This window comes from Nicotiana tabacum, chromosome 7 (assembly GCF_000715075.1).
Source record: "Nicotiana tabacum cultivar K326 chromosome 7, ASM71507v2, whole genome shotgun sequence".
Classification (NCBI taxonomy): Eukaryota; Viridiplantae; Streptophyta; class Magnoliopsida; order Solanales; family Solanaceae; genus Nicotiana; species Nicotiana tabacum.
This window is the reverse complement of record NC_134086.1, coordinates 173,947,211-174,019,299: the sequence shown is the minus strand read 5'-3', so window position 1 is coordinate 174,019,299 and position 72,089 is coordinate 173,947,211. Positions and strand designations below refer to the sequence as shown.

General features: G+C 37.5%; 2 protein-coding genes across 4 annotated transcripts in view; one reads left to right on the top strand and one right to left on the bottom strand.

The window, feature by feature from the left end:
• LOC107760175 (uncharacterized) overlaps positions 1–2,042 on the top strand; it is a 9,181-nt gene extending 7,139 nt beyond the window's left edge. For both annotated transcript variants that reach the window (XM_016578191.2, XM_075218162.1), the window contains exons 4-5: positions 1,550–1,617; positions 1,717–2,042. In XM_016578191.2, coding sequence (XP_016433677.1) covers positions 1,550–1,617; positions 1,717–1,831 — 183 coding nt within the window. In that variant the 3' untranslated portion in view covers positions 1,832–2,042. The remainder of the gene's footprint in view (positions 1–1,549; positions 1,618–1,716) is intronic.
• Positions 2,043–19,343: 17,301 nt separating this feature from the next.
• Positions 19,344–22,592, bottom strand: LOC107760174 (uncharacterized). Of its 2 annotated transcripts, none has more exons than XM_016578187.2 (7): positions 21,740–22,592; positions 21,142–21,378; positions 20,910–21,044; positions 20,732–20,803; positions 20,434–20,652; positions 20,244–20,346; positions 19,344–19,596 (listed from the first exon to the last, which is right to left on the bottom strand). In XM_016578187.2, the coding sequence occupies exons 1-7, from the start codon at positions 22,265–22,267 to the stop codon at positions 19,556–19,558; spliced, it is 1,335 nt and encodes a 444-aa protein (XP_016433673.1). In that variant the 5' UTR covers positions 22,268–22,592; the 3' UTR covers positions 19,344–19,555. The 2 variants fall into 2 exon arrangements, with proteins under 2 accessions (XP_016433673.1, XP_016433676.1); XM_016578190.2 differs by having other exon boundaries at positions 21,142–21,375.
• Between the last annotated feature and the right edge of the window lie 49,497 nt (positions 22,593–72,089).

The window sequence follows — 72,089 nt, the reverse complement described above, 5'->3', positions numbered from 1 at the left end:
ATGTAACTAGCAAGCTGAAACAACAAGAACTTTAATCAACCTGCTTGAATGCCAAATACAACTAAAGTTCGACAACGAGAATTGAAGCAAAACAACAATCAAATTCAAACAAAACTGGACTGAATTTGCGCGGCAGGAACAGAACCGCAAATGAACCTCGATTTGTAAGCACTGAACAGCTCGAACGACCTCGACTCCACGGCAAACCTCAATCAAACTTCGTATTGAAATCGAAAATCGAAACGGAAAGAAGTAACAAAAATATTATGTATATTTTTTTTTGATTTTTTCTTTTCTGACTTTTGAGAATCAAAGTAAAAGAAGTAGAAGCAAACCAAGAAAAAGGAACAAAAATCCCTGAAAACCCTAATTTCTTCAAGTGCTTTTTCTCTAAGTCTTTGTCTCCTAGTCCGAAATTTTTCCAAATTTTCCTCTAATTTCTCTCTCCCAAAATTCTGTCCAAAAACCTCAAATATATAGCTCTCTCTCTCGAAGCTTCTATCCTTCTTCACCAAGAAATCACGTGGGACCACAAAACAAATCCGAAATATCTTCAACCAAAATCCGAAAAAGAATAAAAACCAAGAAAACTCGAATTTTATCCCTTTTAATGGCAATAAAGGACAGATGGAGGGGGTAGATCGAGTGTAACTCGATCCTACGCCTCCCATTTTTTCGTTCTCACCTAAAACGATAAAATCGAAAATGAGATGAGGAAGAAAACGCGTGATAGAGGTGACGGGGAAGGAGGGGACCAGCGAGGGGAGGGGACCATGTATTGATTGGAGGGATTTTCCGGCGGGTTAGGGTGGTCGCGTGGCGGCAGACGCGTTGAAGGGTTGGGGCGCCGTTTGGGTGGAGTATTAGGTTTAGGGTTAGCGAATATTAGGTTTATATTTGGTTAGGGAAAAAGATGTGAGCCAATGGATCAAATAACATAGATGACTAGGATTTAAAATAGGAATTGGGGCGGGTCGGCAGGTCAGCAGGTTTTGGGTTTGGGGCGTGGGTTAAGGGGTTATGAGATTGGGCTGCCCAAATTTGGGCCTCTTCTTGCCCGAAATTGGGCCAAAAATTTGGGACTATAACCCTTTAAATCCATCAATTCAAATAAACTTAAACCTTTTCTTTATAAAAATGATTTAAAATTAATTCTAACTAATTAAAGTAAACTATATATATATATATATATATATATATATATATATATATATATATATATATATATATTATTTTTATATAAATTATTATATTCAAAATAAAAGTGAGAATCATGGTAAAAACAAAAATATATTGCTATAAAAATATTAATAACCTAAACTAAATAGAATAAGATAGAACATGAAACTATTTTTGTATTTTTTCAATTTTTTGTACCTTAAAAATAGAATTAAAATTAGTAATAAAGTAAAATCCTATAGAAATAAACTCAAATAAATATCCTAAAAATACTAGGACTAGTAGAGGTGATTCTAATGCGTGAGTTAAAAATTACATGTCTACACTTGGATAGTACTTTACTAATATCTTTGTTTAATCTTTCACACAGAGGATTTACCTTTTATGTGGAGACGACGACAAGATTTTTAATGTGGCAGTGTCTGATAACATGAAACAGTAAGTTCCTAGCTGCAGAGCAATTTTGGAATTCAAAATTAATGCTTTTATTGATCAAATCTATCGAATATCTAATTTTGGGTACAATAATGAGTGCAGGAAGTTGGGAGAAAATGCGACAATCGATTACATAAAAAAGGCAGGACATCTTGTTCAGTTGGAGCGGCCCTGCTCTTATAATAATTACCTCAAGAAATTTCTTTCCTACTCATGAAGTGGCTGTGTGAGTTACGATTAACGATTGTCGTCGTTTATATTGGGAATTATTTTTTTCTTACTTGTAAACATAGGCATAATTGGTTAAATCACGTAATTGTTGGTGTCTCGGTTATTCTTTCCAATAGTATTGTTCTATTCAATCAAAATGTAATGGTAAATTTAATTGGTTAATACTAAGCTTCTCAAGTATAAAGATGTTCTTTAGTATCGCGTTCATAAGTTAATTTATTCATATAAAGCATGAGTTGTTTTGTTTAGTCATTGGGTAATATTTTATTTTTTTTTAACTTTCTCAAGTCTGATTTTAATACGTTACTTTTCGTGAATTTGATATTGAGTTTCCTGAAATAACTAGGTCCCGTTCCATAAATCTTTTTTCTTTTTTTTCAAAATTTTCCCTCCAAAATGTGTTAGTCCATGAAATTTTGTAAATTTTTCGAAAATGAGTTTTACAAAAATCTAAAAAGCAGTTTTGACTACTTTTTCAAATTTTTCAGAAAAATAATTTTTCCCACTCACAAAACTGTAATATTTTTTCAAATGAAATGCATGTCCAAACATAATTTCAAATTCTAAATACCATTTTTCAACTTAACTACAAATAATATTTTTTTTCAAAACTTTATGTCCAAACGCCTACTTAGTCTCAAGAGTCTACCTGTTCAGGAAAATGGTTTTCTTTCTTCTTTTTGCACCAAAAATATACTCTACACCAGAAAGATTGCAAAAGATAGCTCTTGCCAATGAATAATCGATAAGAGATCAGAAGAAATTACTTAAAATTTTCTATTTGCTGAGATTTCAAATCATCTTTCCACGTCTTGAGTGTTAATATCGTATTTAATTATCAATTAATGTATGTTTAATTATTATATATATCATCACAATTTTTTATAAAAGAATGGATAATTTTAAAGTATAGTTAGTTTTTTAATTTAAACATCTAAAAACTGAAAGTGAGGAAAAAGTGTCAAAAATAATACTTTATTCCATTTCGATTTATATAGCATCATTTTCTTTTTAGTCCGTTAAAAGAGAATATCTTCAAAATTTGAAAACACTAATTTAAATTTCTTATTTTCCTCGGAATAATAAGTTTTTATGATCACATAAATATTAAACAATAATTAATACCATAAATTTTAAAAGTATTATGAAATATTTATGATTGCAGATTTAGAAAAAATATGTCTTTCTTAAATCCTATTTTGCCACATAATTTGGAACTAACACTCTGTTTGGATCATTGTTATTCATCGTTTCATAATGTATTATATTGTATCGTATGGTATCGTATTGTTTTAATTTATTAAAACAACGTTCGGATAGATTGTATTATTTGATGATGTTAAATAACATTTTGCTTTTAGTTTGACTGTGTCGAACTGTATTGTAACTGATAAGTTTACTAAAATACCCTCAATTATTTTAAATATTAAATTTATTAAGAATTACGGATAAAAATAATTTAAGAAAATCCCTTTCTACTAAAATCAAAGTTTACCTATCATTAGAAAAAAAAGATGATAGAGAAACGAACGAAGACCGTGCAGTTGGCCGAACAAAGGAACGAAGATAAATAAGTAATAATATGTACACTTGAAAACAACTAATATTATATAGCTAATGGGAGATTAAAGCAATTAGAATTGGAGTTAAAATCAAAGTAGGAGAAAAACGAAACAAAAAGAAAGGCAAAACCTATTCGTACTACCTTTGCGTTGGAGTTGGGAATAGTAAGCGGCAAAAGAAAAAAGGGATGAAGACAAAGTAAGTCAAAGGTTGGAGATTTGGAGTTCAAAAAAAAGGTAAAGGGTAAAATATAATTTTAATGTAATAAACTAGGGCATAATTGAAAAGAAAAATAGGAAACGATCCCACCACACCAATTTGATTGTAACGACCCGACCGATCGTTTTGAGTTCTAGCACGTCGTTCAACGGTTTGACGCCATGAACAGCTTCACTTCAGGTATTATGACTTGTACGCAAGGTCGTAATTGAATTCCGGGGAATTCAGAGTTGATTTGGAAAGTGAATTCTCATTTCGGAAGCTTTAAGTTGAAAGAATTGACTAAGATTGAATTTCAGAGTAAATGACATCGGAATCGGGATCTGAAGGTTCCAGTAGGTTTGTATGGTGATTTCAGACTTGGGCGTATGCCCGGATCGAGTTTTGGAGAACCCGGGGGCGTTTTAGCGCCTATTGTGGATGTTAGAATTTTGGAAGAAATTTCATAAGTTTGGGTTGAAGTGCATTTTAGTGTTATCGATGTCCGTTTGGGATTCCGAGTCAGGGAATAGCCCCGTATGGTGATTCTAGTATTGGGAGCGCGATCGAAATTGAATTCGGAGGCCCGTAAGTCATTCTGGAGTAATTTGGCTAAAGATAGAAATTTAAAGGTTTTTGGGAAGTTTGACCGAGATTTGACTTTTTGATATCGGGATCGAATTTCGATTCTGGAAGTTGGAGTAGGTCCGCAATGAAGAATATGACTTCTGTGCAAAATTTAAGGTCAATCCGACGTGATTTGATAGGTTTAAACACCGAAAGTTAAAGTTTGAAGTTCTAAGTTCATTAAACTTGAATCGAGTTGTGATTCGTGATTTTGATGTTATTTGAGGTTATTTCAAGGCTCGACTAAGTTCGAATGAGGTACTAGGACTGGTTGGTAGGTTTGATTGAGGTCCCGAGGGCTTCGGGCGTTTTTTGGATGCTCAACGGGTAGATTCTTGCCTTGTGAGGATTGTTGGTTTTCTGGTACGAGCACAGCAGGTTTTTACTCAATGTGATCGCATGAGAGGGTATGCGATCGCATAGAGCAAGAGTTGGAGGCAGCTGGTATTGGCTTATGCGATCGCAAGGTTGTTTATGCGATCGCGTAAAGGAAGAAATTGGAGGTTGTTGGCTTTGGCTTATGCGATCGCAGGGGTATGTATGTGATCCCATTGTGCAAGAATTTGGAGGCCCTGGGTTTGGCTTATGCGATCGCGGAGCATTGGCCCTAAGAAGGGTCGCCTCGGTAGTGAAGTGTTTTAAAACGGGGTTTGACTCATTTTTATCTCAAATCTTTCATAGGAGCCAATTTTGGAGCAACTTTGGAGTGCCATTTTCATCATCAAGCAAGAGGTAAGTGATTTCTACTAGTTTTAAGTAAATAAAAGGTTTATATATGGATTTAGACAAGGAAATTTGTAGAAATTTTGGGATTTTGAGGAAGACCTAGAAAATTCGTATTCTTGGATTTTGACAACAATTTTTGGTATGAAATTAAGAGAAAATCATATATTTGAGTTCGTGAGTTCATGGGTAAACTTTATCTTCGAAAAATTTTGGAATCCGGGCACGTGGGCCCGAGGGCAATTTTGTCAACTTTTCGCTCGGGGTTAGGAATTGTTATAAATTGGATTGTAATGAGTAATTGAACATATATTAATGGATTTGCATAATTATTGGCTAGTTTTGGAGCATTGTGCATCGATTCGAGTCCTCGGAAGAGCGTGGAATGCCGGTTATGGATCTTCGGAGCGAGGTGAGTCTCCTTTCTAACTTTGTAAGAGGGAATTGTCCCCATAGGTGAATTAATTGGATTTGTGCTCCTATTTGTGGGGGCTACATACGTGCGAGGTGACGAGAGCCCGTGCGTAGCTACTATTATGTTTAAGTCCGGGTAGTCTAGGACCCAAAAGCATGCTATACTTGGAATAATTATAATCTTATTGACAGTTGAATTGTTTAAATCTTATCGAATTGATAAATGAATTTCTAAAAGGATTAAACTTCATTTTATAAAATTGTTAAAAGATAATTGGCTTTTCTTTGGATAATTGTTCCATGTTGACTTCTTGATTGACTGTTTGTATGTGTTTAATTTCGAAACGGGCCGAACGCCGCGGTAGATTAAATAGATGCATCTATGGTTCGGGTCGTTCGACCCTCGGCAATGCACATTTTACATTTATGTGGGATCGGGCCGAACGATCTCGGCATGATATGCGCATGTTTGTATTGTTGCTTGAGATTTATAAATGTTGACATTTGCCTTTCTTGGCCGGAGATAAATTGATATTTGGGAAAGTAAATCTTTGAAAATCCATTAGTATTTGGGAAGTTATTTACCTGCTATCTGGATTTATGAATTATAATTGTTGTTTTAATAAAATTCTCTGATCTTCTCACATTTTACTATATTATCATTGAACCACTAGTAAGTGTCGAAGTCGACCTCTCGTCTCTACTTCTTCGAGATTAGACGGGATACTCATTGGGTACACGTTGTTTTCGTACTCATACTACACTTGTTGTGCATTTTTTTTACACACGTCCATATGTGGCTAGTGGCTTAGTGGCATAGCAGCATGGTTGATATGAAGACTTAGGTGAGCTGCAATTATCAAGACGACCTGCATCCAACAGAGTCCCCTTCAGAGTATGGTAATGTATCTTCATTTCTGTCCACTTGTATTCCGGACAGTTACTGTATTTTATTTTATTCCCTAGTAAATGCTCATGCACTTATGGCACCTGGTTCTCGGATGACCACGGGATTTTTCAGTAGTTAAATTTGTAAAGACATCCTCATTTATCCAGCGAATTTTATTATTTATTATTTATTTGCTTAAGGGAAATGATTTCAAAATAATAAAAAAATGAGAAATTGCTAGTAAATGGTAGTTGTCTTGCCTAACAATGTTGTCCGGCGCCATCACGACCCTTAGTGAATTTTGGGTCGTGATAACATGGTATCAGAGCACTAGGTTCCCTTAGGTCTCATGAGTCATGAGCAAGTCTAGTAGAGTCTCGCGGATTGGTACGGAGACGTCTGTACTTATCTTCGGGAGGCTACAGAGCTGTTAGGAGTACTTCCCTTCTTGATTCCTCATCGTGCGATTTGATTCCTTGAGGCTTATGCCCTTGTTTCATTCCTACTCGATCTTACGCGACACGAACCGCTGGTTATAAATCGAGAATTGAAGGATTGTAATGGCACTACAGATGTGGTGCGAGATATTTCTCCCGGTATTCTTGATTGGGCTATTGTCGTTGCCTTGCAGGAGGATATCTTGTCATTTCAGCTCAGTAACAGTATTTCTAAGAGGTTTGAGACTATGCACAGATCGCTATGATTGTTCATGATTGGTTATCGCATAGTATTGACTTGATGGTAGGATACTTGCCTATGTGTTGGGCGGTGAATAATTTGAAAGGAAGTCTACTCAATGCACGATTCAGAGATCTGATATTTCATTTTCGGTAAAGGAAAAGCAATTGGACTATGAATGTCCAGATTTGGGGTAATGGAGTAACGAGACTTGGTATTTTCGACCGTGGTGAAATTTTCATCTACGATGTAGTGTCGTCGTCCTCAATTGTATGTGTTAAGTTCTCCGGTGTTATGGTCTTCTGCAATTCGCCCCTGGGGTAGGATATTGTGAAATAATATTGGATAAACGATGGTGGGATATCGCGGGGTGCGGTGGTTCAGGATTGAATCAGTGTTTCTAATATCGACGGCTCGAGAAAGGTGATCTCCGGAAAGGTTTAAAGTTAGTAGCGATTTGTGGGTTCAAGTGTTACGAAGATAGATTTTTATTTAAGGCAACAACTTAATGGCAAAGGATGAGGAAGGACATGTGGGGAGTGTCAGGCGGTGGTTAAAATTTTTAGAAGGCCAAGTATAAGAAGCAAAGGTCGAGTAGTTGATTAAAGGGGTGAGTTCTTCCAAAGTGGGAGAGTGGCGAAATTGCATATGGGCTTGGTGGTAGGATGACCATGCACCTTGAGGAGAGTTTGGAATGATTTGGGAATTTTAGAGATTGGTGATTGGAGCCTACAGATTTAATTTGGAGCATGGGCTGTTATGCGATAGGAGATTTGATATAACGGAAATGAGCTACTTGAAATGAAGAAGGATACAACATAACTTTGAATTGGAAGGATGTTGTCGCACATCTAATTGGTGTCCACGAGGGGTGAATGGACTTGTGCAGCTAGAGAGTGAGCTCGGACTCAGGATGGATTATTGATGTCGTAGTAATTGTACCCCGTGCAGCAGCGTTGGAAGATGTCGGAAAGTGATTTCCACATGTGGGTTATTCCTTGTGAGCAGGTTAGCGGTCGTGTGGTTGGCGAAGCTTCTGCGGAGGATTTTACTGGCCATTTCGGTAAGAGATCGAATATGTGAATGTTGATGAAAATTTAGGGTGTTCATGAAGTGCTAATGGAAGGATTTCAAGGAATCTGGCAGTTTAATTGCGTGAGGTCATGTCAATAAGAGATAAAGAATCTTGGTGAATTTCAGAGGTGTGTCATAGTGGCTTCAAGCTAAGTGGGAGAGTCCAACCGCCTATGATTGGGTTGCATGGTTAACTACTTGCGAGGTTTCTGGTTATTAGCATATTGATGGGTTATTCCAGCTATGGAAAAAGGACATAAGTGGTAATTTGAGCAAAGGGATTGTTAAAGGTATTCTATGGTTAGCCTTATTGGCTCATGTTTAGACTTGGGGAAGGATTCATAATTTATGCCTTGTACAGATGCGGGTTTCAAGGCAAGTGATTTTGCCAGGTGCTTCATCGAGAGGGTATTCATGTGCTAGAAGATTCATGGAGTAGATTATATTCGGGGCCAAGTCAGAGCGGGTGGTTCTCAACAACGGTCCTGGTAGATTCAAAGTGATAAAATGTGGTACCTAATGATTTCGAGCTTATAGGTACGGTTAAGGATCAAGCTTTGTAGCAACTTATGAGAAAAGGCCCAGAATGTTCTATGATATTTTGACTTGCAGTGCTGCATTTGGGAGGAAAATGAGAAAGGACTTCGGATTCATAGAGAGATTATCAGAATAGGCGTACCAGTTGAGGATGCGAATGTTTGCACAAGGGAGGTATGAAATAGTTCGTGGAATTGGAGATAGCATGGTCTCGTGATTCAAGGTCACTCGGGATGAGTGCGGATGGGGTGTATTATGTGTTGAATGGAGTTATTATTATTTCTAAGGCAATCAAAGATAAATTGGAAGAAAATAGATTGATTAGCCATAGTTGAATTGGCATATTGGTGGTAGTGACCAGTTCTTGCAACGGGACCAAGTTATGCAAGCAATTTATGACGGTACATGTGAGGTAATTGATGTTATTCAGAAGTATTCTACTGTTATGGCCTATTATGTGTAGGAGGATCCCAGAAGGGCTATGGTGGCTTAGTCCACTACTTAGAGATTTGTATATTCTACGGTGAATTTATCTGTGTGTTTCTATAGTTCTCCTGGAGTGAGTTTAGTGAAAAGTTTTTATATGATGAAGTGTTGATCTATTAGCGATTCCGGAGTGAAGATAAAAAACGTGTTCTATCGTATATTGGCATTTTGAGTGCAGTGAGTAGTATGGAATTTGAAGTGAGGATCAAGGTTGCAGTTCGGTATTGACAAGGATGTCATGAGCTCGGATGAGTAGAAAAAGAGTTTCGATGTTTAAGGTAAGTTGGTATTGTCTTCAGCGTCACCTGAGATCGGTATGTTGTGAAAAAGGCTTTGTATCCTGGTTAAGGATTCTTGATCGCTTTTCAGCGTTAGTACGGCTGGTGGTTTGGATGCACAGACCGGTTATCTGTTACGGAAGGTTATGGGAGCGTGCCCCACGGGAAGATTGTATAAGTGAGGCATGTAGTCACTTGATTTGTTGAAGAGTTGAACCAAGTATGAAGGTTGTGGTGATGTTGTTAAATTGAGAATTGATGCCTGGATGGCACTCGGTTTATTGGGTTGTGGATTGCGGAGGATTACTCCGGTTATGATGGTTGTTCTTGTGTATTATGAGAAAAGCAGAGTTATTATGGACCTCTGAAAGGTTATTAGCTTAGTTCAGTGTGATCAGAATCAGCTTGAGGTCTGTGGATGGATCTAAATATGAATATGGGCTCAATATCAGGCTAGATGTGTTCATTTCAGCAATGCACTCTTTATGGAAGAGTAGTCAGGGTACTATTTCATCGTCAGCTATTTCATTTAATGATATATTGCGCCGTATGAGTTGCGAGACGGCTTGGTGAATTTCTTATGTGTTGAGGTTCCGCGCAGAGATGATGTTATATGAGCAAGATGGCTCTCGAGATTCAGATCGTATATCGCACCTCAGTTGTGCTTGAGTTTTGTAGCCTATGGCGCTATATGTCTCCCTAGGGATGTATTATGCACTTAGCGTGCTTGTGATCGATATTCGGTATTGTGTTGTAATGAGCAATTTAGCTCAGTGTGTATCTCCTTATGTGAGTTTTATGTGTGGATCGGGTGGCACGCCGCCACGGGTATGTTATTTGGATCGAGTTGCGCGTCGCAACAGTGTGATGTTGAGTGCAATTACCTATGTATGTTTTTATGTGTTTTGTTTTTTATTTTTCTGAGGAAAACTCATATTAGCTGTATGAGTGAGTAGTCCCTTCCAGATTTCGTTTTCATTTTGAATCGCGTACGAATTGGTAGCCTATTGGCACATTGTGGCATCATATGAGACTTTTGGTCATGTCTGAGTGGTTTATTTGCTGAGCAGTTCGTTCTAGGTGAGGCGAGATTATTGGATCTAAGATCAGTGCAATCAGATTATATGAAGAATATTAAAGGGCAAATACCATTATTTGGTTCAGAATGAGGTGATGATTCTTGTCAGGGGTATAAACTCAATGAATTATTGACTCGACAGTTGGTTGTGAATTTCTACGTGCATCTTCCGTCATTGTGGTATTGTAAAAGTGAGAGCAAGATGTATATGGGTCGTGAGATGCATTGGGAGCATCAGATTCGTGGAATTTCTGCTAATTATGATCAGAGGATATTATTATAGTTGTGTGAGTTGTGCAGGGCATAGTGTGAATTCAGAAAAGGTATGCAATCTTGTATCGGTGCATCATGGGGTGATTAATGCGGTGTTCATTTGTTGAAAGCAATGGCAGAGAGTTCCGGATGTTGGAACTGGGCTCTAAGCTTATTTGCTTGAATAAAAGAGAACATCTTCAGATTTGCTCGAGCTAATATGCTCAACCGAGTTGTGGTAGCACGGGTAGGTGCACGAGGTGTTAAACAACGATTTTAGACAACTCCAGCGTAGTTCTTAGCATGTTCGAGGACAAAAGTATGTTTAAGTGGGAGAGAATGTAATGACCCAACCGGTCATTTTGAGCTCTAGCACGTTCTTCAGCGGTTTGAGGCCATGAACAGCTTCACTTCAGGTATTATAATTTGTACGCATGGTCGTAATTGAATTTCGGAGTTGATTTGGAAAGTGAATTCTCATTTCGGAAGCTTTAAGTTGAAAGAGTTGACTAATATTGGATTTTAGAGTAAACGGCCTCGAAATCGAGATCTAAAGGTACTAGTAGGTTCGTATGGTGATTTCGGACTTGGGCGTATGCCCGAATAGGGTTTTGGAGGACTCGGGAGCATTTTGGAGCCTATTGTGGAAGTTAGCATTTTGAAAGAAATTTCAAAAGTTTGGGTTGAAGTGCATTTCAGTGTTATCGATTTCCGTTTGGGATTCCGAGTCTGAGAATAGCCCCGTATGGTGATTCTGGTATTGGGAGCGCGATCGGAAGTGAATTCGGAGGTCCATAAGTCATTTTGGAATCATTTGGCTAAAGATAGAAATTTAAAGGTTTTTGGGAAGATTGACCGAGAGTTGACTTTTTGATATCGGGGTCAGATTTCGATTCTGGAAGTTGGAGTAGGTCCGTAATGGCGAATATGACTTGTGTGCAAAATTTGAGGTCAATCGGATGTGATTTGATAGGTTTAAACACTGAAAGTTGAAGTTTGAAGTTCTAAGTTCATTAAACTTGAATCGGGTTGCGATTCGTGATTTCGATGTTGTTTGAGGTGATTTCAAGGCTCGACTAAGTTCGAATGAGGTATTAGGACTGGTTGGTAGGTTTGGTTGAGGTCCCGGGGGCCTCGGGCGTGTTTCGGATGCTCAACGGGTCGATTCTTGCCTTGTGAGGATTGCTGGTTTTCTGGTATGAGTGCAACAGGTTTTTACTATATACGATCGCGTGAGAGGGTCTGCGATCGCATAGAGCAAGAGTTGGAGGCAGCTGGTATTGGCTTATGCGATCGCAGGGGTGTTTGTGCGATCGCATAAAGGAAGAAATTGGAGGATGTTGGCTTTGGCTTATGCGATCACAGGGGTATGTATGCGATCGCATTGTGCAAGAATTTGGAGGCCCTGGGTTTGGCTTATGCGATCGTGGAGCATTGGTTGCGATCGCATAGAAGGATCGCCTGGGTAGTGAAGTGTTTTAAAACGGGTTTTGGCTCATTTTTATCTCAAATCTTTCATGGGAGCCAATTTTGAAGCAACCTTGGAGTGCCATTTTCATCGCCAAGCAGGGGGTAAGTGATTTCTACTAGTTTTAAGTAAATACAAGGTTTATATATGGATTTAGACAAGGAAATTTGTAGAAATTTGGGGATTTTGAGGAAGACCTAGAAAATTCGTATTCTTGGATTTTAACAACGATTTTGGGTATGAAATTAAGAGAAAATCATATATTCGAGTTCGTGAGTTCATGGGTAAATTTTATCTTTGAAAATTTTCGGAATCGGCGCAAGTGGGCCCGAGGGCAATTTTGTCAACTTTTCGCTTGGGGTTAGGAATTGTTATAAATTGGATTGTAATGAGTAATTGAACATATATTAATGGATTTGCATAATTATTGGCTAGTTTTGGAGCATTGTGCATCGATTCGAGTCCTCGGAAGAGCGTGAAATACCGATTATGGATCTTCGGAGCGAGGTGAGTCTCCTTTCTAACCTTGTAAGAGGGAATTGTCCCCATAGGCAAATTAATTGGATTTGTGCTCCTATTTGTGGGGGCTACGTACGCGCGAGGTGATGAGAGCCCGTGCATAGCTACTATTATGTTTAAGTTCGGGTAGTCTAGGACCCAAAAGCATGCTATACTTGGAATAATAGTAATCTTATTGATAGTTGAATTGCTTAACTCTTATCGAATTTATAAATGAATTTCTAAAAGGATTAAACTTGATTTTATAAAATTGTTAAAAGATAATTGGATTTTCTTTGGATAATTGTTCCCTGTTGACTTCTTGATTGACTATCTGTATGTGTTTAATTTCGAAACGAGCCGAACGCCTCGGTAGATTAAATAAATGCATCTATGGTTCGTACCGTTCGACCCTCGGTAGTGCACATTTTACATTTATGTTGGATCGGATCGTACGACCTCGGCATGATATGCACATGTTTGTATTGTTGCTTGAGATTTATAAATATTGACATTTGCCTTTCCTGGCCGGAGATAAATTGATAAAGATAATGAAAAGTAAATCTTTGGAAATCCATTAGTATTTGGGAAGTTATTTACCTGCTATCTGGATTTATGAATTATAATTGTTATTTTAATAAAATTTCCTAATCTCCTCACATTTTTACTATATTATCATTGGACCACTAGTAAGTGTCGAAGTCGACCTCTCATCTCTACTTCTTCGAGATTAGACGAGATACTCATTGGGTACACGTTGTTTTCGTACTCATACTTCACTTGCTGTGCATTTTTGTTGCATAGGTCCATATGTGGCTAGTGGCTTAGCGGTATGGTTGATATGGAGACTTAGGTAAGCTGCAATTATCGAGACGACCCGCAGCCAACAGAGTCCCCTTCAAAGTATGGTACTGTATCTTCATTTCTGTCCACTTGTATTCCGGACAGTTACTGTATTTTATTTCATTCCCTAGTAAATGCTCATGTACTTGTGACACCGGGTTCTGGGATGATCACATGATTTTTCAGTAGTTAAATTTGTAAAGACATCCTTATTTATCCAGCGGAGTTTATTATTTATTATTTATTTGCTTAAAGGAAATGATTTCAAAATAATAAAAAAAATTAATAAGAAATTGCTAGTAAATGGTAGTTGGCTTGCGTGACAATGGTGTCCGGCGCCATCACGACCCTTAGTGAATTTTGTATCGTGACATTGATTGTTTCAAAAAATAAAACTTTTCGTTATTAAAGAATAATAAATTTAACAATACAATACTATACAATCAATTTTAACTAAACAATCAAAACAAAAGTTGTTTTGGAATAAAAATCCAAACAAGTAAAAGGGAGTAGGCACCATCCAGCTTCCGCAATGGCGCAACCTTGTTCAACGCCGCGGAAATTCAAATACGGCCGCCTCACTTACATTTAAAATGGGATCACTTTATCAGTACTACATATATCGTATTATCCAAACGCAATCTCACACAAATTGCAAAAGCAACAAAGTCATGGAAACGGTTATGGAGGGAGAAGAGTAGAATTGGAGAGAAGTGAAGCTTCCTGTCCTCATACACAGTGTCAGAGCCGAAACTCGAGAGAGAAATCGGCGAACGACGTCGCAATAGATCACCGTCCTAACAGCAAACATGCTTTTGATTGGGACATTACTCACCTTTACCGTCTCGCCGATACACTTCATTTCATATCATTCACGCCGTCTCCAGTTAGATTCACATCCTTAATTTCCGTTTGAATAACCGATTGCTCGTAATAATTGTTAATCTAGAGCTCCATTTAGTCTAATTTTGTTTCAGGTCTGAGAAATGAGATTGTCTATGAGACTACACAGGCACTCATGGAGAAGCTCGTTGTCGAAGCTTTAGAGGTTGCTCTGGTCAGTCTCTCTCTCTCTCTCTCTCTCTCTCTCTCTCTCTCTCTCTCTCTCTCTCTCTCTCTCTCTCTCTCTCTCTCTCTCTTTTCGGTTGCTTTAAGAATTAGGCTATGATTAATAATTTTGCGTTATGTCTTATCAGATGTTATGTATTAGTATTAAAATTTGCGTATACAGTGTATTATCAAAAAAATTACTACTTAGTTTGATTTTTAATTGGATTAAGATTTGTACTAATAACACCCTGGCCTATGTTAAATTTATCTAATCTGGTATTGATTTTATGATCATATATGATAAGAATGATTAATATAATACAATTGAAAATTAATTTTTGTGATTAGTCTAAATTTTTAATCATCTTAGACATGCACTTCTCACGACTCTCGTCCTCAACCTGATGCATGCAAATATTAAATTGGTATACTTCTCTTATAAACCATGGTTGTAACTTGTAATGACAAAGGCATGATTACATGTTGCGATAACATTTTCTGGGAAAAAAATGAACCACTTCACATTTAAACGTTCTCACTAGATTAAAGGTAAGTCATTTTTTCTGTGCAGCATGGAAGATGTATGCTGAATTTTTTAGAAAATGAACCTTCAAGGACCCTTGACAATTAGGATAAGAAACAATGGTTCCTTGGAGAATTTTCTAGTTCAATGAGCAAGGAATAATTCGTTGGAGGAAATATACATGTATGATTTTCAGGACTAAACTTTGATGGGGTGGAATTTCTTACTCACCTGCGATCCCTTTCTCCCTTGCTGGCCACTAATCCTAGAAGTTAAACACATTGTTGGGAAATCTTTTATTACAAAATTTGAGTATTATCATTCTGATTGTCGCTTGTTCTTTTGCCTGATGTAATCATTCAAGTAATTAGAAATAAATGTTTTGTCTTCTTAACTTTCACCAAATTGATGTACTGAGGAGCTCGATCGAACAGCATTGAGAAGAGATAACGAGAGAAGCGTAGAGAGGTTAACTAGTGACAATGAACAAATATCCAGCTATTTATACTAAAGGCTAATCATAACTAACTCTAACTAAATCTTGTTAACTTAACTGACTGAATACACCCACAGTTAGTCAATTCCTTACATGTCTAAAATCCAATATTCGAATATATGAAGAGTTACTATTCGCTTTGAATGTGGTACTTAAGCAGATGATACATGGCTAATAGATAGTTAACCTGAAGGACATGCTGTTGTATAATTGATCGTGAGAATTTTACTTTGCAACTTCTCTCTTGATTAGGCATTCTATGATTGGTTCCTGTATACTATCATGGCAATGAAAGCTTACCTGTCATTAATATTGCAGCGTGAAATGTTCTATAAATGCATAACTTGATTGAGTTGATGCACATCTTTATAATCAATAAGTTTGGATGAAGTAGATGGATTGAGGCTGAGAAAGTGTACTACTGTGTTTGGGATGCACCTTTCTACTTATGCTTCTTCTTTTGGGGATCGAGTGTAGTCTAAAGTTGTGGAGGAAAGCATTTTCGTATGAAAAGGTGGAACTTGCAGTGCCCAGTTGGGCATAATTAAGATGAAGTTATGGAAGTCGCAATTCCCCAGTTTGTTGTCCATTGTTATCATTGAGAATCAATGCTAGTCCACTGAGATTTCTGCCCCTGACTGAGACGTGGTCCTAAGGTCTTAAAGATTTCCAGAAATTTATCTGATTGTTGCCTGACTGACGCACATATCGTTAATTTTCTAAATTTCAAGTTATTTCATGCATGATACGGTATTCCTATGCACGTTTTTGTGTTATGCAATAGTATCATAAGGAGTGTTTCCCTACATTTTCTTTCATATTTTTTTTGACGATTGGAAAGTATGCAAGTTTTAGTTCCTAGCACATATGGTGACTATTGTTTATGGATAAGCTTGTATCTAACTGTATTAGTTATTCCCGTGTCATGTGTAACTAGTGCAACATCTGTATTCCCACTTCTACTATGGAACACAATTGCCTTGTGTTTTTTTTTTTTCACTTTAAAGCCTTTAAACTTTGAAAGAAGGTCTTTTTCTTCACAGAAAGATGTAATGTAATACCCTGTAGAAGTTTGTTATCACCTTTGTTATTGTTGGTTTTATTGAGCTTGACCTCATATACAGCAGTAATCAAAATAGTTTTGGTTCCATTGATAATAATCTCTAGGAATTGATAACACACTGAACTCATTAATCTTCTGTCGGTGAGTATTGTTTACACAACTGCAAGATATCATCCATCATAATAGTTCCTGGAAAATCTATAATGTTTACACTTTACACTATCACGTTCATTAGCTTTGGTTCCATGTTTCTTTTATGAAATCAAATAGTTGCAAAAATCTAAACTAGTTCAATCTATTGCCAAACCAGAGGCTAGGGAAGAATCTGTAATTTAATGGGACTTGCAAAGTTTGAGGAACTTACTCTGAAGTGGTGCCCATCCAAGGAATGCTACTTGCTGCGAGACAGTGGGAGCGGTATTACTGGTGGCAGGTTCTTCCTCTAAATGCCTATGCTTGTATGAAAAGCTTGTGCTATTTTATGTATTCAGTATTTAAATTTGTTTGAATGTAATACCAATTTTGTGAATGGTTGCTGAACACAGTGAAAAACCTCATCTACTTACACATTGGATATTGTTCCTAAGAGTTAGAAGGCTTACAATTTGTGCTGACATACTTTAACAATTTCTGTCATAAAGATGTAACACACCACTTCTAGCCCCAAGAATCATATAAGCAGGAAAAACATAAAATAAGATCTATTTGACTAGCTCAATCAGAAGGAATCTAAACTATATATAATAATTGAAGGGGAGTCTTGGAGCAACGATAAAGTTGTCTCGACCTATAGGTCACGGGTTCGAGCCGTGGAATCAGTCGCTGATGATTGCATTAGGATAGACTGCCTACATTATAGACCCATGAACGCAAGATCGTGTACCAGGCTATTGAACGTAGAGATGCAAGTTCTTCAGTTGTTCACGGATTCTAGAGGGATTACTTAAGAAATTGAGAGCTGGGGAAAGGGCATAAACATAAAGTGCTATGTAGAAATGTTGGCTCGAGTTTGCTGTACTACACACCACATATTTCGACAACCTTCTTAGATTTTTATGAAACAAGAATTACGAAGATTTTGATTAATATTGAGGATTAGAAAGGAATTTCTTTATAACCTTAGTGGGTCCAGAAAGACAACAAGCAAAACCATCTATCAGTATCTATTCAGACAAGAAGAATCCTGTAGATTTTGTCTGCAGAAAAGACCAGGTCCGTCTTTGCTCACTGAAAATGAAGGTAAATAATGGTGAAAGGCAAAAGATGACATAGACTAGGCCCAATAGTGGTGCTGCCCAGACTCGGATAAATGCATCTGGTTTGCTTTGAACCATTAACAATGGAAAGATGCCCTCCAGAGCATAATGGAACTATATATTCTATAGTGTGACTCAAAAAGATGAAAAGCAATAACAAAATCAAAAAGCCATTTAACCCCCCCCCTCCCCCCCCCCCCCCCCCCCCGGGGAAAAACTAAAAAAAGGATAAATGAAATGAAAGCATGAAAAAAGAAGAAGAAATAATGCAAGGAAAAAGAAACTCCCTCACTGAAGGGAAGGAGTAATGAGTTAGATTACATGACAAGTAGTCACTAATATGAGTTTGGTTGATGTCTTAATGATAATCCACAAAAATCCATTCTTTTCCAATTCAAAGCCACCAGTATGTTATTTACTCCATGTTGCCCTCAGTGGAATTTGGCTATGATTATAACAAATTTTTAGTCCCTTATAAACTACGTAAGCTACTTATCCCTTTTTTTTTTTTACCTTTCTTTGTTCAAATGATCAAAACAATATTTAAAGACTGATGTGAAATGTAATGTTGTTCTATCTGCAAAGTTTATTCTAATTGTGTGACAAAAACATGAGCTGCCATATGATTAGGCACTAATTTTTTTTTCTTTCTTTCAAATAGAGAAAGCATGAATCCTAATATCTAATTCAGATGTCTCAACATCACCAATTTTTTTGAAAAAGAAGAAGGCTTCTCCCTTTATTAATTTTCCAGGTCTTAATCAAAATGTCTTATTCTGTCCAAAAGGCAACTAGGCTAGCCACTATGGTTTACTGGTTGGCTCCCTTTCAGTATTCTCATGGGCTGCTCAATATTGCCATTCAGGTTCTAGTCAACAGAGTACCAGTTTGTGCCACTTGATGAGTATGACCCTTAATAATCAATCTTTAGAATAGAACTTTCTCTACTACTCTTGACCACAAAATATTGTGTTTCCTAATATATTAGAATCAACCAGCTTTTAAGCATATTTACTGGCAACTCTATTATGATGGATTTCCATTAAATTTTATGGAGTTTAATTTGTACTATACAACTGACAGTAAAATGTAAAATTAAAATGATATCTTGATTGATTACAACCATAAGTTACCATACGTAAGAACAACATGAGCTGGGGTCGGCTAAATAACTCAAATTGGTACCAAATTCTCTAAAGCTTATGGCCAGATTGAGAGGTTTCAGCTGATTTTGATTTCAATCTAGTGATAACTTCATGGCCAAACAAATTATTTCTAAAGGACTGAATTTTGCGCTCGCCACTAGCCCTCGGAGATTTCTCGGTTATCAAATTTAAAAAAAAAAAAGAAGAACGAATTTTGTTCTTCTGTTGAGATTTCTTTTCTTTCATTTTTCCCCTTCAGTAGTTGCTTACTTTTACCTTTATATATAGATGAAAATTAGATTTATGTATATAGAAAAAGCTGGATTTCTACTTCGTTTCTAGCTATTTTATACTGGATATTTTGGGCATGGTTGGCTCCAGTTGCAATTTGATTAATTGTTTTAGAGAAGACAAGATTTCCAATGAACACTGTCATAGTATTGCTTGATACTCTTGAACTGCAACATTTACATACATAATATACTATGTTATGTACTTGGAAAAAAGAATCAGGATCCATGACATCTGAGGTGAAGTCATTCAATGATCTTGAATGTTTAAAACTGTAAGATCACATTTCCATCTTCAGGTCATTTCCAGCTTCAACAAAACCTGCACAACAATCAATAGTTTTTAGCTTCAACACTTGCACAGAAGCCTAATTTCTATTATTCTGGTGTTAAACTAAAGATTAGTGCCGCGGTAAGTGCTCCCTTTTCAGATAAGTATTGTAGTTGAGATAGATAGGGGTCATAGGCCCTCCTGTGAGAGACCAGGGTTCAAATTTCAGTGGAGGTAGAAAGAACACTAAGTTTGGGGTAGGCAATACTCGGTGGAATAGTTGAGGTGACGCTACGTGGTCAAGAGACTACTATTGTCAAAAAAAGAAAAAAGGAAAGACATGGCCCTCCCAGAACTCGTAAGTCTTAATAATGTAGTTGAATAATAACTGTTCATTTGTGTTGGATGGTTACATCTTGCCTATCAACAACTACTTTGGGAATTTTTTGCCGTGCAAAAGTAACATAGTTTTGATCATTTAAGGTGGAAGACAGAAAAAAAAGGGAAGATACCTAATCAGCAGCCTTTTTCAACAGGAGTATAAATCAAAGAGAACCCAACTATTCTCAAAAGCAATATGATAGGTTCTGAGTCTCTAACATGGAAAGTATCACCCACCTTAAATGATTTTTAATCTCTTTTTGTTGATTATCATAGACATGAAAGAAATATCGACTAGACATGTCACTTGTGCATACCTGTACACGGATGGGGAAGAAACTGTGCTGATCTTCCTTGTTGAAGTTCCATTGCGTACATGTTATCTAAGTCATTGTCCCAAGTTGGAAAGCTCTGAACTTGCTGTATTTTGAATGAAACTTTCGTTAAACAAATTGAAAGAAAAAGGGAAATAACAGTTTATTGACTAAGATGGGTTCGAATAATTACATTGATATTGGATGAGTCGAGAAATATTTCAGGGATTGATACAGGAGCGCTAGTGGTTCTACGTAGAGCCATTTCACTAAGATTTAGAATACCCATTTCGAATCCAGAACTTGACACTATTTGCTGCAATGAATTGAACTGGCGTTGGGCCATACTAAGCATTTCAGATGATGTTCCAGCTCCCACTGTAGGAAAATTAGACGTGCTAGTTGCAAATATCTGGAGAAATAAAATGTGAAATAAGAACATGTTTTTACACTGAAGAACGAAATAATTTCTTGGTATGATATTCCCTTACATCTTTGTTTAAGAAATTGTCTACGTCGATATCAAGCCTTGGATTAACAGCAGCCAGTTTCATGGATAGGAACTGTCATGATATTGAATTGTCAAATATAGAATCTCAAATCATAGTATTTCTAGCAACAATATCAAATACAGAAGGGACTATTGTTTCTTGATTTTTTTCTTTTTACCTCTACTTGTCTTTGGAGAGACTGGACATAGTTGATTATTTCATCTAGCATTCCTGCTTTCCCTGTGATCTTGTTACATCCTGGTACTAAATCTTGCAGAAATCTCATTCTCTCACTAATCTTTTCCCTTCTTACCTGCCAAAAATATGAATTAAGTTGCTGGTTAATTTGTTCACTGGAGTTAAATATTAATACGTAGTAAAAAAACATTTGGACCAAATCTATAACTCACTCGTTCAGCTAAGCTGTGGCTATCAGTGGCTTGACCACGACGTGCTCGGACATGAATATAATCAGGCTTTTTATCTTCAGTAATTTTGGACTTCTCCTTTGAAGATTCATAGGATTCCTTACTGTTGTTACTGTTATTGGAGCTCCTTTTGTTGTATTTCTCTGTTGTTACCTTGGAATCTCCCTCAGCTACGCATTCTTTCAGTTTCTTGCCTTTGATTTCTTCTTCTGCAACCTCCTTAAAAATGTCCACCAATTGTTAGATTACAGGACAGTTGCAACTATTGAATGGTGTAAAAATCTCGTACAGAAGTTTAAACTCTTGAAAAGAGCACACTTTTAATTACTTAATTATATTATATATCAACATGCTCTCTCTCGTGTGGATCAGAACATGTAGTAATATCTTTTGCTTTTTGGATGGCAGTGAGAGTGTTGTGCAACCATGTTTATTTGGGTGACCAGCTCATCTAAAGATTTAAATTCTTAGAGAGAATACGCTTTAAATTACTTAATTATATTATGTCTCAACGGCATTAAAATGTAGGGACTAAACATAGACAGGGCAGAGGAACAGTTTCAGTTGGAGTTGAACATACCTTGAGATGTTGATTCTTGTCTGCTTTTCTCTTCTTGAAACTCTCTCTTCCTCTATTAGAGCTCAGCATACTCTCTTTGGCTTTACCAGCAGACACAGAGTTGTCCGCCATGTTAGGCGGGCAACTTGTGGTTCTGGAAATGGCATAATCCAATCCCAATTGTGGCGTAGTTCCTCCATTTCCAACCCCAATTGGAACATAGCCTAAACCATCAGTACCAATGGTCCCAAAATCACCCCTATTGTTCTCTAAACAGGGGTCCGGCTTAATTGCCCGAGTCACAAGCTCATTAAGACTCTGATCATTTACATTGTTGATTAGACCATGAAACTGTTGAGCTCCAGCTGTTTGAGAATAAGAATGCATCAGTTGATGATCATTTTGTCCATCAAAATAACTCATCATTTCTGGTTGCTGCAGCTGTTCTTGCTGCCATTTCATTCTCGCTCGTTGTCGTTCAAGCACGCTCATTTCTGAGCTTCCATTTCCTGTGATACTGTGTAACATTTCTGGTAATGCAATATTCATTAATAACAGAGATCCTTTTTTTCCAAAAAAGTAAGAAAAAAGGGACTTCCAAAAGCTGCTAAAATGCTACTGTCCTTTGTTTTGCTTTGCGGAAAGTAACAAAAGGCTGTTCAAAATTGTACTAGAAAAATATTAGGTAGCTTCCTAACTCGTTCCTTCCTTGTTACGTCCTCTTGAACCAACTCCCTCTTTCTTTCTCCTCAAGTACTATGAATACACAGCTTTTAGAATAGAAGAAATGGGATTCCTTCTTTTATTTTCTTTTTTCTTCTTTTTTCCTTCTCTTGTATGGCGAGAGAGAGAATGGGGAAGAATGCGTGAAGGTTAAAGGTTTAAGGAAAGTGGGGTATATATAAATTTGAGAAAAGGTTAGCCGAATAGGAGAGGTGAGCCTATGAGAGGGGGAGAGTATTTACTTTTCCGAGACATTTAAAAATTACTCTTAAAACTTGTATTCTTAAACATTTTTTTTTATGTGTGAAAAATTTCAGGAAAATCCGCAACTGCTATCCTTTATATAAACCGCACTAGGCACACCCAGTGCAACGAGCTCTAACTGAGGAGGCTGCTGGTGAGGGAAATCGATCACAGGTTTCCATGTGGGAAATCACTCACCCAAACAGCTCAGCGAAAATATGTTGTAGTTATAAGAATATGTCACTACATATAAATAAAATTTTTAAAGTTGTAAAGGCTTCCAAATATAAAAGTATAATTATTTTAGAACAAATAAAAAGAAAAGCGTGTCAAATAAAAAGTAACAAAGACAGTGCCATTATTCTTGCATGGCTCAACAAGATATTAGTGGAGACATGATGTTAGATTTGAGTCCTGATACCAGTTATATGACAAATATATTTCAATATATTGCATACAAGAAATAATACAATCTACATAGGAGAAACCAGATTGCTTATTAATATATATTAATAAATAAATAAATGTATTCACCACTCATATAGTCGAGGAAAATAATTTTAATTCAGGTTTCTTTGAAGGTGCTAGGGCTATGGAACGTAACCATACCAAAATGGACCAATGGCTGGTGGGCCCAGGGAGATATGACCAACCACGTGAGACTGTCCCGCAAGAACGCAAAGTGTGAGAACAGTGTGATACAATTGGTCTTCCACTGATACGTGTCAATCAATGGACCCGTCAAAGGTGACATGTCAGAGGGATGACGTGGACACCAGCCCAAAAAGGCGGAAAACGGGGTTTCAGAATTCCGTGCGATTGGTGTTTGGTACCTGAAAGTTAGAGAAAGGATCCCTCTGACGCGCGTATGATGATCGTGTATCAAACGACTGCTTGATATTGGAGCATGTGGATGACGCACCTATAAAAGCAGTGAGCATATGATGTACTGGAATAAATTCCGTAACACCAGAATCTCAGATATTACGGGGTTGTCAGTTGCTAAAAATAGCATTCCTTTCGCTTCAACTTATTTCCATATTTAATTATTTGTTGCCAAAAAAAAAAAGAAATTTCTAGAACAGAAGACAGAAGTACGCAGTACAAGAAGTAAACCGAGAATCTTGGTATTATAATTTGAATTGCACCCTAAAAGGTTTTTTCCATAACATTAGAAGAAGGAAAAAGAGGGAGAAGATGTTACACTATTGATAGGTTTGAACTTTCCACCTCATTCTCCGATGTCCGGTACCAATATTGGGACCTGATTAAATTTGGATTCACGCCGAAAAATCTCACATTGGGGATAAAACGCTTCATAACAAAGGCGACTTTATACCCAGGACTCAAACTGAGACTTGTGGTTAAGGATGAACCATCAGGAAGGTAGGGAGCTCAATAAGAAAAAGAAAACCTTAAGTTTATCTCTAGTTTTATCAATGATATTCTTGCAGTAAAACCAATATGTGCAATCTATTGTTATTATACAAAATCTCCTAAGATTGCTTGTGAGTTCTATTCTCAGTGTTCCATTTTCCCCTTCAATATCCCTCCTTAATTCTCTAATGTATTACAAAAAGATTTGAACAGAAAATTTGCAGATATGTGTAAGTTGTAACTATTAATGGATGTTTATAAAGTTACGGGTGAGAGTTTAAATTAATGCACAAAATTTGGAGATATGGGTAACTACCAAAGTTTATGTTAATAACCCAATTAGGTACTCCGATTTGACTGGTAGGAATAGAATAAGGGATGTTTATAAAGTCATGGGTGAATCATTATATATAATAATTGAGTAGTTAGTAGGTCAATAATCAAACATAAAAGTTTTCCAAAAAGGTAGCAAAATGACTTATTAATAGATAACATAATATAAGTATTTATTTGGATAGTGAAATGGAGGACCACAGGGAGAAAAAGGGGGGTCGGGTTGGGGTTTTTTTTGGGGTGGGGGGTGGGGGTCCTGGGCTGATTTTCTATGCATGCTATCACTATCAACGGACAAGATAATCGAGGAAAGATTTGATTTCATTTTCATTCAGCTTTCTAATGAATTTTTGTGACCACTGACTCTTTCCCTTTTCGTAGTTAATGTTGCTTGATTATCCTAATTTGCTTTCATAACTAACTGTATCTTGTTTTTTAAGTAATTTTTTCATGCTTTTACTTAATTAACATTTTCTAATAATGTTTACCGGATATTATTAACAAACAGTTAGGGTCAACTATGACTGCAAGTTGTGATGCCTTCAAAATCATATTAGCTAGCAATGCGTTTATTTCAGCAAAAGAGACTACTCAGGACCTCTATCTGTTTGTGTCACAACATCGCTATATGGATGTATATCAACTGGTATGTTTGCTTTCAAAAATAAGGAATTGGTTAAGATATGACATCTGATGATTTTGTGTATTAGTGCTTAATTAATATTATGGAAACAACCTCTTCTAGAAATGTAAGGTAAAGCTGCGTACAATAGATCCTTGTGATCCGACTCTTCCCGAATCTCGCGCAAAATAGAAACTTATTGCACCGGATTGTCCTTTTTCTAACACTTAGCACATCCTTATTTTGTCTAAGAAGGATGGATCAAAGGTACATTAGTAAGATAAATTACCAAGTTTGCAAACTCAAAATTTAATGGTATTGATCCTTATCTACAATAGTAAAAAAGCAAATAATTTAGAAAGGTGTGTATGGGGTGGTACCCCCTATATATTGGTTGAATTAATTGTAGTCCAGAGAGGATGAAGGCTACTACCATTATCCTCAGATGACCACTGCTGGGCCACACTCGTTCCCTTCTATTCTAAAGGCCACAATTAGATGTCAGGATTTCAAGTTTATAGGTTCAAAATTCTAGTCGTTTAAACTACTGGGTTCTAAATTAATAATTTATATATATTCATGAATTTTTTAAGATAAAGACATAGTTTGAACCAAAACCACTGGTTCGACCGAACCCGCTCGGGATACTCTAGCTCCGCCCCTAGCCACAAACATATCGCTAATGAATGTGGCGGGTAGTTAGAATTCCTTCGTCTTTAATTAAATATTTCAAGTTTGAGCCACAAAAATAAAAATAAAAACTAAAAGAGATTCTTTATTATTTAATAGACTATATAATACGAATTTAAATTAGTCGGATCAGTAATTTCGAATATTATATATTTGTAAAGAAAAGAAACTATAAACTCTTTTTTTCTCTCGCATACACACAGATATATATCCTTATTTGCAGTAACACATGACCTTACACCAAAACCAATAAGGGAAAAATGGGGCCATTTTATGTGTCTCTCTCAATCTCTATTCTTCTATCGCTTTCTATTGTGGGCAAAATTAACGGAAAACTACCGCCTTCTGCCACTAGCTCTCATATCTACATATGCCCTATACCATCTATTTACTCATTTAGTAGTTATAAATAAATAATATATTTATTAATTCTTTCTCCCCACTCCCCACTCCCACTCTCCCCCTTTTAAGTTTTTATAATTTTTCGATATTAGACCACGTACAATGTACTACCCCACAGTAGTGCTTTTGTTTTTATGCACCATGTCCACGTGAAAACATGGGTAGGATGTGTTATTGGAAACACACTAAAAGAAGAAGAAAAAATATCATCAAATTAAATGAAGTGAAGGAAAAAGAGAATCTCTTGTTAGAAAAAAGAGTTTAATTCGATGCACTATCAGTATATAAAAGTTTTGCACTGAGTACTCCTAATAACCTATAATAGTCACTTTAATTGAATAATAATACAAAAATTATTTATACTATCTGTTAATATTATTCAAATTCTTACTTCTAAGGAAAAAACTTAAATCCTTTTATAAAATTATTACTACTATAGTATATGTTGTCACAAATATCAAGAAAGAAAGATCATTTGGTGTATTATATTATAAAATTAGAAAATGAGCTCTTCATGTTCGGAAAAGGCCAAAGAAGTCTCAATTATAAGGCTGACAGCTCCAGATTTCTATGCATGACATATAATTTCCAACTTCAAAATTTACAAAAGAGCGCCCGCAAACAGAAGCTAGAAAAATGGTAGACGTGAATTTATTTCGTTGAAGTATTAATGAAACCTCTTATCTTATCATATCTGAAATCATGAAACGAAATGGGTATAACGTATGGTAACATATTACAAAAATTAATGGGCTAACGAGAGATGGGGCTCTGAAATATTGCAGCAGATCCGAGGTTTAAAAGATTCCCTTCTTCATTTTTTTGTTAAATTTTTATTGTAAATTTAGCATGTTGCAATTGCATATGTATCAGTATTTCTCATAAAAAACTAGTAGTATATTTTATGTTTGAGAATTTAATAGTTGAAGGTCAGCTACTGATACGTACCTTGGACTTTTAGCTTCTGTCATTTGTTATCATATGACAAAGGGCTTTACTTTCCCAATGTAACAGAAGTGAGAAATAATAACATTTTACGGCAAAGCCCTCGTACTTTAAATCGATGGATTGAATCCCCTAGAACCGCTATCTATGATTTTGCATCCTTATTTTACTGATAACACTTATCGAGTTCCCAGACTAACCCATGGGGTGTACATGGATCGGGTTGGTTTGATTTTATCGGTTTTGTCGGTTTGAATTGGTTCAGTTTTGTCGGGTTTTTTGGGTTTTTAGTTTTTTATTTTTTATTTTTTATTTCATGAATATTATTTCAATCGTACTTTGTTAAAATTATAGATAAAGCTTTGATAAGTGAATATATGTTTAGTAAATATGGACAAAAATTGGCAAACATATGATCTATTAAAAATTTTCTAATGGGAGAATTTTTTAGTAACACATGATAGTTATTTTCTTAATCATCTAACAATAATTTTTCGTTAATTTACGCTTTCAAGGGTAATACATGAGATGATCCCAAATATTTCTATATTTTCTAAAGAAAATTCACTATAAAGTCTTAAAAATATAAATAAAATTTATATATTTATATGTCGGTTTGATTCGGGTTTTTTTTACTCAATACCAAACCAAGTCAAACCAAACCTAGTCAGGTTTTTTAATCGGTTTGGTTTGATTTTTCGGTTTGGTGCGGTTTTCCGGTTCAGTTTGAACATCCCTACCCATCACTACCTTATGACAAAATAGATCAAATAACACAAGAAAAAAGTTATAAAACAAATTTTGAATGATAATACTGAAGTTCATATGCATTTATATGGGAGATTAGTATTAGCTAGTATAAAATAACAAGTTTGGAATAGCTACAAAATAATATGCTTAAGAGGGAGTTTTCAACGTAAGGAGAGTTAATTTGGAATTTACAACCTTTTCAAAGGGCAGGTTGTATTTGTCATGTAAGGGATACATTATATTGTCACGTTTTCGATAAATTCATGGAATTACGTGATTCACGTACTAAACATATACTAATCCATATAGTAGTCAGTTTGGTGCGACTGAGTTTCTATATACAATGTAGATTATGCAATATAAAGTCGACGAATCAATTGAAAAGAAAGATACTGTCATACAAAATAAACTAGAATAATATACTTGTGTCCGGAAGCGGATTCAAAATTTAAATCTTATGAATTGAGTTTTTAAGATTTTTAATATTGAACTCATTATATTTTATAAAAATTATGGATTGTTATCTACTTGTTATTGCAATTATAATAACTTTTTACATATAAATTTATACTCTGCGTAAAAAGTTATTAATTTAGTTGAACCCTCAGTATTACACTACATCCGCCGCTGCTTGCGTCTGCATTATATGGCCATGCAAGATAGTGTAAGAGTAACGCATGTAGGGTTTCATTTGGACAATCAATGACTTAAAATAGAACAGCTTCAATATATTCATCAGTACTAGATTGCAAGCAAACCAAAGATAGATTCCAACGACGATGATCATTGATAGCTTGCACGAGTGGGTTGTTTCTAAATTATCAATAAAAAAAAAGTTTCAATGGCGGCATATAGATAGCATCGTCGGCTAACTATGCATGGTGTCTCACGATTAAGAAATATAAAGAAGCTACAAGTTCCAAGATAGCACAACCAAGCTCCTAGGAATGGCTATGCACTCTATTCACCATACTTTGCCCTTACTTCCTAAGATCTATCTCGACTTCTCTTTTTGTATGTTTATACATGCGTATGTGTTTTTCCTATTTCTTCCTCCATCCCATTTATGTGATGGTCTTTCGTCAGAATAGGGAGTTTAAGAAGAAGAAAAAATATCATATAAATTAAGACAGAAGCAATAGTATATTATTTTGAGAGAAAGAAATACATAATCTTAGGAGTGACTTTTAAAAGAAACTTCGTTAAAGGAAAAAATGGAGATTCCAACGTTAATGCAATACTAAGGAAGAAGCCTATTTGTGAGTTCAACTGAACTCATTAGTTTCAGGTCAAAATTGAGATCACACTCATTTTGAACATCAACTTTAGATCTCGAATTCACCCTATAAGTGATGGAAGGTACTAGGCAACCTTTTCCTGGCTCTTCATCATTATCCGTGGATTGGTCCTCTCTAAAATATAGCGTCTAAACCACTAACCACTAGGATGGTACATAAATAACAAATTTATCGAAATTTGTTTATTAAAGGAGTTGATCGTGTTCTTAAGTGTGTATTCATAAAATGATACAGTTAAATTTGTTGTGTGATTTATAGACAGGCAAATTAATTTGATCCAAAAATAATAAAGAAATAAGATTAAAATTGAGATTAGCAATTGAAATTAACAAAGAAGACAAGACGGGTCCCAATGCAATGCCTCCAAGGATAAAAGTGAAAGCAACAATAAAATGCAAATAAAATTGTATTCAGAGCAAAAGTAGTAAGATATAGCCTTTTTGGTGTAGAATGTTTCATTTCCTTACAATAGCTGATGAGTTTGCTATTGTCATGTCCCAAACTTAGGGAGCGCCGACTGGCGCTCAATCGAGTGAACTCAGCGGGCGTCGGTCGTGCTTCCTAAGTTTGGGGCGTGACAAGCTTGGTATTAAAGCCTAAGGTTTTAAAATGTCCTAGGATGTCTCGGAGCCGTGTCTAGTAGAGCCCTTCTCATCTGTGTGTTGTCAACCACATATATAATTAGGGGCTACTTGGACATTTAGGAATAACACCCTTCTTTGATGTTTTATATTGTGCGATAGAGCTGGTTGTGAAACCGTTCCTCATCTAACTCGTGCTAACTTTCAGTACATGGCACCTAAGAAGAAAGAAAGAACTGGCCAAGGAGCCAATGCCGCCCAAAAGTGGCAGTTGATCCTTTACTTCATGATGCGGGTGAGTACCCTAGGGGTGAGGATATTTCCCCGACTACTACACTGTCTGATTCCACTACACCTGAATAGACTACATCAGTTCCTACATCTACTGAGGGTGCAACGATCCCTCTAACTAATATTCCGGTTCCACCTCCAGCCCCAACTTCTGGTCCCAGTGTTTAGGGAAGCTATACAAATACTGGCTCAGATAGTGGCTTCCCAGGCCTGGAGATCTAAAGTTGCACCTACTTTTTCTAGCCAACAAGGGGATTCTATAGGTTCCAGGGTGAACAGATTTCTCTAGTTAGATCATCCAGTGTTCACAGGTACTGATCCTGGGGAGGACCCTCAAGATTTCATTGATGAGATGCACAAGACTCTCTGAGTTATGCGTGCTACTGAGACATGGAGTGGAGTTGGCCTCCTACCCCCTGAAAGGGGTAGCCTATTCATGGTTTAAGATGTGAGAGGATTCCCGTGAGGAAGGGAGCCTTACGACGAGGTGGAGTGAGTTTGCAGATGCTTTCATGGATCATTTCTCGCTTGCCGAGAATAACGCAGCCTGTTCTACTGAATTTGAGAACCTAAAACAAGGAAGCAAGAGTGTATGGAAGTACCATATGGAGTTCGCGCGCCTGTCCAAGTATGTTATTCATACGATGTCTACTATGAAGGCTATAGTGCATCGGTTTGTGCAGGGCCTTAGCACCTTGGTTACTAATGAGGCTGCCACAGCTGCGTTGAATTCTTATATGAACTATGGAAAGATTGTGGCATTTGCTCAAGCTACAGAGATCGTAAGTTAAAGAACAAAATGGAACGAGGGGGTAGCAGTAAAGCCCAGTCCGCGGGTAACCTTGGAGATTCATTTGGTGGTAGTAGGTCAGCATTCGGGGGGAGGTCATCAGGACCACCCCAGTTCTTTTCTCAGTCTTTAACCGGTACACTGCCATCAGGGCCCAGTCAGCAGCAGTAGAGTTATTTCAGGCCCAGTCAGGGCAATAAGAGACCCCACCAGCAGGGTCGGTCAGGAGGGAGATTCCATCAGCAGCGAAGGCCTTCATGCCCCAAGTGTGGGAAGATGTACTTGATGGTCTGCTACGTGGACTTACCCAAATGCTACGGGTGCGGATTGAGGGGTCATATTCAGAGAGAATGTCATTCTTCCTGCCTGGGCGCGGGCAGGGGCACAACACAGCCATCTAGTTCAGCAGCTGCTACATTCTCAGCACCTCCTCCAGCTCGAGGCACTCCAGCACCCGCAGGGCATGGTGCAACTAGGGGTGGTGCGCAGAGTTCGGGAGGACCCAACCGCTGTAGAGGCTTCTCCAAATGTTGTCACAGGTATATTAACTGTCCATGTATATGCTCTTATTGATCCCGGTTCTACCTAGTCCTATGTTACCCCTTATGTTGCTATGAAATTTGAGATAGAACCGGAATAGCTTCATGAGTCGTTCTTTGTATCTACTCCAGTTAGTTAGTCTATTATAGACGTGCGGGTTTATAGAAATTGTGTTGTCACAGTACGTGGTCGAGATATCATGGCCAATCTCATTGAATTGGGGATGGTTAATTTTTATGTAATAATGGGAATGGATTGGCTTTATTCATGTTTTGCCAAACTCAATTGCCGAACTAAAACTGTGAGGTTTGAATTTCCTAATGAACCAGTTGTTGAATGGAAGGGGGATAATGTGGTACCAAAAGGTAGGTTTATTTCTTACCTTAAGGCCACGAAGATGATTAAAAAGGGGTGTATCCATCACTTGGTCCAGGTCACAGATACTGATGCTGAGGCACCTACACTTGAGTCTATGCCGGTTATGAATGAATTTTCGGTTGTCTTTCCTGATGAGCTCCCTGGGATCCCACCAGACAGGAAGATTGTTTTGGGATTGATGTGATGTTAGGTACGCAACCTATATCTATTCTACCTTACAGAGTGGCAGCGGCAGAATTGAAGGAACTAAAGGAGCAATTGAAGGATTTGTTAGAGAAGGGTTTCATTTGACCGAGTGTGTCTCCTTAGAGCGCACCGATTCTCTTTGTAAGAAAGAAAGATGGGTCGCTACGGATGTGTATTAACTACCGGCAGCTTAACAAAGTCACAATAAAAAATAAGTACCAACTACCGAGGATAGATGATCTGTTTGATCAATTATAGAGTGCGAGGTACTTCTTCAAAATTGATTTACAGTCCGGGTATCACCAATTGAAGATCAGGGAGCAGGATATTCCGAAAACAACTTTCAGGACCTGGTATGGGCACTTTGAATTTCTGGTAATATCTTTCGGGTTAACATATGCGCCGGCAACTTTCATGGATATGATAAATCAAGTCTTCAAGCCTTTTCTTGACTACTTTGTAATAGTATTCATTAATAATATTCTTGTGTATTCACGAAGTCGAGAGGACCATGCCGACCATCTCAGGGCAACTCTGCAGACTCTTCATTAATACCAATTATATGCGATGTTTTTGAAATGTGAATTTTGGCTTGAATCAGTTGCATTCTTGGGTCATGTCATCTCTAGATAAGGAATTAAGGTTGATCCTCAAAAGATTGCAGCAGCCTAGACCTACAACTCCAACAGAGGTTCACAGTTTCTTGGGCTTAGCAAGGTATTACAGAAAGTTTGTGGAGGTGTTCTCTACTTTTGCCTTTCCGTTGACTAAGTTGATGTAGAAAACGGTTAAGTTCCAATGGTCCGATTCTTGTGAAAGGAGCTTCCAGGAATTGAAATCAAGATTGACTACGGCGCCGGTGTTGACCTTGCCATAGGGTACCGATGGGTTTGTGGTATATTGCGATGCTTCAAGGATTGGGCTTGGGTATGTACTAATGCAACATGGCAAGGTTATAACTTATGCTTCTAGGAAACTCAAGAATCATGAAAAGAACTATCCAATACATGACTTAGAACTTGCGGCGGCGGTTTTTGCATTGAAGATTTGGCATCATTATTTGTATGGGGTCCATATGGATATATTCACGGACCACAAGATCTTTCAATACATTTTCAAACAGAAAAAGCTGAATTTGAGGCAGAGAAGATGGCTGGAGTTACTCAAAGATTACGACATCGATATTCTATATCACCCGAAAAAGGCCAATGTTGTGGCAGATGCTCTTAACTGGAAATATATGGGAAGTTGGCTCACTTGAAAGCATATTAGAGGCCGTTAGCCAAGTAAATTCACCAATTATCTAGTTTAGGAGTTCGTATTGCGGACTCTAGTGAATGAGGGGAATTGTACAAAATAGAGCCGAATCATCGCTTGTGGTGGAGGTTAAGGGGAAGCAATACGACGACCCATTGTTGGTACAATTAAAGGAGGGGATTTATAAATATAAGACCACAACTTTTTCTCTTGGCATGGATGATGGTACACTACGGTACTAAGGGCGACTATGTGTTCCAAATGTGGATGGTTTTCGGGAAAGAATCATGGCTGAGGCTCACACTTTTAGGTATTCCGTGCATCCGGGCTCTATGAAAATGTACCATGATCTTAAAGAAATCCAGTGGTGGAATAATATGAAGAGAAATGTAATGGACTTTGTATAAAAATGTCAAAATTGTCGATAGGTGAAGGCCGAGCATCAGAGGCGCGGTGGGTTGGCGCAGAGCATAGATATTCCAATGTGTAAGTGGGAAATGATTAACATAGACTTTGTGGTAGGACTGTCGCGCACTCCTCACAAGTTTGACTTGATTTGGGTGATTGTGGACCGACTCACATAATCAGCACACTTCTTACCAGTTAAATCTACCGATACATCAGAACAGTATACCTAGTTGTATATCAAGGAAATAGTCAGGTTGCATGGCACTCCAGTTTCTATCATTTCGGATCAAGAAGCACAGTTCATACCAACTTCTGAAAGAAATTTTAGCAAGGTTTGGGTATTCAGGTGAATCTTATTACAGCCGTCCATCCACAAACCAATGGGCAGGAAGAGCGAACTATTCAGACGCTTGAGGATATATTGCATGCTTGTGTTCTTGACTTCAAGGGTAGCTGGGATGATCATTTGCCACTCATAGAATTTGCTTACAATAACAGCTACCATGATAGTATTCAGATGGCACCATTCGAGGCGTTATATGGTAGGAGATGTAGATCTCCCATTTGGTGGTTCGAGATTAGGGAAGCTGAGTTGATAGGACCATACCTCGTGAATCATGTAATAGAAAAGGTTAATACCATTAAGGAGCGGTTGAAAACTGTTCAGAGTCGTCAAAAGTCCTATTCAGATGTTCGTCGTAGAGATTTGGAGTTCAAGGAAGATGATTGGGTATTCTTGAAGGTTTCCCCCATGAAGAGTGTAATGCAGTTTAGAAAGAAAGGGAAATTGAGTCTGAGGTATGTCGGGCCATACAGAATCATTCAGAGGATTAGTCAGGTGGCGTAAAAGCTTAAGTTACCACCTGAGATGTCATTAGTGCACCCGGTATTCCATGTGTCTATATTGAAGAAGGTAGTTGGAGATCCATCGGCTATTGTGCCAGTTGAGACTATAGAGGTTAATGAAGAACTGTTATATGAAGAAATTCTAGTTGCCATTCTTGATAGGCAAGTTCGAAAGTTGAGGAATAAAGAAATTTCCTCCATGAAGGTGTTATAGAGAAACCAGCATGTTGAAGAACCTATTTGGGAGGCCGAGGAAGAAATATAAAAGAAGTACCCTCATTTGTTTGAATAGCTATGTAATAGTTTCTATGAAGTTACTTCCTATGAATTTTGTATCACTTGTTCAGTTGATGTAAAGGCGTTCCTTTTTGGTTATATGTTGCTTTTGAGGCCATGGTTGGTGTTGTTATGAGTTATATTACATCATTGGATTACATATATTTTTTTTGAAATGTATTTCTAGGGCTCTCTAACAGGTGGATAGACCCAGTTATAGGGGAAACTCTGGTGAAATTTTTGGAAATTTAGGGAGTTAGTCAAATTTGGGACTGCGGGTATGTGGTATGAAAATTGAGTTGCATGAGATGCTAATAGTGAACCTTGATCCTCATTCAAGGACGAATGATCTTAAGTGAGGAAGAATGTAAGGCCCCATAAAAAAATCTTTCCTAAAAACCGTGGTTTCGTGGTACCGGGATAGGCGTAGGCGGTTCGGAGTTTTTGGGTTGAACAACGCATTGAGGAGTTAAAGAAAAATATTGGCAGAAAAAGGCATTTCTGAGGCCCAGTATGCAGACCGCAGAAGCATTATGTGTGCCGCACTATGATTGCATACCCAGCCTCAAAATTTTTTAGATGGTAATGCGCCGCAGAACAGGTGTGCGGACCGCAGAACAGGTGTGCGGACCGCAGAACAGGTGTGCGGACCGCAGACTAGTCGCAGACTGAAGCAGAAAATGTCAGTTATGGAGGGCCAATTATACGGACCACTTTGTGGATCGCAGAAGCATATGCGACCGCAGATCTGTGTTGGGGCTCCTATTTTGCTAATTTTTAAACCCAACCCTATTTCGTTAAAACATATGCCATAGTCTATTTTGAGCATTTTTTGATACTTTTAGAGTGAGAGAGAGTTCTTAGAGTAAGGAAGTAACCTTCAACCTATTATCCAATAATTCTTGCTCAGTCCTTGAAAATTAACAAGAAAAGTCCTCATCTTAAAGGTAAGAATCTATGTCATAGCACTTAATTCCGAAATTATACTAAAAAGGGAATAATTAGAAAGACAATTCTTGGGTGTGAGGGTTGTTATCTTGCATGCATGTGTTATCAAAGAATCTAGGAAGGTTGTGAGCTAAAGATGGTAGAGAATGGGTTAAGGGATGATGGAATCTTTCACAAAAAGGCCTTAAAAACATTAATGCACACCTAGTATTTGATAATGTGCTCAAATGAGCTAGAATCATGATCATCTTCCTAATTTTGGTCCAACTTGTTATATTTGTAAAATAGATCGAAGTTGATAAGAATTCTGGAACGTTTTAAAGTTTAAAGGAAGCTCAATCGAGGTATGTTTGCTAACCCCCCTCCCTTTTCTTAGAATTGAATCCCATGGTATTCATGCAATCGGTGTAAGTCCCAAATTGATCGTTATAGAAATTGCTATTCCGAATGTACTTGCATTAAAAAATATATGTGCAATATGTATTCCAATGCTTTTATCATGTTACCTTATCATTTGGGGATGTGTTCAAAACATGGAATATGTGCGAAAAATGCCCAGATTTCAAGTTAAATTCGAATAAAGATTGTTGTGCCAAATTGTGTGAAAGACCTCTATGTGCCTTAAATTCTAAATTGCGCACATGTGTAATCAAAGTCTTGAATGAAAAGACTTGTTGTTGTTGATGATGATATAATGTTGTAATGCAGAAAAGAACTTGAATATGAAATACGGCCAACATGCCAAGTGAAATAATATAATCAAGGTTGATGTCTCTTATGAGATGGCCTAATCGATCGGGTCATGATCAGACGTCATGCCGTACACATGGTGGTGACTCTAATGGAAAGTGTAATTGGAATTGCAACTGTAGTTGATGTCTCTTATGAGATGGCCTAGTCGATCGGGTCGTGATCGGACACCGTGTTGTACACATGGTGGTGACTTTATTGGAGAATTGTAACTGAAAGCGTGACTGTGGTTGATGTCTCATATGAGATAATCTAGCCGATCGGAACGTAATCGGACGCAATGTTGTACACATGGTGGTGATTATATTAGGAATTGAAATTGAAATGGTGAATAGTAGCATATTGGCACTAAAAACTTTCCGACTTAAAATATGAAATTTTAATTGAAAAATTATCGTATCCCTTATTTAATGATTGGTAAATGTTCAATTCTTTAACTAATATTATAATTGTTCTTACTTGCATTATTGTTCATTCTACTGAGGTGACGTTTAGTTATACATATTAGGGCTATTCGACGGTAATAACGTCCATTTTTTTGGGGGCGCTGCATCTTTGAATGGATGCAGGTGGTTCCACAGCATGTAGCATTGATCTATGATAGCGGTACATCCTCTTCCCAGCAGTCTTAGTGAGCCCCATTTCATTTCAGGGTTATGCATCTTTTGTTCCTTATGTATTGTACTTGAGGTATAGCTGGGCCTTATTGCCGGCACCTTTGTTGTACTCTTTTGTATCTATTAGAGGCTCTGTAGACATAGTGTGGATAGTATATGGGTGCTGGGAAAGTCAGGCGAAATATTATTGCGTTTGAATCATTTACTCCACCTCAAACTATGAAAAATGTATATATTTTGAGGCTTTAAGATGAAGTAACTAATGAAATGATATAGTATTATATACATGGTCTCTCTATTATCTAATTAATGAAGATATGTCTTCTCTTTGTTCACGAGTGAGTTTGGTAGAAAGAATCTAATAGGCTTGCTCAGCCGAGTTCACTCGGTTGAACGCCAGTCATGCTCCCTAAGTTTGGGGCGTGACTACTATTTATAATTTTATCTAGGAAAACAAAATCTTAGGATCAAGCCCTTATTAAATGATAATAAAAGGGTCATTAATGAACACGTAACGACAGGCCATGAATGCTAATATTCTCTGCAACGGTCTCTCATTTAATACTAGTGAATATTTCCTCATTGAATTCATCCGATAGCAAACCGTTGATCTTTTTTCGTTGACTACAATCCCTTCGTGTTTGATCCAATGTCGATTAAATTTGTCGTGTCCGGTATTGGTTCTTACATGACTTACCTTTTGCCTATATTCGGTTCCACCTATCATGCCACCATTCGACCATCTGTTAAACCAATTTTATTTCATACAGATAGTCCCCCTACTTTCTGTTGACATATCTTTGTATTATCGGAAAGTTGGTGAAGATCCCTTTCTTAGTAAGAAAGTTCCTTAACAATTTCTGACGCTTGAAAGGGCGCACGTCTTCTCACATTTAATACTCCAAAAATGTATTGCCTTACGTTTCAGCAAATATTTTCTCCAATTTTTTAGGTAATCATGACCACGATTTTTGCCGTCTATAACTTTTCTTCTACTCATTATTTTTACTTCTTTACTTCTAAAATCTTCATAAGTTTTTATTCTTCCTTGCATTTACTTAGAAGCTTTTTCATATTCTTCAACTATCTCAGCAAAAATTTTACCGATACTTTGTTATCATGGCTTCTTTCACTGCTTTCTTTGGAAACACTGGTCTTCTCTTCGGTGGAGGTCCAAAAGAAAAATAAAGACAAGGAAGCTTAAGTCATTTCTGAACCTTCCACTTTTAGCGCTATCATACCACAACAATTCATCACCTCTAATGACTTTTAAGAGAAGGCTCCTTCTACTTCTTCACGGACTTGGGCAGTTAGCAGGTACCCTTCATCCATTCGCCCTTCTAGTATCCCAACTGTGAAAGAGGACTGTAACAGCTCCAATCTCGAAATCCTTGCTCCGGATATGATAGAGCGGGTTACCTTCTCCAAGGAGGGGTTTACGTATATTTATGCGAATCCTTTTACCTTGGATACATTTACCATAGGGTCGAGTGAAGGGCTCGACCCAATAATTTTAGAGTTTTGCCACCGGTTTCAGGTTTGTTTAGCACAAGTAAACCCCTCTATATGGCGGATGGTGTCCTGCCTTCGTCAACTATGTTTGGAGACCGAAAAAATTCTAACCCTTGCACACATGATGAACCTTTATTCCCTCAAAATTTTCCGTGGAAAAGTAATAAACTTTAGCTAGCGTGGCCACCACGTTCTCTTTATCGTAGACGATGACAATAATAGTGGATGGATGGAATAATTTATCGTCATTGCTACCAGGGACATCATCCCAGCCACACCTCCAACCTTTCCCGAGCCATGGAATCGCTTTCGGAAGTTTCAGGTCATTCATTTTCCTTCCTTCATGAAAATATTATTTCCTATTGTTGTTGACTTTCTTGTTTCTTTTGTTTCAGCTACCCGTTGGGAACCACCACGAGTTCAAGGCCTGAAATAGTGGGTTCCAAAAATTTCTAAAAATTAGTTACGATTAGAAATCAACTTTCTATCTTCATCCATGGATCCTTTATTCATACTTATTCAATTGGAAGTATTGATCCAATTCCAAAATTCCGATTCCAAAATCTTGCCGGTGGAAGAAAATATCTCTTAAATATGAGTGGAAAGCCAAAAACCATGGTAGGCCTGGTCCTTCTGTTCTTTTTATTCATATACAGACATAAGAAATTTCGTGAATAAAGTGCTAACTCCATTTTTGCTTTTGCAGGGCTTCTGAGGGCTTTGTTGTAAGTCCCGAGTTCGACGCCTTAGTTGACCCCGAGGAGGCCAGGAGGGTATTGGAAGGTGCCCTTGCCCGGAACAGAGCTTGTGGATCTGCCCGAGCCACCGGTGAAGGTGCTTCCTCAAGGAGTAAATAAATTAAATGAAACGAGTATATATAATGAATGGCTGGGTGAATTATATCTTTGCAAAGTCAAATTTTGTACTGTAAACAAAACAAAAAAATTGCAGCTTATTCTATTCTATACCATGGAGTGAATCGATAAGGTCGCAATTGAAATCGTTATAAGAGTCATTCTTCAAACGTGAAACAAGAAAATTGTTTGTTCGAGGAATCATTCTCAGTAAAAATTGGCTGCACAAAAATTCGATTTGTGTTCACTATATATGTTGTTTTTCCAATTTCCCCTAGTACTGCTGTTTGACAACATAGTAAAAGTCCAAGAAAAATTTATGGCAATTCTTTCTTTATTATTCTCTCTGTCAATAACGATAAACAAAATCAAGAAACTATATTAAATTAAAATGGAGTAGCTTGTCTCAGGAGTAGGACAAAGATTTTGAAACAATACATGAATGTAGTTGTTAGACAATAAAAGAAGATCGAATAGGGGTCTAGATTCGTCAACGGGCCCTGGTCAAAGTATTAAATATATGTAGTGACCGGCTTTTACGGTGTTAGATGACAAATTTGCCTTCAAAAACATGCTTTTTCACAACCCATTCCTCCAATTATTTGTAGCCAATGTATCACGAGTAACGGGCGGAGAACTTATTGGATTATTGCGAGCAGAACGAATGGAATGCTCTTTAATTAAAAGAAACAATTTGTTACCAGAGTCGTTTTATTGGAAATAACAAAAACATCTCTAAAACACTCAAAGTTTCAATCTTAAGGGAATTTTCAAACTTTGCTAGAGTTATTGGAAATAACGGCTTGTCTTGAACTTATTATAGAGTCTATGAATAAGCAATCGACAACTAAAAGAGGCCTAAGTAGTACTCTTTTCTTGGTTATATTACTTACCACTTTATTTCTATTTTTGAGCATTATAATTAAGATATACTAAATTTTACCGTGTTGTTCTAACTATAACAGTATGTATTTCGGAAAATAGAAATATGAAGCAATTATTTATTGGCATACGAAGATATTCGGGAGAAGATGGGCGTGACTCCAATAGATGACAAGATGGGGGAAGCAAGACTCAAATGGTTCAGGTACGTGCGGAGGAGAAGCCCGAATGCCCCAGTAAGATGTGAGCGGTTGGCTTTGGCGAGTATGAGAAGAGGTAGAAGACGACCCAAGAAGTATTGGGGATAGGTGATCAGGCAGGACATGGTGAGGCTTTATATTTTCAAGGACATGGCCCTTGATAGGAATGTCTGGAGGTCGAGCATTAGGGTTGTAAGTTAGGAGGTAGCGGAACACTTTTCTACTTCATACCGGGTGAGAAGCTAGTCTGATAGGGTTGTGCCCTAGACTGCTAGTGGTTATTGTTATGTCCATACTATTCTTCCACTTTTCATAGTATTGAGTCTTACTTACGTGTTAGCGTTATTGCTTATCATCTTTTTTCTGGTACTTATGATGCTGTTATTATTTCCATGGTTTATGTTGATGGTACTGATCAATATATTGTCTTTTTGTCTCCTTGAGCCGAAGGTCTATCGGAAACAGCCTTTTTATCCCCTTGGGATAAGGGTAAGGTCTGCGTACACTCTACTCTCCCCAGATCCCACCTGTGAGATTTTACTGAATTGTTATTATTATTGTATGCATCTTCTTTATCTTGTCACATATGTATCATAAGGAAGTATTCTGACAAGTGTCCATTTCTTTTTAGGGCATCTCCAACCCTTGCGTATACGGTAAAATCATGTGCCTCCGATTTTGTGGGCTTGAAGGCTCACATCGAGGAACAGAAGGCTCGTGTCGAGGAATAAACCCACTGTGGACCAAGTTTGAGCCTAAGGGTAGAACACGAGGCTCGAAGATCTAAGTATTCGAGGAACGTCGGAGCCCAGCGTGACCAATCCCGAGATAATGTTGTTATGTGCTTATAACAGAATGAGCAAGATACCTGCTACGTCCCAAGACTGTGGTGTAAATTCCGGAATAGATTTGTGTGAATTAGTACTAGGCGGTTAGACAGCTGTCCCAATAAGATTCTTTACTGTAAATAGAAATATACCTTATTTAGGGTTCCCCTATTATATAAAGGGGACCCCAATCATTTGTAACGATCATGAAACATTGGCAAAGAATATTGTTATGAATCAACCCCAACCCAGTAAGGATAGCAACAAGGATGTTACAAAAATAACTAGTGGGCTGAGAAGAGCTATTGGGTCGAGAACAAATAATTGGGCCAGGTTAATATGAGATCCGAGTTGAGTAGTGGCCTAACAACTGAACAGTTAAAAAGGGTATTATCAGTGATATTGGGCTTATGGATATTATTGAGAAAAGTGTCTGCTTCTCCTCGTCTCCTATTCTCTAAGTCTAACATTCTCATCCCCTTCTTCTATCTATCCCTAATTACTTTACTTCCTGCAATTTCTATTGTAATTCTGATACTAAGTTGTTGCATCTTGATATTTGAGTTGTAATCACATTTCAGCCTTAATAATAGCGTAGAGAGGTTTCAGTCATTATTACTCTGGATTTGAGTTTATTACAAATATACTCTCTTACTTTCTTGCTCAGATTTCATCAGCATTGTCCTTTAACTTTATTTTTCCTACTTTATTGTTCTTGATCTACCTCGAGACCACTTTAGCTCGAGGTCGAGACTGGCTTACATACTGGTTTGATTTTACTTCCTTCCTTCATTTTTACACTAGATTTCTTGGTTATTAATTAGTATTGAACTAAATCACGTATCTTTAAAACCATTAACAAGTTTAATTGTTACTCGTATTTTCGAGGTAAACACTTTGCACCATTTTTTTTACATCAAAATGATGCAAATTAACTCTAACCCATTACACTATTTTTTATACCAAAAACGAATATTCCTTTTTGATGGTTATATATTTTTATACAATTATAACTTATAATTTTATATAAAAATAAAATATACAAATATTAATTAATAAAAATTATATACCAAAATTAAAATATAAAATTAATATTATAAAAATACTACATAAAAAGTATAAGTAATTACAAATTTATAATATGTCAAATTAAAAGTGTTATATAATAAAAGATAATAATAAAATATTGATGAATAGTAATGGTATTGAAGAATAATGTTAATTTGGTGTAACACTATTCACACACCAAAATGGTATAAGAAATGGTATTGGGTTGAAGCGAAAAAACACCAAATCTTACATACACTAAAATAGAGTTTGACCTCAAAAATAGTGTTGGGTTGGAGATGATCTTATACATGGAAAAACTGCAAGTTATAGTTAAATTAGAGCTAAATTTTAAATCTATATCTATACTATATTAAAAGCACGAAGGCCCTTAGCGAAATGTCGTTCGCCTTTTTTACCTTTTAAGAATTAATTTTGCACTAGACAAAATAGTCATTTAACTCATTTTCCTAATATTTAGGACTTGAAAATTAATTACTATATTTTAAGTATTAAATCATTCCTTATTTAAATTGGGTAGAAAATCCTAAAATTTAGGACTTTAAAATCAATTTAACTTTTACCTTATATTAATCACTTAAAAACAAAAACACCAACGTTTCCTTTCATTAACAAGAGATATATTACCTATTATATATTTTCTTAATTCTACAATATCAGTAAAATACTATTACCAATGAATTAATATTTTTCTAGAATAGATTATTGAAACTTAAAACTAACGGGTTTTTTTTGTCTCAATTATAAATAAACAAAAACTGTAGTCCTTGGAGTATGTGTCAAGTAGTATAAGAAATAATTTATTGAATAGACAATTAATTATTTCTTAATATTTAACAGTTAAATGAATTAAAATTTTATGCATTAAAATCTTTCTTATTTGAATTATGCAGAAAGTTCTACCATTTACAACTTTAAAACTGTTTAGAGTTTACTTTATACAAATCTATGTTTAGGTGTTTAAAATTAATTAAAATTTTACTTATTAATATTTTTCTTATTTAAATTATGTAAAAAGTCCAAAACTTTAAAAATATTAAGAGTTTATTTTATGTAAATCTTACGCTTAAAAACTTATACTATATTAAAAGTACAAAGGTCCTTGGCGAAATGTGTTCGTCTTTTTTACCATTTTAAAATTAGTATTCACCCTAGACAAAAAACGTTATTTAATTATCTCTCTAAGATTTAGGACCTTTAAATTAACTAATTTTTTGAAGAATTTAAAATAAACTATATAACCATATTCTATTTACCAACGCCATATCTTTTAGACAAGATAATTACTTTCGCTGTCTTTTAATTTTGATACAAAGTTAGAAAGATTCTAAGTCTATATGAACGAACACTATGTATTTTGATTACAAAAAACAAATATTACCACCATGTAAGAAATAGACATATAGATTTCAAGGGGGGAAAAAGACTCAACCCGAGAAAAAAATCAGAACATATTTAAATCTTTAAATCTCTTTGTTATATAAAAATAATTTATTTTCTACATAAAATATTTATTTTAGAATGTTGACAAATTAAATTAGGTTTTATTTATTATTCTTCATGGAAATGGAAAACTAATTATACTTACTTATAATCTATAGTCGTAATAAATATTGTTTACTAAACCTTCCTCTACGTTAGAAAAATCAATTCTTTAAATATATAATTCTCTACTTATAATACAACTGCGTTGCACGTGTGTTTCACGTCATTCAGTATAAAATATATAAAATAAATAAATTATTGTATACATTGAAACAATATCTTCTTAACATACAAAGATGATGAATATAGTTGAATTAGTTATATAATATAATATCTTTTGAAATAAGAAATAAATATGTCATGCTGTTGTATCTCGTCTAACATCTCTTTGGAATACAAGTAATACAAATGTGCATTTTCTACAAATCTAATAGCAGCTGATTGCACATAATCAAGTAGCCTCATATTATTTGGATTTTAACATCTTATTAATTTGTTGTGTTGTGGCTTTTAAAATTTTGAACCTGTTTAAAATGCCAATCACTTAGAGGATGCCTAAATTACCTCAATGCATATGTTAAAATAAATAGATAGAAAAAGACTTTTATTTTTTGGTAAAGAAAAAAACTAATATTATTACTAAGAAAATTTGTGACATAACTTAACTTTACAAAACAGGAATTAATTACTAAATTCATCTTGTAACTAATAGGATTTTTTATAATATATAGCTGATTACGTCACTAAGTAGGATTGTCACACCTCCTTTTTTCATCTACACCCGCAAGAGCGTAAAGGAGTTTTTTCATTTAAAGGACAATCGGAACGAGATTTAATTATTAATTATTCAGAGTCGCCACTTGGGAGATTAATGATGTCCCAAGCCACCGGTTGAATCCCGAACTGAGGAAATTTATGACTCTGTTAATAGTTCGCGAACCAGAAATCCGAGTAAGGAATTCTGTTAACCCGGGAGAAGGTGTTAGGCATTCCCGAGTTCCGTGGTTCTAGCACGGTCGCTTAACTGTTGTATTTAATTTTATCTGATTTTGATACATGCTAGACTATGTGCTTTTTATTCGTAAACCACTTTTTACCATTATTTATTTTAAAAGAATTGCGACGTCGTGAAAACGCGTTTCGAACCACGTCGCAATCAATGCACCCGTGATTGTCAACCCATTTCGACTTCGTCGAGATTTAGATTTGGGTCGCATCAATGCGCACCCGAGTTTAAGGAAGTAATTTTATTAAAAACGTGCCTAAATATTCTAACGTATTATTATGTGGGGAAGGCCGTGAAATTCACTAGTCGGCCCTCTCAAATTCTAATTATTTTATGTAATCATTATTGAGGTCCCAACATTTTGTGTTTTCTTGAGCGAGGCTCGTCTCATTTCATTTCAAAGGGTAAACCTAAGAGCGACTATATTTTCTATCTTTTTTGTATCTTTTTTGTTTTTTGTTTCTAAAAGAAAAAAGGAAAGATCCTAATTGGTTAACATCAAAGTCAGGGTCTCGAGTTCAAGTCTGGGTCCAAACAAAAGGACACACCTTTTAGCTTGAACCAGCTACCTAACTCCAAACCCAGATTTTATCATTCGAACCTTGAATTGCTGTTTTTGAAACGGGCTCAAATTGATAAACCACCTGGGCCAAAGGTTGGCCCAAACGGAAAACGTCCACTTAAGTAGAACCATGAACCTGCTTTTAATCAAGGACTTAGGTTCGAGTCCCCAGCCGGCGTAGATAGCCCATGCCATTATGATGCTTAGAATAGCATCGAATCCCAAACAACGTCTGCAGAGCGTCTCATTTGAATTTAACACAGACAGATTATCAAAGACATTTCCTTTAGGTTGCTCAATATGATTGCAGTAGAGCATTGGACACTCAACCTCCAATTTGATACTAAATTATCTTACTAAATTCATTAAGTAATTGAAAGCACTGAATTTGTTATGTAAAAATAAACAATTGAATTAAGTTTTCTATGACACTACGAATAACAAAAAGGTGACAGTCACAAGTCTGAGTGTATTGAGAAAGTTTAAACTAATACCAATGACTCGAACATTCATACAGTCCAACCACTAGTTCATCTATAATTAACAGAACATGGATACAGTCCAACTAGGCATAACGAACACACCCAAAGCAAAATTAAATGATATTAAACAAGTACTGACTACTTTTGCTAAAATAATCGAGCATATAAACTTCTGATAGCAAATGGAAGGCCAATTCTATTTCAATATCTCAATTTCCAAGCTGGGCTAATACAATGATCGAGTGTGTACCTGAGAATGGAGTTTCAACAGAGGAAATGAAGGTCAACAGTGGCAGTGACAACACCAAACCAACAAATATGCAATGCACAACCCCAGAGATGTAAGTTTCAACCTAGAGTAGTTTGAAATCAAACAAAAATGAAAGAGCAATACTCAAATCAATCTCAAAACCAAACCAAAATCTCTAACAATTAACCAGCAGATGTCTACCAATTTTCAGTCAACATTCGAAATCCAATCCAACTGGAGAAAACCATTCAAATCAGTAGGGGTAGCTAATAGACTTGGAACTTAAGAATTACTGGAAATAGGCTAGTGGCAGGGAACTGTTTTTGAGTCCAAAAATGGCTGAGAAAAGAAGACCCCCCCTCAAGGCACTTGATGCCCTTTTTATAGGTGACACAAGAAGGTGAATCAGATTTTGGGTTTCTTTTTTAGTCTCTCCCTTATTTTCAGTTTGGTCCTCTTATTTCTAACTTGTTACTCAAGAAAGCACCTCTATTGTGCTGAAATGTGCACTAAAATCCTATTCTAGAAGGTCCTAGGGTATTCTTCTACCCATGCAATACCTATACTACCCTTTCAATACTTTGAAATTACTATTCCTATCAGAATTACCCTTTTCCATGCCCAAACTACCCCTGAAAGCTTCTCAAAGTTACTGATTCTACCCACATCCTCAACAGCTATAACCAATCCCCCAAATTAATTCAAAACTAACTAGGACTGATTAATTAGAACTAATAAATTAACTAATCGAACTAACCAATCCCAATTGTTCAATCACACAAACTCAAACAAACTAGGAAAATCAGAGACCAGGATCAATCAAAGCAAAACTTAAGCTAATAGTCAACATTAAATGAAATTAAATTAACTTTTAACCAATAAACTCACAATCGACCATTCGAACATCAAATTCAGAACTAAAAAGAAATTGGAATTAACCTAAACATCTAGCTAACATTTAATGGACAGGATGGTGTCGAATCCAAACTAATCAATTATGCCAATTTAAAACTATGATTAACTAATAATGACACATGCATCAAACTAAAACAAAACTAAAAATGCAAAGATGCTTCACTGATTAAAACAGATGGAACAAGGAACAAAGAAAATTTAAACTATACTAATACACAAAAATAAATCGTAAAATTAACAGACCACTTAATGAAATCAAGACTATAACTAAAACTTCAACCATGCAAGTAAAAAAGAAACAGGAAAACTCACTGAAACATGAGAAACTCCGGCCAGTCACTGACGTCCGAATCTTTTTAGATTTTTGACACGCAACATCCCTAACCATGTGTTCTTACAAGAGAACACATGGTTAAGGATATTACGGTTCGAAATCATAAAGATTTTGGTTTAGGGTTTTGGCCAGAAATTCTTAGATCTGAAATTCGAGTCGCTTCACAGAGATTTGAAGGAAAATAGTCATGGATTCGGGTTGAGGGAAATCCGGGGATTGTGTGGTATGATTTTGGGCTGGTTTGGATGAACTTGCGACTTGGTCGGAAAACTTCAAACTGAGATTTGACGGACTCTGGCAACATTCGAGGGAAACCAATAACGGGAATGGAAAAAGGGATTCGTGGGGGATCTATGGTGTTAATTTGTGTTTGAACGGTGTAATTGACGTTCACCGCCGGCGAGGGATTTAGGGGCGGCGCAGATTAGGGTTCATGAGGAAGAAGGATACGGTACGAATGGGGTGAGGGGGGGGAAGTTCGGACACTTATATACCAAACATCCTAGTTAGATTCGGACCGTTGGATTGATGAGATCCAACGTTCGTGATTGAAGGCTGGGGAAACGACGTCGTTTGGACTTGTTAGGAACTGGACCGGGTTGGGGAATTTGGGCTGGACTGTATAGTTGTTTGGACCAACGGATTAGGTGCAAAATTGGTCCAAATTTGGCCTTTAATTAAAGCCACTCCCTTTGTATTTTTATTTTCTTTTTAATAATAATTTTTTCCATTTTCATTTTGTAATCTTGTATTTTTGTATTTATTTTTCTAATTTTTACAAAGATGCAAAATTAAACTAACAATTAAACTAAAAACAATTAATGCCTAAAATTTACTTAATAACTATTTGCGACCGTTTCACAATTAAAATAATAAAAATGCTAAAGTGAACTATTTTTGTCATTTTCTTCATATCCTATTCTAAAACAAATTAATCCCTAATTAATACTAAAGTATGAAATTAAATCCTAAATGCAAGTGCATATTTTTATGTATTTTGTATGGATTAACATGCACAAATAAAATGCAACAATTATCAGAAAATGACACCAAAATGCACAAAAAATAAAGAAAAATCATTTTGCTTGAATTTTTGGGAATAATTCATATATAAGGCAAAAATCACGTGCTCACAGCTGCCCCTCTTTGCTCGGAAACACGAAGAGTTTTCGTGCAAAGAATAAGTGAGCAACTACGAGCGATTTTTGCCCATTTAATATTCCGCTGTAAAGCATTTTGAAAAGTTTTGACCGCACCCTGCTTCAGAGGTTGCCTACATATCCTGGGCTAAACAGGAATCAGGTTAGTGTAGTTCGGGAGTGTCTGGTAGCTGGGACTACCAGGAGCTGTGATTTCACTGCGCTTGCTGCTGTTACTGCTTGCTGACCTCCCTTATTACACCACGTCAAAGATAAAAGAAGCTAAACTAACTATGCTCTATGAATTACAAAAATCCTATCTAAATTCTTCAAACTTGCTCTTGTACTTCCTTGCTGCCTTGTTGTCTTGTGTTTCCTTGTTGCCTCATTGTCTTGTGCTTTCTCGATAAAATTCCCTGTTGCTATTCCCCTAGTTAATTGAGATGTTATTCCCTCTCTCCAAACTGCTGAACTTGAATAAACTCGAACTCGAATGTATTCTTCTGTTATCTAGGCGGGCTCCTGACTGCTGAACTTAAAATTGAAACTACTCCTCTATTATCCAGGCGGGCTCCTGACTTCGACTGCTTAAAATATTTAACACCTCCATTCTCCAGGCGGGCTCCTGATTGCTATAATTCAAAATACGAGTCTCTGTTCTCCATGCAGACTCCTGACTTTTTAAATGTAACTTGTATGTCTCCGTTCTTCAGGCGGACTCCTGACTTCCGAAACTTGAACTGTATGTCTCTATTCTCCAGGCGGACTCCTGCTTTCAAATTAGATAAAGAGATTTGATTGAAAAACAAAAATTTGAATTGTATCACCTCTGTTCTTCAGGCGGGCTCCTGATTGTATGTCTCTGTTCTCCAGGTGGACTCCTGACTTCTGAATTTTGAATTCTGTACCTCTGTTCTTCAGGCGAGTTCCTGACTTCAAAATAAACAAAGAGATTGATGGGAATCTAAAAATTTGAATTGTATCACCTCCGTTCTTCAGGTGGGCTCCTGATTGCTTAAAATTTGAATGGTATGTCTCTATTCTCCAGGCGGACTCCTGATTTCTGAATTTGAAATTGAGTGTCTCTATTCTCCAGGCGGACTCCTGACTTTTAAAATTTAAACTGTATGTCTCCGTTCTTCAGGCGGACTCCTGACATCAAACTTGAAAAGTATGTCTCTGTTCTCCAGGCGGACTCCTGACAACTTGCATTTATCCTAAACATGCGAACTTTGCAACCAAATTATATTCCCCTATGCTATTCATGATTATCTTGTATTTAATTAAACCGTACTTTCCGGTTAAACCTGATTACTGCTTGTTTTTCCCTCCTGGAGAATTCCTCCTCAACAACTAACTTTTCTGCCCCTGCTCAATCAAAGAAAATTTCGTCAGTTTAAAACGGTGGTTAGTTGATGGCATTCTTGCTGAAAAATCCTTCCACTGCCTTGCTTTGTGTTTACTGATTTCCACGCACTGGCCCTGAACCGCTTGACTTTCTGACCAACTTTTAAATTTCCCAACCTCTGGCGACCTAAATGTTTTACACCCCTGTTGTTATTTCACTTTTCTGACCTTTTTGTTTGAGCTTTTGCCTTTCCCATGACATTCCCCAATCATTTCACCGATGAAACTTCCGTTAATTCCCTGTATTCCACTTGACATCAAGTTGTTTTTGACATGCTCTGACCACGTTGTGCATTACAATTCTAGAAGCTGGTAGTGAGCTTTGAAGTCCTTTCTGCTTGCATTGAACAAAACTGGCACTGAAACATCTCAGCTAGATGAAACCCTCAAAAGATAATGAAATGCAATGATTTTGAGTTAAGGATAAGAAGAATCCAAAACCAGATGACTGTTTGAAAAGAGAAGGAAAAGAAACTTATCTGAGCGAGACAACTGGTACCAATAGCCATGACATGCATTTTGGATTAAGCAGCCCAACCGATCCAACTAAATAACTCTCAATTGCCATACCTTATTGCCCAGAAATTCCATCAATTGTTTGAATTACCCAGACCTTAACCTTGTTTTCCTGCGGTACCACAAACGGTTTCCATCAACAGACCTTTCTTAGTTTGCCATTTCTCAACTCACTTTCGCCTTGAGGTGCCCGTGAAGGTTTCCACCACTAAGACTCTCTCATTTTATTTTCTCTCAGCTCCCGTCGCCTTACGGTGCCCGTGAGGGTTTTCACCCATAAGACTCTCTCATTTTTATCTTTTGTTCTTCTTCCTTGAACCAGAGTGTTGCCACTGCCACGAATTACCGCTACCTGCTCGACTTGGCATTTATCAAAAATTGATCAGAAGGTCTTTCTTTGGACCGTAATGTAGGCTTTTGGATTGGGTTAGAAAGAAAGGTATAAAAGGCTCAAAACAATTCAAATGGGTTCAAATTACAACTTTCGGAATCCAACTTTCGCAACAATCACAACTTCTGCCCCAGTTTCTTGCTTGGGGATTTTGGATTTCTATTTTGGTATGACTGAACCTCGGAGTAAGGCTGCCTACGTACCCTTTCGGGATCAAGTCAAACATAGTTCACTGTATCATAGTTAACTTTTGTTGTTGTGTTTTTCTTTCTTTCCTTTTCTTTCTTTTTCTTTTCTTCTCTTTCTCTTTTCCTTCGCTTTCATTTTTCCTTTCTCTTCTTTTCTTCTTCTTTCTTTTTCTTTTTCTTTTCCTTTGTTTTTCTCTTCTTTCTTTTTCTTTTTCTTTTCCTTTGTTTTTCTCTTCTTTCTTTTATGTTCGGCACCTGTGTTCCCTGATAATGCCATTGATTCCAAAAGAGGGGTATGAAAAATAAGTAAGGCTCAAAGGGGATGACAAGGGATAAGAGTGTTTGGATAGCAGGACAAAATGCCTTCATCATTTCAATCTTTAAGATATGCCAAATACAAACAGATACATTCAGAAATAAAGAAATCATACATAATATCTCTTGACCGCATCGGAATTGATGGCTATTTCTATACATTTTCCTTCTACATCTGTCAAATACAATGCTCCGTTAGACAACACTCTGGTTACTACAAATGGTCCCTGCTAGTTTGGGGCAAATTTTCCTTTTGCTTCAGCCTAATGAGGCAAAATCTGCTTCAGTACTAACTGTCCGACTTCGAATTTCCTTGGACGTACTTTCTTGTTGTATACTCTTGCCATTCTTCGTTGGTACAGTTGGTCATGACACACTGATGCCAATCTCTTCTCGTCAATCAAACTCAACTGCTCAAGACGGCTTTTCACCCATTCATCATCATCGATCTCAGCCTCCGCAACGATTCGCAGAGACGGGATTTCCACCTCTGCAGGTATTACTGCCTCGGTGCCATACACCAATGAATAAGGAGTCGCCCCCACCGAGGTACGAACGGTGGTGCGATATCCTAACAATGCAAAAGGTAATTTCTCATGCCACTGTCTAGATCCTTCAACCATCTTCCGGAGTATTTTCTTTATATTCTTATTGGCTGCTTCAACCGCACCATTTGCCTTGGGACGGTATGGAGTGGAATGCCTATGGGTAATCTTAAACTGCTCACATGTCTCCTTTATCAAATGACTATTAAGATTAGCTCCATTATCCGTGATGATTACCTTCGGAATCCCAAACCGACAGATGATATTTGAATGCACGAAGTCGACTACAGCTTTCTTAGTCACAGACTTGAACGTCTTAGCTTCCACCCATTTGGTAAAATAGTCTATAGCTACCAGAATAAACCTGTGCCCATTTGACGCTGCTGGATCAATTGGCCCAATAACATCCATGCCCCACGCAACAAAAGGCCATGGTGCGGACATCGTATGTAGTTCTGATGGTGGAGAGTGAATCAAATCTCCATGAACTTGGCACTGATGACACTTACGCACAAAACTGATACAATCCCACTCCATGGTGAGCCAATAATAACCTGCTCGGAGAATCTTTTTTTGCTAGAACGTACCCACTCATATGCGGTCCACAAGCTCCGGAATGTACCTCAGTCATGATAGATGTGGCATGTCTTGCATCCATGCATCTCAACAACCCGAGGTCTGGAGTTCTTTTGTACAACACTCCTCCACTAAAGAAAAACCCGCTTGGCAATCGCCAAATCATTCTTTTCTGTTCCCTGGTGGCCTGTACCAGATATACTCCCATCCTGATGTACTCTTTGATATCATGGAACCAAGGCTCGCCGTCGATTTCCTCTTCTATCATATTACAATAAGCATGCTGATCGCGGACCTGAATCTGCAACGGATCAACATAAGCCTTGTCTGGATGATGCAATATTGACGCCAAAGTAGCCAAAGCGTCGACAACCTCATTGTGAACCCTTGGAATGTGCCTGAACTCTATAGCCTGAAATCGCTGACAAAGCTCATGCAGATATTGCCGGTACGGTATAAGCTTTAAATCCCGTGTTTCCCATTCTCCTTGAATTTGGTGTACTAGTAGGTCCGAGTCACCCATAACCAAGACTTCCCGTACACCCATATCTACAGCTAATCTCAATCCCAATATACACACCTCATATTCTGCCATGTTGTTCGTATAGTAGAAACAAAGCCGAGTTGTAACAGGGCAATGCTGACCTGTTTCAGAAATAAGTACCGCTCCTATTCTCACGCCTTTCATATTTGCAGCCCCATCAAAGAAATGTTTCCATCCCGGCTTCTCGGCTTGTTCCAATTCATCAATGTACATCACCTCTTCATCAGGGAAATAAGTTTTCAAAGGTTCATAATCTTCATCGATGGGGTTCTCAGCCAATTGATCGGCTAATGCCTGTGCTTTCATCACAGTCCGTGTCACATAGATAATGTCGAACTCTGTGAGCAGGATCTACCACTTTGAAAGCCTCTCTGTGGGCATGGGCTTCTGAAAAATATACTTCAACGGGTCCAAGCGAGATATGAGGTAAGTAGTGTATGATGACAAATAATGTTTCAACTTCTGTGCCACCCAAGTTAGGGCGCAACATGTCCTTTCCAGATGAGTATACTTAACCTCGTAAGATGTGAACTTCGTGCTGAGATAGTAGATAGCCTGCTCCTTTCTACCCGTAACATCGTGCTGCCCCAGTACACAGCCGAATGAATTATCCAAAACTGTCAGATATAGAATCAAATGCCTCCTTGGTTCTGGCGGGACCAACACGGGTGGGTTCGACAAATACCCCTTTATCTTATCAAAAGCCTCCTGACATTCATCAGTCCATTTGACCGCATCGTCTTTTTTCAACAATTTGAAAATCGGCTCACAAGTTGTCGTGAGCTGAGCAATGAACCTGCTGATATAGTTCAATCTTCCCAACAAACTCATCACCTCGGTTTTGTTTCTTGGAGGTGGCAGTTCCTGAATAGCTTTGATCTTCGACGGGTCTAATTCAATACCCCGCCGGCTGACTATAAACCCCAGCAACTTCCCAGATGGCACCCCGAAAGCGCACTTTGCAGGATTGAGCTTAAGATTGTACCTGCGAAGCCTTTGAAAGAACTTTCTCAAATCTCTGACATGGTCGGATTGCTGTCTAGATTTCACGATCACATCATCCACATACACCTCGATTTCTTTGTGTATCATATCATGGAATATGGTTGTCATGGCCCTCATATAAGTTGCCCCAGCATTTTTTAAACCAAACGGCATGACCCAATAACAATACGTTCCCCACAGCGTGATGAATGCCGTCTTTTCTACATCTTCCTCGTCCATTAGAATCTGATGATAACCTGCGTAACAATCCACAAAAGAGCCAATATCATGTTTGGCATAATTGTCAATCAGTATATGGATGTTGGGCAGTGGAAAATTATCTTTTGGACTTACCTTGTTAAGATCTCGATAATCGACGCACACCCTGGTCTTGCCATCTTTCTTCGGCACAGGCACGACATTATCTAACCAAGTGGGGTATCGTGTAACCTGAATGACCTTTGCCTTAAACTGCTTGGTAATCTCTTCTTTGATCTTCACACTTATGTTCGTTTTGAACTTTCTCAACTTCTGCTTGACAGGGAGGAGTGTCGGATCAGTGGGTAATTTATGAACCACCAAATCGGTGCTTAGACCTGGCATATCATCATATAACCATGCAAAAACATCTTTGTACTCATGCAATACTTTAATTATCTCCTCCTTGAGTTGTGGCTCCAGATGAACACTTACTTTAGTTTCCCGCATATTGTCTTGGTCCCCTAGATTAACTGCTTCTGTGTCATTTAGGTTAGGTTTGGGTTTTTCTTCAAAATGACTTAATTCTTTACTAATTTTCTCATAAGTTTCATCGTTGTTACAATCCACCCCATCATCACACTCGATTTCTTGTATTATTACTTCCGAGCTAGTGGCTTTTAAAACTGGGACGAAGATTCCTCATGCATGTCATATCATTGATATCAGCATAAAAAGAACTGTACAAAAGAAAAGAAAAAATGGAAAGAAAATTAGGAACGAAGAAAATTGCATTTCATTGAATGTAAAGAGAACAAGGTTTTAACTCATCCAAACGGACGGAACATAGCAACTGGATTACAAATCCTGGAATAACCCAGGTGACAAAAGGAAAACAAAACCCACTACCACGACTCCCTCCGAATCGGAAGACGAGTAGCTTCCCAATTGTTGATGTTAGCATGTGGTCCGATGTACTGTATATCTGTTCCGCTTGACCCTTCCCCGGCCTCAACCATGTTCACTTCAGCAAATACTCTCTCCAACACCTTATCCAAATTCCCCTCTGCCCCAATCAGTGAACCTGACACCTTTTCCAATGACTGTTTCTTGCTACCCGGCCTGACGAAGGACCTGGACAAGCGTGGAATTGGTTTAGGAAGAACCCAAGCTTTTTTTTTCAATTTACGAGCCCTTCTAACATCTGCCGCCGTTGGTTTGAACCCCAATCCCAAGGTGTCCAGATTTTTGGGCAGAGAAACAGGTTGAACAATGCCCTGAAGTTCAGCCCGCAGACCTTTTCCTGGCACGAACCCGTTACTCAGCATTTCTGATACTACCATGACGGTCGCAGCTGCCATCCTGGGACATGGAATGCTTTTACCCTCGGGCACTCTGCTCACCGGGACCGTGTCGAAGACTTGATAAACCCATGGTCCCTTATCATCTTCGGTTTCTATAAAAGGCACAATGGCATCACTCATGGCACATGTGAGATCTTCCCCATATAACACAATTTCTTGTCTGTCCCACTCGAACTTGACCATTTGGTAAAGTGTGGAAGGCACTGCTTTGGCCGCGTGGATCCATGGTCAACCCAACAAAAGATTGTTGGACACTACAACATCCAACACCTGAAATTCCATAGTGAACTCGACCGGGCCAATAGTCAATTCGAGTATAATATCCCCTACTGTGTTTGTTCCCCCTCCGTCGAACCCTCGAACACAAATGCTATTTTTGCGGATTCTATCATCATCAATCTTCAACTTGTTCAATGTGGACAACGTGCAAATATTAGCACTCGACCCGTTATCGATCAGTGCCCGAGTAACCATTGAACCTTCACACTTGACCGTCAAGTAGAGAGCTTTATTGTGTTCTGTGCCTTCCACATGCAATTCATCATCAGAAAATGCTACCCTATTCACTTCAAAGATCTTGTTGGCAATTGTCTCCAGATGGTTCACTAAAATTTTGTCGGGCACATGAGCTTCATTCAATATCTTCATCAAAGCTCGACAATGCTCGTCAAAATGGATCAATAACGACAACAACGAGATTTGGGCCGGTGTTTTTCTCAATTGTTCAACAATGGAATAATCTTGCACTTTCATCTTTTTCAGAAACTCTTCTGCCTCTTCTTCCGTCACAGCTTTTTTGACTAGCACTGGACTGTCTTTAGCGCCCTTAGCCTTTCTCAACTCTTCGGGATCAAAACAACGTCCCGACCGAGTTAGTCCTTGTGCTTCACAACTCTCTTCCTCAATTTCCTTTCCTTTGTATGTCACCACTACCTTGTTATATTTCCACGGCACGGCTTTGCTATCAACCACAGGTAACTGGACTACTGGTTTTATGATAACTGGTTCTACGTAGGCCCCTTTCACAACAACCATGGGTGCAAATGGTGACCCTGGTACCACTAACTTGACTGGCTCTGGCTTTTTTGCAGTAACAAATGGTCCTTTTTCCCATTACTAACACTGGCTTATCTTTTATTGCTTTTAACTGAACCACTGGCCTTGCGCTCACTGTCTTTTCTTTGACCTTGGCTTCCGTAGAACGAATCACGATAACCACCTGCGAGGGTTTTTTATGCTCTGTCCCTTTATGAATCAGCTTGATCATATTGGCTTCATAATGCGCTGGTAACAGATTTTGATTGATGTTTGCGGCCTATGGAGCCTGTACTTCAATACGACGATTATCAATGAGTTCTTGTATCGCGTTTTTCAACTTCCAACATTTTTCGGTATCATGCCCCGGAATCCCTGAGCAATACTCGCAGCTAACAGAATGGTCCAGGTTTCTGGGAAGGGGGTTTGGTGCTTTGGACTCAATTGGGGTCAACAGTCCCAACTGTTTCAATCTATGGAAGAGAGCAGTGTAAGATTCTCCCAGCGGAGTAAATGTTTTTCTGTTTGGGGCCTTCTCACTTCTAAAGGCTTGTTTTGGGCGGAAGCTGGTTCCTGGTTTGTTTGCCCTGGGATGTGGATAGGTGTTTTGTGGGGGGTGGATGCGTGTTTTGGGGATTTGGTGCACGCCATTGCGAGTGCACCGGAGGTTGAGTGTAGGTCTGGGCGTGGTGGATAGAAAAGTATGGTTCTGGTGGTGGATAGTAGTGTTGCGGTGGGCCATATGGGGTATATTGGTAGTTTGGGTGGTGGGGTTTGGGTTGGTTGTAGTAGAGTGGAGGGTTGTCGGGCCTGGACCAAGCACTAGCTTCAACCGTAGCAACTTCTTCCTTCTTCTTCTTTCCAAGCACACCACCAGTACCGCTTTGCATGTCCTGGGTGGTTGCTTTTGAACGCCAAGTAGCTCAAGATCTTGTTAGATTTCAATCCTTCTTCAATCATGGCTCCCATCTTTACCACTTCATTAAACGACTTTCCGACAGATGTCACTAGATAACCAAAATAGGTAGGTTCTAATGTTTGCAAGAAGTAATCTACCATCTCACTCTCCCTCATCGGAGGATCGACCCTTGCTGCTTGTTCCCTCCAGCGGAAACCAAACTCTCTAAAACTTTCCCCAGGCTTCTTTTCTAGTTTCAACAATGACAGACGGTCGGGGACTATCTCAAGGTTATATTGAAAATGGCCAATGAATGCTTGTGTCAAATCATCCCATGTATACCATCGGCCGGGGTCCTGTCTCGTGTACCATTCTAGTACGGATTCGCACAGGCTTTGAGCGAAATATGCTATCAACAATTTATCCTTCCCCCCAACACCTCTCATTTTGCTACAAAAGGCACGCAGATGGGCTACTGGGTCACCGTTCCTCTCATACTAGTCAAACTTCGGCATTTTAAACCCCGCAGGCAACTGAACATCAGGGAAAGGGCACAAATCTTTGTATGCGACGCTGACTTGGTTACCTAAACCATGCATGTTCCTGAAGGATTGCTCCAGGATTTTGACTTTACGAATCACTTCCTCCTGTTCTGTATTCTTAACCGGTTTCTCAACCTCTCCCGGGATTTCAAAATGGGGAGAATAGGTATATGGCTCAGGCACTTTGAAAGTGGGTTCGGAAGGGTAATATTGGGTGTCATGAGCTTGGAATAGCGGCTCACTGGACAATCTATGTAATGGGACTGGAGGTGCCACAAAGACTGGAACCATGGGTGGGGGAGGGTTCTGTTTGGGGGGTGGAGCTGGGGGAGCGTATGAAGTGGTATCATAGCCCTGGGCGTGATAGGGGAAGGCTGAAGATGTGTGGGGAGTGGTGGGCTCCTGAGCTTGAGCCAGGGGTGGGATGTAAGATGGATTAGCGGGATATAGTGGTGCCGGATGTCCCTAAGACCATGCCCGATGCATTTCAGCCATTTGTGCTTTTAGTTTCCTCATCTCTTCTTTCATATCACCCAAATCTGTTACCTCAACATCATTTGAAGGGTCTACGATGCTGATTTCCGAATCCTGCCCTGTCATTTTTACTTTATCTTTCGACCGGGTGTTGTACGGGTGAGTTGCCAGAGTTGCCAATCAACTAACCACCTGCCTGAACTCACACATTTAGACAACCACTTTGTTAGCGATTAAGTTTTAACAGATTTGACAACCGCACGTTGGCATAAATGCACTTATACAGTTAATCATTTCTATTATGCGTTTGCTCGATTGCATGCGTCATCCCGGCATTTCGTTCCTTGTTTCTTTTTACCTTTCTTTCAAATTTCTCACCTCATCCCTCTCTTGTGCTCTTCTCCTTCTTTTATTTCTCTTTTGTGTTCCCGCTCATTTCTCTTTTTGTTTTTCCGCTCTTTTCTTTCTTTCTCTCTTTCTTTGGTTTTTCTTTTCCTTCTTTTTCTCTACGATTACGGTCGAATCCTATGGAGATTGCCTACGTATCGTGACCCCGCACGAATCAGACCAAGCGTAGTTCATGAAAATCAATGCAAAATTAAAGGGTGGAAATAAGAATTTTTTTTTTGAAATTTTCATTTTTCATTACTAAAACAAACTATTACAAACTAAACACTTTTCGGAATGAAACTAACAGACGCAAATTAAAAGCAAATACAGACTCTAAGACTGCAGACGTACTTGACCTGGAAAGATAACTGACATACGAAAGACTGACTCAAAATGGTAGAAAATTACAGACACGGACTATGCATACTCTAGTGCTTCAAACTTAGGTGTCCACGGGGCGTCGTTCGGCCTCGCCGCGGGACTAGGATCCAAATCCCTTTCAAGCTGCTCTAATTCATTCATGGTTCGCTTCACATAGATCATTACTGCTGAGACAACAGTAGTATAGGTCATGTCTTCACAAACCCGACATCTCCCGAAAATGGCATGAGCAATGGCTCTAATCCTGTCTTTTGTTTGCTTCTTTTCTATAAGCAAGCGTCTTATCTGATCGCTGCACGTCTTTAAAGCTCGAGAGTCCTACAGGTGTTGATCTTGCAACTGCTGCACTTCTACCTACATTTGGGCCAACAAGTCGTAACAGTGTCCACTTTCAATTCCAAAATCTCTAGCCTGCCTAACCGCTTTACCATCAAGGGCAACCACTTTTCTCTTTAAATTGGCAATAATTTTCTCATGGTCTCTTTTCAACAGATTCAAGTACTGGCGACGCTCCTCTGTTCTTGTAGCCCACTGCACTTTAAGCTCTGCCATGATATTCTCAAATTTTTCTAATCCATCCCGCCATTCCCTGACTTCGTTTTCCAATCTTTTTATCAATTGCTCATCGGATCGGCTCCTCGGCTGCTTATCGACGGTTATCTTCAATTGCCGGATTTGGGCCCTAAGTGCTTCATTTTCTCGAGCCAGTCTATTCTTTTCACCTTGATCTGCAGCAACCTGTACACTGTTCTCGAATTTCAGACTTTCAACTTGCTGCTTCAGTTGACCAATCTCAACTCGATAGCCTTCTTCCTTTGCTAACCAATCCCACTGCTCTTGGGATGACTTGGCGAAATCTTTGAGATGAGGTCGTTTAGCCGGTCTTCCACATGCCACGTCACCTCTGAACCAATCATGATACACTGGGGCAACTTCCCCTTTAACCCTATCAGACACACAAGTGTTCGCCATCAAATGTTGACACTCACTCCAGATTTGGCGAACCTCTTCCTCGGGGAACCGACCGTCAGGACTAATTTCGACCACTTGGGTACTCAAATCTTCGTCTCTCGGTACTACTTGATACCTCCCGAGTTGCCTTAGAACTCGATATGGTGCATAGGGCTGGATGTTTTTGAGTCCCATCAACAAAAAATGCGGCCGAGCTGCTGGCATATATATGACTTCCTCGATAGGCAACCATCCAAGCACCCACTATATCTGGCTGGCACTGAGGTTCTGAAATAATGATGTCCAGGTCGTGACTCCTTCAGGTAGACTAGCCCCTTTGATTCTTGCGTAAAATTCAGCTATACAAGTTTTCTCAACCGAACCATAACTCAATAGCTGAGAGCGAGGGCACAAATGCTCAGTCATCCACATTTGTAACAGCAAGTTACATCCCTCAAAAAATTTTCCCCAACTTTGCACGCAGTGATAGCTCAGAAGATGTCAGCCACGATCATAGGTGCTAAAGTGCTTTTCTCCATGGTTTGCAAGGTACTGACGACCCCCGCTACTTTCAAATCAATATTAGCATCTTTCCTTGGGAATATTATGAGGCCCAAAAAGGCTATCATAAAAGCCACCCGTCTGTGTTCCTCCCATTTTTGTCGGTTACTTCTACTGCATATCTTTTTCCATTTTTATTTTTGGCATTTCATAAGCGAATAAAACTATTTTTAGAAACAAGACGTTTTTTTTTCAACAAATAATAAAACAACCTATTTTCCAAACTAAAAATAAAAGACTCTTTTTTTTTCTTTTTTTTCCAACAAATAATGAAACAACTTATGTTTCTCAAACTAAAACAAAAACTTTTCTTATCCTTTTCTTTATCAACAAACAACTTTTCAAAAATAAAAGACTTTTTTTTCTATTTTTCTTTGCTTTTTTTTAGTAAAACAAAATAAAACATTTTCCTTTTTCTTTTTTTTTTCTCAAAATTTCGGCAGAGTTTCGCCAGTAATTGGTCATTGATTTTTTATTTCTAAAATAATCAATTAACTCCCTAACTGATATTTTTTCTTTTTTCCTCTTTTCTCATTTTTTTTAATTTTCCAACATTCCCGAGATTCAGAAACCGGTCAACATGCAGGTTCGAAACAAATATATGTACAGAGCAAGTAGGATGCATCAGGATGGTCTTTTCATTTCAGGTTGCTAGTCCTAGACGGACCCAACCCCTGTGTTGAGTCCCCTAAGTCAAATGCAACATGATGCAAATAAGCGTTCCTACTAGAGATCCGGCATGAAGTCACGTTATTCTATGTTCAAAAACCTGGGTCAATGTTCTAGACTGTGTACCCGAGCGGACAACTCGAGTCGAGGAGGGGGCAACTTACTGGGAACCAAAAAGCCATCCGGCTTCGTAACTTGTCCGGCCTCTTTCTTACTTCAAGGTATGACACTAACAAAATAAGGAGTCTCAACCAGTAAGCACATCCCCGGAGGTGAAGAGAGAAAGGTGTCGGCACAGTTTATATACAGTTCAGATAATATCAAAGCAGTAACATTTAGCACATTCAGCACAAAATATGTAGGAAAATCAGGTACAATTAAATACAACAATTTATCTAAGCTCGAATTCTGAACCCTGAACCAGAGATTCTGGGTCGTGTCCCCAGCAGAGTCGCCAGAGCTGTCACACCTCCTTTTTCATCTACACCCGCAAGGGCGTAAAGGAGTTTTTCCATTTAAAGGACAATCGGAACGAGATTTAATTATTAATTATTCAGAGTCGCCACTTGGGAGATTAATGGTGTCCCAAGTCACCGGTTGAATCCCGAACCGAGGAAATTTATGACTCTGTTAACAGTCCGCGAACCAGAAATCCGAGTAAGAAATTCTGTTAACCCGGGAGAAGGTGTTAGGCATTCCCGAGTTCCGTGGTTCTAACACAGTCGCTTAACTGTTGTATTTAATTTTATCTGATTTTGATACATGCTAGACTATGTGCTTTTTATTCGTAAACCACTTTTTACCATTATTTATTTTAAAAGAATTGTGACGTCGTGAAAACGCGTTCCGAACCACGTCGCAATCAATGCACCCGTGATTGTCAACCCATTTCGACTTCGTCGAGATTTAGATTTGGGTCGCATCAATGCGCACCCGAGTTTAAGGAAGTAATTTTATTAAAAATGTGCCTAAAGATTCTAACGTATTATTATGTGGGGAAGGCCGTGAAATTCACTAGTCGGCCCTCTCAAATTCTAATTATTTTATGTAATCATTATTGAGGGCCCAACATTTTGTGTTTTCTTGAGCGAGGCTCGTCTCATTTCATTTCAAAGGGTAAACCTAAGAGCGACTATATTTTCTATCTTTTTTGTATCTTTTTCGTTTTTGTTTCTAAAAGAAAAAGGAAATATCCTAATTGGTTAACATCAAAGTCCGGGTCTCGAGTTCAAGTCCGGGTCCAAACAAAAGGACACACCTTTTAGCTTGAACCAACTACCTAACTCAAAACCCAGATTTTATCATTCGAACCTTGAATTGCTGTTTTTGAAACGGGCTCAAATTGATAAACCCCCTGGGCCAAAGGTTGGCCCAAACGGAAAACGTCCACTTAAGTAAAACCACGAACCTGCTTTTAATCAAGGACTTAGGTTCGAGTCCCCAGCCGACGTAGATAGCCCATGCCATTGTGATGCTCAGAATAGCATCGAATCCCAAACAACGTCTGCAGAGCGTCTCATTTGAATTTAACACAGACAGATTATCAAAGACATTTCCTTCAGGTTGCTCAACATGATTGCAGTAGAGCATTGACCACTCAACCTCCAATTTGATACTAAATTATTTTACTAAATTCATTAAGTAATTGAAAGCACTGAATTTGTTATGTAAAAATAAACAATTGAATTAAGTTTTCTATGACACTTCGAATAACAAAAAGGTGACAGTCACAAGTCTGAGTGTATTGAGAAAGTTTAAACTAATACCAATGACTCGAACATTCATACAGTCCAACCACTAGTTCATCTATAATTAACAGAACATGGATACAGTCCAACTAGGCATAACGAACACACCCAAAGCAAAATTAAATGATATTAAACAAGTACTGACTACTTTTGCTAAAATAATCGAGCATATAAACTTCTGATAGCAAATGGAAGGCCAATTCTATTTTAATATCTCAATTTCCAAGCTGGGCCAATACAATGATCGAGTGTGTACCTGAGAATGGAGTTTCAACAGAGGAAATGAAGGTTAGCAGTGGCAGTGACAATACCAAACCAACAAATATGCAATGCACAACCCCAGAGATGTAAGTTTCAACCCAGAGTAGTTTGAAATCAAACAAAAATGAAAGAGCAATACTCAAATCAATCTCAAACCAGACCAAAATCTCTAACAATTAACCAGAAGATGTCTACCAAAGCTAACAGACTTGGAACTTAAGAATTACTGGAAATAGGCTAGTGGCAGGGAACTATTTTTGAGTCCAAAAATGGTTGAGAAAAGAAGACCCCCCCAATCAAGGCACTTGATGCCCTTTTTATAGGTGTCACAAGAAGGTGAATCAGATTTTGGGTTTCTTTTTTAGCCCCTCCCTTATTTTCAGTTTGGTCCTCTTATTTCTAACTTGTTACTCAAGTAAGCACCTCTATTGTGCTGAAATGTGCACTAAAATCCTATTCTAGAAGGCCCTAAGGTATTCTTCTACCCATGCAATACCTATACTACCCTTTCAATACTTTGAAATTACTATTCCTATCAGAATTACCCTTTTCCATGCCCAAACTACCCCTGAAAGCTTCTCAAAGTTACTGATTCTACCCACATCCTCAACAGCTATAACCAATCCCTTAAATTAATTCAAAACTAACTAGGACTGATTAATTAGATCTCAGAAATAAACTAATCGAACTAACCAATCCCAATTGTTCAATCACACAAACTCAAAGAAACTAGGAAAACCAGAGACCAGGATCAATCAAAGCAAAGCTTAAGCTAATAGTCAACATTAAATGAAATTAAACTAACTTTTAACCAATAAACTCACAATCGTCCATTCGAACATCAAATTCAGAACTAAAAAGAAATTGGAATTAACCTAAACATCTAGCTAACATTTAATGGACAGGATGGTGTCGAATCCAAACTAATCAATTATGCCGATTTAAAACTATGATTAACTAATAATGACACATGCATCAAACTAAAACAAAATTAAAAATGCGAAGACGCTTCACTGATTAAAACAGATGGAACAAGGAACAAAGAAAATTTAAACTATACTAATACACAAAAATAAATCGTAAAATTAACAGAACACTTAATGAAATCAAGACTATAACTAAAACTTCAACCATGCAAGTAAAAAGAAACAGGAAAACTCACTGAAGCACGAGAAACTCCGGCCAGTCACTGACGTCCGAATCTTTTCAGATTTTTGACACGCAACATCCCTAACCATGTGTTCTTACAAGAGAACACATGGTTAAGGATATTACGGTTCGAAATCATAAAGATTTTGGTTTAGGGTTTTGGCCAGAAATTCTTAGATCTGAAATTCGAGCCGCTTCACAGAGATTTGAAGGAAAATAATCATGGATTTGGGTTGAGGGAAGTCCGGGGATTGTGTGGTGTGATTTTGGGCTGGTTTGGATAAACCTGCGATCTGACCAGAAACTTCAATCGAAGATTCGACGAGCTCCGACAACATTCGAGGGAAACCAATAACGAGAATGGAAAGAGGGATTCATGGGGGATCTATGGTGTTAGTTTGGGTTTGAACGGTGTAAGTGACGTTCACCGCCGACGAGGGATTTAGGGGCGGCACAGAGTGCGGATTAGGGTTTATGAAGATGAAGGACACGGTACAAATGGGGTGAGGGGGGATTTCAGACACTTATATACCAAACATCCTAGTTAGATCCGGACCGTTGGATTGATGAGATCCAACGGTCGTGATTGAAGGCTGGGGAAACGACATCGTTTGGACTTCTTAGGAACCGGACCGGGTTGGGGAATTTGGGCTGTGTTATTTGATTGGACCAACGGATTAGGTGCAAAAGTGGTCCAAATTTGGCCTTTAATTAAAGCCACTCCCTTTGTATTTTTATTTTCTTTTTAATAATAATTTTTTCCATTTTTCATTTTGTAATCTTGTATTTTTGTATTTATTTTTCTAATTTTTACAAAGATGCAAAATTAAACTAACAATTAAACTAAAACCAATTAATGCCTAAAATTTACTTAATAACTATTTGCAACCGTTTCACAATTAAAATAATAAAAATGCTAAAGTGAACTATTTTTGTCATTTTCTTCATATCCTATTCTAAAACAAATTAATTCCTAATTAATACTAAAGTATGAAATTAAATCCTAAATGCAAGTGCATATTTTTATGTATTTTGTATGGATTAACATGCACAAATAAAATGCAACAATTATCAGAAAATGACACCAAAATGCACAAAAATGAAGAAAAATCATTTTGCTTGAATTTTTGGGAATAATTCATATATAGGGCAAAAATCACGTGCTCACAAGGAGTAGCGATAAATTTTATTATTTAACTACATAATTTATCTATTGCTAATTTTTCTTCTCTTTGTAGTTAACTTGTCTTAGAATACATGGTACCTAGACAACTATTTTGATACGAAATTAATATAAAAGAACAAAATACAGAATAACACTAAACTTTCAAGATTATCTTGGTGGTTGTCATGCTTAGATAGGTCATCCACTAACTTTTTTGACTAAGTAGGCTCAATATTTGTCATATTCAAGAGCTTATATATTTAAAAATCTTATTTTTAAGGGCTTATATTTTTTATAATTTTATATGCATCGATAGAAGTTACACGCGGATCGTGCATATACTAGCACGAAGCTCCTTAGCGAAATGTCGTTCGCCTTTTTTACCCTTTAAAAATAGATTTTATATTGGTTGTAATTGTAATTTAATTATTCTACTAATATTTAGGACTTTAAATCAACTAAATTTAGTCATTAAATTTTTCCTATTCAAACTGCATAAATAGAAACTCCAAAATTTTAGGAATTTAAAACAAAATAAAAATTTACTTACATATCCTTTCCTTAAATAAATTGTGTAAAGTAATTATAACTTTTTCTTATGCGTATTAGACAAAATATATATAAACATTTTAGAAATCTACTAATAAAATTTTAGATATGATTTAACTCTTCAAAAGTTAAAGATTTCTAACAATATATAAACCAAACTTACAACATACTAGGCCGAGTATGAAAAAATATATAAATGAGTTTAATACGATATGCTTACATTTTGAAAATAATAGTAGTATTTTAATTTAAAGTAATAAATACTATAATGTACTTTAAGTTAATTATTTGAATAAGTTGAATACATATTGTAAATTTATACACATATTAACTTACAAATTCAATTACAATACTCGAAAAGTAAAACATAGATAAGACAAATTTATATATTGAAATTAATGGAAATAAATTAGATACATTTATTCATAAGTAATTTAAGATAGTAGTTAAAAGAGATAAAAGAAAACGTAGAGAGCGAAAGGTATAAATTGATATTCCTTATTGAATTAGCTATATAGAATCAATATTCTTTGTTGAAATAAATTTACACATTTATTTTAATTCAAAAATAATATTTATATATATTTTAAAAAGTTTTATACTCATTTAGATAGGTTACACGCGCAGCGCGCGTACCGTAAAACTAGTAAATATAAAACCACGGAGTATTGCTTAAGATTTGCAGGAACTAGATTGGACTTAGGCCTCATTTGTTTGCACTTAATGGATGTCTGAATCTTAATCATTCAAATCTAGCTCATTAAGTGCATTTGTTTTTTAAATTTTAACCCTGATTATTCAGATCCAGCCCATTAAGTCTATTTGTTTTTTCTCTATTAAAAGCTCTTAATAGGTCTGAAAGGATCTTATTCAGCCAGATCCATAACAAAGTCCTACCAACGTTCAGACTCTTTGAAAAAAATCGATACGACTTTATTTCCGCAAATATTCACTCAACGACTGCTTTATTTTAGCAAAGTTTCACGCTGTGCTTCTTCATATTTTGTGCATAAATTTCACGCCTCTGTCCCACTCTCCATCTATCATCGTCTACTCAAATTTGTTTTCTCTTCAACATGTAAGTTCTAAAACCTTTAGAATTTCTTCTTATTATTTTATGAGATTCGCAATACGCTTGCCTATTATTTTGTGATATACTTGTTTGAGTTTCAAGATTTCAATTCTATTCTCTAGTAGTTGGTTCTACAGTGAAAAAAATTAGAAAGTTTTACAAAACTTTTGAGGTTTATCTCTGAATTGTCTTAGCAAAGGGGTTTTTGATTTTTCCAGAAAGTGAATTTTTAACCCAAGCATTAATAGGGATCATAATATGAGCATTATATCTCTGGTTTCATGATTCTACCAAGTGACGTAGGCTTCGATTATCTTAGGGCACATCGAATAAATGACTCACTAATTTGTTATGAACGTGGGCTATTAGATTTTCGAAAAAATATATCTTGTACCACATATAGATTTGATGTTAATTGTAGCATATCTTCCTGTTTTTCTCACTTTGGAGAATTGTTCAATACTTTTGAACAACGGCCTAGTCGATAGTGAGCAAAACGCCGATGCAAAAGTTTTACTTTTTTATTCTCTTAAAGAACTTATAAACTTTCTTCTCTCCCTCATCTAATGAGCGTCTTTTTTTACTAAACTTTCTATTCCTCTTCGCGAAGTGACAATTTGAAACTCATATGTGTCGGTGAATCGGCAATATCACATGGAACTTGAGCATTAGTATTTGAACTTTAGTCAGACCTTAGTAGCTCTCTCTTTTTGTGTCTTGTGTATAAAAAGGCTCTCATTATATCCATTTTGCAGATGCACCTTCATACATTGATTTCATTTTAAATTTAGGATAATATAAAGTATGGGATCTGCAACTAATCTGATTTGAGTTTATAGCCAATAGCATAAAATAGAACCTAAAAGTATTTTCAATAAAATATGCACATGCATGGTGGCACTAAGCAGGGCATAATAACAATAACAATACTTAGTTCTAGCTTGCTGCCTAGGCTAACTTATTTTTGCAAACTCTATTTCTTTGTCTTATCACTTACGTCATTCGGCTTTCATGTGTAGAATAATAAAATGATGAGCTTTTTAATGAAATGTGCATGAAATAGTGATATCCTCTTCCACTTGGACTTCTCATTTTATCTTGTTTAATTATAGAGAAACAAAATTTCATTGCTTTGGCCTTTTGGATGTTCAAAATTTATTTCTAATCAATTTAACTTATGGGGAGTACATAGATCTCCTTTCTATGTTTTCACAACAGAACACATTATGATAGATGCTTTTTAGCTAAGACATAACATAACTACAAGGAAAAGGTTAGCTCTGTGTGATAGGTTATCAATCTCATCCTTCAGCGAGTTGCATATCCCAATTTCACATTCAAAACTATCTCTTACCTTTTTTCCAAAGCATAATCAATTATATAGACTGTTGTTTGTTAAGCAGACAATATTAATGGTAAATGGTTCTTGGCTGATGAATACAATATGAATGTGATCATGATAGTACATGTTACTGTAATTCGGTCTTAAAGTTATGTATGTGTTCTTTTTCAACTCTCTGTTGGGAATAAACCCCTTGCCAAAATAATATTCACGGTAATAAAGCGGAATAATAATGTAGCACCGAGATACGGTAATTAACAATAATAAAAGAATAATAATGACACCAAGATTTTTACGTGGAAAACCCTTCTGAATAAGGGAAAAAACCACGACCCCGAGAGGAGCAACTGATATCACTATAGTAAGGAATTTTACACTTTGTAGGTCGGAGGTAAATACTCCAAAGACCACTACAACACTCAAAAGAAATAACCCTCTTTTGATATTCCCACCTCACTACAATATCGCTCACTCTCTATTTTCTTCACAGACTATTTTCTTATACCTTGTCTGTGAAACCTCACTCTTTCTTTCTCTCTTTGTTGGTGTGTAGAAATGAGAGTTGAAGCTCTCCTTTTATAGCCAAAGCTTCACTCTCTAAAGCCTACCATATTTGACAATTTACACACACTTTTCACAATTCAACAAAGTTGGCTACCAAACCAAAGAAATTCAACAAAGTTGGCTACCAAACCAAACTAATTCAACAAGGTTGGCTACCAACCAAACCAAGTCAACAAGGTTGGCTACCAAACCAAAGAAAACTTTTATTAGGCACATGTCTAATACTTCTTCAATGAGATGGACCTCATCAATCTCCCCCTCCAGTCTCATTCATCTATAGGAGGTAGCACTGTCTTCTAGTTTGAGTGCATGCCGACAAGTTCTTTGCATAGCTCGAACTTGTTCCTTGGTACCACCTTGGTCAGCATATCTGCGGAATTCTCATTTGTAGAAATCTTCAAGACTTTTAGAGATTCATCATCTACCATTTCTCGAATCCAATGATATCTCACATCAATGTGTTTGGTCCTTGCATGGTACATAGAGTTCTTGCTAAGGTCTATTGCACTTTGATTGTCACAATAGACGACATACTCCTTCAGATGCAATCCAAGCTCTTGAAGGAATCGCTTGAGCCATATCATCTCCTTGCCAGTTTCTGTAGCGGCAATGTACTCTGCTTCAGTTGTTGAAAGTGCAACGCACTTCTGCAACTTAGACTGCCATGATATAGCTCCCCCTGAAAATGTAAACAAATATCCAGTAGTGGATTTTCTGTTGTCAATGTCACCCGCCATATCAGCATCTGTATAGCCCTTCAAGATTGGATCAGATCCTCCAAAGCACAAACAATCTCCCGTGGTACCTCTCAGGTACCTGAGTATCCACTTGACTGCTTCCCAATGTTCCTTTCCAGGATTTTCAAGAAACCTGCTGACAACACCAACTGCGTGAGCAATATCAGGTCTAGTACATACCATTGCATACATCAAGCTTCCGACTACTGAAGAATAAGGAACTTTAGCCATGTTTCCTTTCTCCTCCACTGTTGTAGGACACATCTTCTTACTCAACTCTAGATGACTAGCAAGAGGTGTGCTGACTGGCTTAGCATTCTTCATGTTGAAGCGTTCTAGTACACGTTCAATGTACTTCTCCTGAGATAGCCACAACTTTCTACTTGTTCTCTCTCGAACTATCTTCATCCCTAGAATTTGTTGTGCTGGGCCCAAGTCCTTCATATCAAATGACTTGGACAGATCTCCTTTCAACTTTGCTATCAACCCCTTGTCTTTTCCTACAATTAACATGTCATCCACATACAACAACAATATAATAAAGTTATTCTCAGAAAATCTTTTGAAGTATACACATGGATCAGAATAGGTCTTTAGGTATATTTGACTTTTCATGAATGAGTCAAACTTCATGTACCACTGCCTTGGTGTCTGCTTCAATCCATAAAGACTCTTATTCAATTTGAACACCATGTGTTTCTTTCTAGCTACTTCAAATCCTTCTGGCTGCTCCATATAAATCTCCTCTTCGAAATCTCCATGAAGAAATGCAGTTTTCACATCCAACTGCTCCACTTCAAGATCTAGGCTAGCTGCTAAGCTCAAAATTGTTCGAATAGAAGTCATTTTGACAACAGGTGAGAAAATTTCGTCAAAATCAATACCTTTCTTTTGTTCGAAGCCTTTAACCACCAATCGAGCTTTGTATCTGACCAGCTTGCCATTTCCATCTTTCTTGAGTTTAAAGACCCATTTGCATTTGAGTGGTCTTTTACCCTTTGGAAGTTCAACCAGCTTGTATGTGCCATTTTTCTGTAGAGATTCCATCTCTTCTTGCATAGCTTTCATCCACTGGTTCTTTTCTGGATGGGACAACACCTCCTTAAGACTTTCTGGCTCCCCCTCATCACTGATGAGGACATACTCTGTGGAAGGGTACCTGCATGACTCTACCCTTGGCCTCTGTGATCTCCTCAGAGGTTGAGGTTGTTCTTCTCCCTGAGTGGGGTGCTCCACTTCCTCGACACCTTTATCAAGTTGCTCCCCCTGCTCAATAACCTCACCAGGTTGCTCCACCTGCTCGGCAACCTCGTCGGTTGTACTTTCTGCACTTGTGGGATTGTTAGAAGTAGAAGGAATAGTAACAAAGTTAGGAATTATACCATTTTTCGCCTTTTCTAACATATCAGCAGCAGTTCCAACTTCACTTTCTCGGAAGACTACATCTCTGCTTCTGATGACCTTCTTTTTTACAGGATCCCACAATCTGTACCCGAACTCTTCATCTCCATATCCGATAAATATGCAGGGAACAGATTTATCATCCAGCTTTGTTCTCTGCTCTTTTGGTACATGTGCAAAAGCTCTGCAACCGAACACCTTCAGATGCGAGTAGGACACCTCCTTGTTGGTCCAAACTCTCTCTGGGATTTCAAACGCCAACGGAACTGATGGACTCCTATTGATCAGGTAACAGGTTGTTTGAACTGCTTCACCCCAGAATGACTTAGGCAGTTTAGCCATTCTGAGCATGCTTCTCACCTTCTCCACAATGGTGCGGTTCATCCTCTCGGCTACGCCATTGTGCTGTGGGGTTCCAGGAACTGTCTTTTCATGTCTGATCCCATGACTTGAACAATACTCTTCAAATTCCCTTGAAGTGTACTCACCTCCATTGTCACTTCGGAGACGCTTTAGCTTTCGACCCGTCTCCCTTTCTACTAGAGCATGAAACTTCTGGAAAACTTGAAACACCTGATCTTTGGTTTTCAAAATATAAACCCATAATTTTCGTGAAGCATCATCAATAAAAGTAACAAAATATTTGTTACCGCCCATTGATTCAATTTCCATTGGGCCGCAAACATC

What these genes read in the sequence shown, in the direction of transcription:
- LOC107760174 (XM_016578187.2), bottom strand. Translation starts at nt 22,267, where the DNA reads ATGAATATTGCATTACCAGAAATGTTACACAGTATCACAGGAAATGGA. An exon ending in GCCACAGCTTAGCTGAACGA is followed by an intron (nt 21,045 to 21,141) that starts GTGAGTTATAGA and finishes TATTTTTGGCAG; the next exon opens with GTAAGAAGGGAAAAGATTAG. An exon ending in ACAATTTCTTAAACAAAGAT is followed by an intron (nt 20,653 to 20,731) that starts GTAAGGGAATAT and finishes TTATTTCTCCAG; the next exon opens with ATATTTGCAACTAGCACGTC.